This window comes from Brassica napus, chromosome A6 (assembly GCF_020379485.1).
Source record: "Brassica napus cultivar Da-Ae chromosome A6, Da-Ae, whole genome shotgun sequence".
NCBI classification, from domain to species: domain Eukaryota; kingdom Viridiplantae; phylum Streptophyta; class Magnoliopsida; order Brassicales; family Brassicaceae; genus Brassica; species Brassica napus.
Window position 1 is genome coordinate 20072551 of NC_063439.1, and position 70700 is coordinate 20143250.

At 33.1% G+C, this 70700-nt stretch overlaps 8 protein-coding genes, 1 long non-coding RNA gene, 1 other non-coding gene and 1 pseudogene across 13 annotated transcripts; 4 read left to right on the forward strand and 7 right to left on the reverse strand.

Moving 5' to 3' along the window:
• Positions 1–2317: 2317 nt before the first annotated feature.
• Positions 2318–4970, reverse strand: LOC106351946 (1-aminocyclopropane-1-carboxylate synthase 5-like). The gene is made up of 3 exons (XM_013791654.3): positions 4022–4970; positions 3752–3912; positions 2318–3657 (listed from the first exon to the last, which is right to left on the reverse strand). Exons 1-3 carry the CDS (start codon positions 4298–4300, stop codon positions 2685–2687), a joined length of 1413 nt encoding a protein of 470 aa, XP_013647108.2. The 5' UTR covers positions 4301–4970; the 3' UTR covers positions 2318–2684.
• Positions 4971–14467: 9497 nt separating this feature from the next.
• Positions 14468–15873, reverse strand: BNAA06G24780D (probable pectin methylesterase CGR3). Its single transcript, XM_048734992.1, has 6 exons — positions 15727–15873; positions 15589–15628; positions 15467–15505; positions 15010–15384; positions 14865–14920; positions 14468–14776 (listed from the first exon to the last, which is right to left on the reverse strand). Exons 1-6 carry the CDS (start codon positions 15847–15849, stop codon positions 14624–14626), a joined length of 786 nt encoding a protein of 261 aa, XP_048590949.1. The 5' UTR covers positions 15850–15873; the 3' UTR covers positions 14468–14623.
• On the reverse strand, positions 15809–18478 carry LOC106348179 (putative pentatricopeptide repeat-containing protein At5g65820). Its single transcript, XM_048734991.1, has 2 exons — positions 16284–18478; positions 15809–15879 (listed from the first exon to the last, which is right to left on the reverse strand). The coding sequence occupies exon 1, from the start codon at positions 18414–18416 to the stop codon at positions 16527–16529; it is 1890 nt and encodes a 629-aa protein (XP_048590948.1). The 5' UTR covers positions 18417–18478; the 3' UTR covers positions 15809–15879; positions 16284–16526.
• A 929-nt stretch (positions 18479–19407) lies between these two features.
• LOC106348175 (protein arginine N-methyltransferase 2) lies at positions 19408–20961 on the reverse strand. Of its 2 annotated transcripts, none has more exons than XM_013787859.3 (2): positions 20868–20961; positions 19408–20461 (listed from the first exon to the last, which is right to left on the reverse strand). In XM_013787859.3, the coding sequence occupies exon 2, from the start codon at positions 20457–20459 to the stop codon at positions 19479–19481; it is 981 nt and encodes a 326-aa protein (XP_013643313.2). In that variant the 5' UTR covers positions 20460–20461; positions 20868–20961; the 3' UTR covers positions 19408–19478. The 2 variants fall into 2 exon arrangements, with proteins under 2 accessions (XP_013643313.2, XP_013643316.3); XM_013787862.3 differs by having other exon boundaries at positions 20827–20923.
• LOC125576012 lies at positions 20652–20759 on the reverse strand. The gene has a single exon (XR_007314548.1). It is a non-coding gene; the product is annotated as a small nucleolar RNA snoR126 (small nucleolar RNA).
• A 704-nt stretch (positions 20962–21665) lies between the features above and the next one.
• Positions 21666–21765, reverse strand: LOC125576011 (annotated as a pseudogene).
• A 27963-nt stretch (positions 21766–49728) lies between these two features.
• LOC106348174 (phytosulfokines 5) lies at positions 49729–50359 on the forward strand. Its single transcript, XM_013787858.3, has 2 exons — positions 49729–49966; positions 50091–50359. Exons 1-2 carry the CDS (start codon positions 49850–49852, stop codon positions 50208–50210), a joined length of 237 nt encoding a protein of 78 aa, XP_013643312.1. The 5' UTR covers positions 49729–49849; the 3' UTR covers positions 50211–50359.
• A 1454-nt stretch (positions 50360–51813) lies between these two features.
• LOC106351944 lies at positions 51814–52692 on the forward strand. The gene is made up of 2 exons (XR_001271464.3): positions 51814–52055; positions 52351–52692. It is a non-coding gene; the product is annotated as an uncharacterized LOC106351944 (long non-coding RNA).
• Positions 52693–58297: 5605 nt separating this feature from the next.
• On the forward strand, positions 58298–61328 carry LOC106348172 (ACT domain-containing protein ACR1). Of its 2 annotated transcripts, none has more exons than XM_013787852.3 (7): positions 58298–58664; positions 59243–59364; positions 59454–59499; positions 59619–59733; positions 59818–59885; positions 59966–60441; positions 60529–61328. In XM_013787852.3, the coding sequence occupies exons 2-7, from the start codon at positions 59291–59293 to the stop codon at positions 61181–61183; spliced, it is 1434 nt and encodes a 477-aa protein (XP_013643306.1). In that variant the 5' UTR covers positions 58298–58664; positions 59243–59290; the 3' UTR covers positions 61184–61328. The 2 variants fall into 2 exon arrangements, with proteins under 2 accessions (XP_013643306.1, XP_022572831.1); XM_022717110.2 differs by having other exon boundaries at positions 58473–58841.
• A 1020-nt stretch (positions 61329–62348) lies between these two features.
• Positions 62349–65334, forward strand: LOC125575855 (DEAD-box ATP-dependent RNA helicase 27-like). 2 transcript variants are annotated; one of them, XM_048734994.1, is made up of 12 exons: positions 62349–62921; positions 62998–63183; positions 63258–63443; positions 63535–63618; positions 63706–63747; positions 63831–63899; positions 63985–64287; positions 64375–64413; positions 64489–64593; positions 64667–64735; positions 64823–64948; positions 65036–65334. In XM_048734994.1, exons 1-12 carry the CDS (start codon positions 62508–62510, stop codon positions 65195–65197), a joined length of 1785 nt encoding a protein of 594 aa, XP_048590951.1. In that variant the 5' UTR covers positions 62349–62507; the 3' UTR covers positions 65198–65334. The 2 variants fall into 2 exon arrangements, with proteins under 2 accessions (XP_048590951.1, XP_048590950.1); XM_048734993.1 differs by having other exon boundaries at positions 63535–63747.
• A 78-nt stretch (positions 65335–65412) lies between these two features.
• On the reverse strand, positions 65413–67035 carry LOC125575856. The gene is made up of 3 exons (XM_048734995.1): positions 66408–67035; positions 66137–66324; positions 65413–66070 (listed from the first exon to the last, which is right to left on the reverse strand). The coding sequence occupies exons 1-3, from the start codon at positions 66958–66960 to the stop codon at positions 65558–65560; spliced, it is 1254 nt and encodes a 417-aa protein (XP_048590952.1). The 5' UTR covers positions 66961–67035; the 3' UTR covers positions 65413–65557.
• Between the last annotated feature and the right edge of the window lie 3665 nt (positions 67036–70700).

A 70700-nucleotide genomic window follows, 5' to 3' on the forward strand; every position in this document is an offset into this window, starting at 1 on the left:
CCTGAAATAAATTACACAAAATAAAGAAAATGGTTATAGTGCATTTTCTCTTTAAATGATTGGAGACTTAAATTTCTAACATTTCCCAAATAATTGATTTAGACATTTAGTAATTATGATTGGAATTGCATTTATATTTTTTAAATATCTAATCATTGGACCATGGTATTTGTTAGCATCGCTTTAAGAGTCGATCATTGTATAGGTTTAAACAGTTGTAAAATGATCCAATATATGTTTTAAATGGATTGGAGTACAGATCGATTGTTCATCTTATTATTTTGCTATATCAATCTTTTTTTTTCTTTTTACTTAATCGTAAGGACTTAGCAAAATAAAAAGTTAAATTACGGATTTCGTTAATCGTATGTACATCAATTGGCACAATTTTAAATTTTCTTTATATTCTGACAAAATTTAGACTATGTTTCTATATGTTGTAGAAAAATAAAAATACTGCATCTTGCAAATTGTTTGGGCTTCCCTTGGTGATCTATTTGAAGAAAAAAAATGATAATCTTTGAATTTTTCACTATTCACAAGATTTTTTTTATTTTAAAAAAAAAGACTTTTTCATTCCTTCAGACTTGATTATATCAGTTACATTATTTAAGAAAAATTCATCATCATCAAGTTTGAAAAAATAATCATCAAAAACATTTCTTTTATTTACGCAATTCATTTATATTCGTATGGTAAATCTTACAATATCATGTCAATATCATTGGCATTTGATGACGGATACATTTGTAATCTGATCCAGATTCACTAGGAAAATCTTTAAGGCTCCATGAACTACTGATTTAAGTGATGTCCCTATAAGAGGGATCCAAAATAAGTTAATACAAAAGGTTAGGAAGTAAGAAAACCAAATATGAACTATGACTATCACCTTCTGGAATCCAAGCAATTATCTTGAAAATATCTCATAGAGTAATGCCTAAATGAGGTAGATTAATTTTTTTTTTCTGGCCAATGGTAAACAGAATAGTCTTTTTGGTAACACATAAGTTCGACAACTTAGTTTTATAGTATTTTTTGTTTTTAAAAAGGTTTGTAATATTTTAACATAGATTAGATTAGGTTAATTTAATTAATATTCTTGGTCGTTGGTATTCAAACTTGTGACCTGAAAAGAAAAGTTAATACATAATACATCACCTAGTGAATCTAGTTTGGTTTAATAGAAAAGTTAGAACACTTCCATTGGTTAGAGTCCATAAAATTTTCTTTAAAAAAACATTAGTATTATAATCATTTATTTTTGTTTCATTTTCTTAAAACTAGATAAATCATTTATTTTCTTTGGTAGCATGACATATGTCCTTAAATATGTAGACAGATTCTGAAAAGCTCTAAATTAAGAACTTTTGCCTTTTCTATCTTAATTTTATTATCTTTTTTTTTTTAATATCGAGAACTCCTCCTGATACTTGTTGGAGATTCTCTTAGTTTAATGACTATAAATTTGTGTTCAAGAAAACAAGATGTGACGTGGTAAGACTGGCTTATTTCCGTTAAATTTGATTCCATATGTTTTTTGTATTGTTTCGATCCAAAATATATAGATATATGTAAAGTTCTGGAGCAAAGCAAATATCAAAATGTGATATTCATAAACAACAAAGAAAAACAACAAATAATATTTTTGAAAAAGCCAAATATCCTATTCAATCCGTAAGTTTATAGATATATAATATATGTTATGTATATTTATACATTTTATAGTGTAAATTTGGTCAGTTTTGAAGTTGTTTTCATGTTGTTTTCAGTATTGAGTTGCATACCAATATGATTTTTTATTTGAGTCAAATGCTTACATATGTTTTATATTAGACTCGTTTACATTGAATTATTTGATTTGTTTGATAATTTATGTTAAAAATGTTAATTTATTAATTTAATCATATTATAAAAAGTGACATTGATTTTTTTTTTTGCTTTGTAAAGAATAATATATGTTTATTCAAAATTTTGACATAAAATATCTAATATAATTAACAAATAAAATCGAATCGCATGATCCACAAATATTTAGAAAAAATGAATATTCGAGTAAAATGGAACAGGTCACGGATACTCGGATTTTTTCGGACAAAATCTTATGCAACGTAACGTACCAAAGTCAAAGGGTTAGTCCAAGACTTTAACATAATGAGTTAGGCATCCTTGATATTTGCCTTCACTAACGTCCTTTACTAACGTTAACGATCATTACAGACTCATTGTCGTCAAAGAAGAAATATATATCACAACTGATTCAGAAATTAATCAAAATTAAAGAAGCACATTTTTGAGAAAGGGTAGAAGCACATACTTTACGAAATCAAATAAATATTATATATTAAAAGAGTGAATTAATTACACAATACATGCAAACTTTTGATTAAAATTACAACGGGATACATATTTTATATATATTGCCACTGCAAATCCACATTCGGACTGAGTGCATTTTTAAACACGTATAACCAACACTTATAGTAACAATTTACACCCGAACGAAAAATTGCATAAAAACTCACTCAGACATTTATGAATATTACACTTATATAATGATATTATATATATCTTGGAAAATGAAAAATATTTTTCCAAAATATAAAAAAAATGAAGGATATAAAGAAAAGAAAAAACCTTGAAGCTTTTTTGTTTGTCGTCTCAAGCTTAGGGAGATGAATAAATCATCGCTCATCAGGTACACGGTCGGACCATGAAACCCGGAAAACCCAGTTAGAGACTGTCTTCTTCCTCAAACTCTTGAGCCTTTCATGGCTGCTTCTTGATATCATCCGTCCACAGTCTGTGGACTCTACGAATGTTTTGAGCCTCTTCAAGGCTAAATCGAGTGTATCCTCGCTCATATTAGCGAAACAAACCCTAAACCAACCCGGCTCGGTGCAGTGACAGGACGAACCGGGCGAGATGTTTAGTTTCACGTTGTAGACAATCTTTTTCCAGAGGTCGAGCTCTGCTTCGAATGTGTTTGTGTCCAAGAGGTGTCTCATGTCGACCCAACAGAACAAACCGGCGTTGCTTCTCAGGCAAGTAATCCCTGCGGACTCAAGACCAGACACTAGGCGTTTCTGTCTGGACTTGAGCCGTTTCTGATTCTCCTCGAGGTATTGGCTTGTGAACTTCTTGTCTGAGAGCAATGCAGAGAGAAGGTACTGAGTCTGAGAAGAGACAAGACCGAAACTCGACATTTTTGTCGCGGCAGATACGATCATGTCGTCGTTAGAGTAGATCGCTCCCACGCGGAAACCAGGAAGTCCAAGATCCTTGGAAAGGCTATAAACGACGTGGACTCTTTTAGAAACCTCGGTGTTTTCAAGTTTCTTGTCTTTCAAGACATCCATCACGCTGATGAACTGTTCGAACCCGAACATAGTGCCTGAGTAGATCTCGTCGCTAATGAGATGAATGTTCTTGGAAGTGATGAAGTCAACGAGAAGGTTGAGCTCACGTCTGGTCAACGCAGTGCCAAGTGGGTTAGATGGGTTGGTGACAAGAACTCCTTTGACTTTGAGACCAAGCTTATGGGCTTGTTGGTAAGCTTGTTGTAGAGCTGATTCCGTGATTTGGAAGCCATTAGAGCTTGAGCAGTGGATTGGCACAATCTCAGCTCCAGTTCTCCATTTAAGATCTCTATCAAATCTGTAATATATCATCAAAAAGCCAAAACGTAAGCAAAGAGTTTTAATGAGTTTACTTGGAAACCAAGTAAAGTAGGGTTATAATTATAACTTACCCAGGATAGTAAGGAGTAGGCAAGAGGAAAGCATCGCCAGGCTCAGCAAGACAAAACATGAGAGTCTCGTTCGCAGAGGTCGAACCGGCGGCTAAAACAATCTTTTTCGGGTCGAACGTGACTCTATTTCCTCTTATCTCTTCCATAAACTCAGCCATTGCCTAAAGAAACAGAATATATTCATGAGAATAGAGAAAATGATATGTTACTTTTGATGCAAGTATTAGGTTAATATATTTATCTATTTTAAAGAATACAAATGAAGCTTACTTTTTTGAATTCAGGCATGCCGTGATAGTCTTGAAAGAGAGCAAGCTCTTTGAAAATGGATTGACCTTTCCTCTTGAGACTAGCTGCGTCTGGGTTCTTAGCTAACCACGACTCGATTAAATCGAAGCATAGCTGATTCTCAGCAAGACCCATCTGGATCATACCATTAGGGTTCTTGATCTCATCGTAAGGATTCTTCTCGTACTCTTCCCATCCCAAGAAGTAGGATGAGTCTTGTCCATGACCATTGCTTGTCACTTTTGTCGAAAGCTGTTTCATCTTTTCTGATTTTAAGTCAAAGAGATTATGGTCGAAAAAAAGAGAGACAAAGAGATCTTGATTTAGTGTTTAAGACTTTAAGCTGTTGAAAAGTGATGAGATGTGTTTGGAGAAGCAATGGGTATGTTGAGAGGTATATATAGATAAACAATCTTACGACATTTTATCCCAAGAATAATAAAGTGTGACAATAGAATCAGAAACTAGTTAGACTTTTTTGACCGCCCAGACATAAACATAGTTTTAGTAAATGTTGGTTAAGACATGTGAGGCAACTTCTTTTTTATTGTTTTTTTAATATGACTCTAATAAATCAATCTGCTATTATTTGCATTTGTTCTTTAAAAATAAGTCACCCATCATTAATCGTGCATTCACACATGACACATACAACAATAAATCTAACTCTAAGTACTGGATGTTTTCAAAAACTTCCAATACTATACATACAAAATTGAATGACACATTTTGATATTAATGCCCTAATTTATCTGTTCGTTTACTAAGATCATTATGACGTATTAAACTAATGAAAGTTAAATGATTAGCCTTTACGCGTTTCCAGTCACCGCCGGGCCGTCCTTATAATGACCATCCTCTAGGGACTAAACATGACAATTAAAAAAGCAAACTCATATGCCATTAATGGTTTAATTGTGAAATTTGAATTTATTATGATTGTTATTTAATAATCCACTCATGAAGTCAGCAAGAAAAAAAACCTTTATGAGGATGATAAAATTTCGTGAGAGTGTGTATATCCTATTTTTTTCCATTACTAAGGCCATGATTAACACCAACTTTTAATAAGGTTCTTAAAGGGTGGGGTCTGCATATCTATACTATACTAAAAAGGGATATAAGCCATGGAGAGAGTGTCCACATAGGATAGAAAAATCAACCAATCAGAAAATCCGAAATTGTCATGTCATCTCATTTATTTTTCGTAAAAAATAAAAAAACAATGCGAAGGTGAGAATCGAACCCGGGTTAGTATGATATATATATATATATAGGACAGTTACCACTAAGTCATTGAAACTTTCTTGGACACATATACAAGAACCACTAAGTATATAATCACAAATTCTTATGTACATTTACAATAATATGAATTCAACTTTCAAGACTCCGATACTTTGTTTTGTAAAAAAAAATAAGTAAGTGACTAAGCTAATATATTCTTAGAAAGTGTGGGAACGTTGACAAATATGAAAAAACATAGATTTTTGTTTTCGTGACAAAGTTAAGAATTTTGTAAAAGTAAGTTTAACATATAAATTTTCGTGACAAATATGAAAAAACATAGATTTTTGTAAAATTTTGACAAAACAACTCATAACATACTTCTCTAATGTCTTAATAAAATATTATTTAAGGGTGCAATAATTAAATATATTAATTCAATAAATTTTGTAATTTATAGACAAAACAATAACACAACAAATTTTGAAACATTTGTTTAACCTATCAATTTTTTTTTCATGAGAATCCAACTAAACAAGATAAAAATAATAATTAGATTTAACAAATATTTAATTACCATTTTATTCAATTTTGATTAATTTCAAATTATCATAATGTATCTTTTTGAAGTTACAAATATGAAAAAGCATAGATTTTTGTACAATTTCACAAAACAACTCAAAACATATTTTTATAATGTCTTAATAAAATATTATTTAAGGATGCAATAATTAAATATATTAATTCAATAAATTTTATAATTTATAGACAAAAAAATACCACAACAAATTTTGAAACATTTGTTTAACCAATCGATTTTTTTTTCATGAGAATCCAACTAAACAATTAGATTTACAAATATTTAATTACCATTTTATTCAATTTTGATTCATTTTAAATTGTAATAATGTATATTTTTGAAGTTACAAAAAAATAATGTTCTTTCTTTATTACACTAGCATTATATATAGATTCTATATACACAAAATAAATATAATATAACAACATAAACTTGCTTTCCCCGATTCATATGAAAACCTTTTAAGTTATCCACCAAAGCAAATTAATTAAATCAATGAAATTGTTAAAATACAGCAAATTAATGTATAATTTTATTTTAAATTAAATTATTTAAAAAGTGTATTTTCGTTAAAACAAAATAATAAATAAGTAAAACTGATTTGATGGTAATTTTTATGATATATATATATATATATATCAATTCTGTGAAAGAAATAGAAGCTTAATATGGAAAAAAATCTTAAATACAAAAACCTCTAAAAATTAACAAAAAAACTAATAAATTAAACTATGATATCACTTAAAAGCTTCTTTGACCATATTAATAAAATATTTAAGCGATAATTAGACAAATTTGATTTTTTTTCCAGCAACAAGTTTATTATTAATTAGCATCAGTTATTTCAAGATGTTTAAGAAATGGTGGACAAAAAAATAGGATGGACATTAATGATATATGAACTATGAATAGTACTTTGTGAAGCAGACTTAGATAACATATCTGCACATCTATTTTCAGTCCTTTTTTATGCCTAAATTCAATTTCTTCAGAGTAGTTATTCCACAAATAGATCGTATGAGATATTGTTTTGATATGTAGATTTGTTTTTTCAATGTTAAGAAGATTGATAACTGTAAAAATGTCTCCTTCGTATATGATATGTCTATAACCGAGTCTCCAACATGAGACAAGTTTGTTTAAAAAGTAAATAATTTTATTTTTCTTATATTATATAATCAATATATATTATTTACTGATAATAAATATATAGTTATTCATCTATCACAAATATCTATGCAAATATGTGAATCAAGTACAACAATCAAACAACATAATGATTTCCACAAAGAAAATTTAAAAAATATATTTATGTTATGTAGTCATATTTTATATTTTTTAAATAATGTAATACAGTATTATACATTATTTTTTTAGAATTGAGAAATACATATATCACTTAGACAAATTAAGCGATAATTAAACAAATTTGATTTTTATTTTGTGAGCAAAAAGTTTATTATTAATTAGCATTACTTATTTCAAGATGTTTAAGAAATGATGGACAAAAAAATAGGATGAACATAAATGATATATGAACTATAAATAGTTTTTTGTAAAGCTGACTTAGATAACCCATATGCATATCCATTTCCAGTCATTTTTGATGCATAAATTCAATTTCTTCAAAGCAGTTATTCCACAAAGAGATCGTATGAGATATTGTTTTAATATTCAGATTTGTTTATTGATTGTTAAGAACATTGATAAGTGTAAAAATGTTTCATTCGAATATGATATGTCTATAACCGAGTCCCCAACATGAGACAAGTTTATTAAAAAGGTAAATAATTTAATTTTTCTTATATTATATAATAAATATATATTATTTACTGATAATAAAAATATAGTTATTCATCTATCACAAATATCTATGCAAATATGTGAATTAAGTACAACAATCAAACAACATAATGATTTCCACAAAGAAAATATAAAAAATATATTTATGTTATGTAGTCTTATTTTCTATTCTTTAAATAATATAATACAATATTATACATTATTTTTTAGAATTGAGAAATACATATAATATCTTATCCGCGCGTAGCGCGGTTAAAAAATCTAGTTTGCATAAAACCGGTTGCAGAAGTGGCTATATAAGAGTCACTTTTGGTCTGTTTCTTGTTATGTTTGCGGACCCCACTAACACGTGGCGATCCGCAATTAGTTTGTTTTTTTTAAGTTTTCTTATTTTTTCTTTATAAAAAAAACCAGACAAAACAAAAAAAAATTTTGAAAATCCAAAACCAGTTTTAGCGATAATGGTGCTTACTGCCTCATAATTCATAAGTTACTAAATATAGATATGGTAAATTTACCAGAAATCATTGTCTATAAAATTGACATTTTAAGAAATTTTATTTTAAGAAGTTAAGAATTTTTTTTATAAGCACATGTAAGTAAATGTCAACACTTTGACTTATATGATATACTAGGTTAAGATCCGCGCCTTGCGCGGAATAAACATTATATATATATAAATTGTTTTATATATTATATGTTTATAACATATTATGAAATAATAAATATATATTGAATAATTAAAAAGTCATTATCTACTACTTATATAATTAAATTGGTGCAAACATATAAATAAATTATATAAATAGAAAAATATATTTTCTATTTGATATGATATATAATTAAATTTAAATGATAGTAACATATATATGGTATATTTTAATATTAATATTTATCAGATGATGCTTTTTGCTATTTTTTTATCATTTGTATCTGTTATAGCAAAAAGTCTAAATTAGTGATAACAAAATTTTCATTGTGGGATTAATGGTTTAAGTAATTTATAATATTTTAAAAAATTAAGTTGTCAATATTTTTCAAATTTTTTATCAAAAAAATGTTCAAAGTAAATTTCAAAATTAAGATATTTATATATTTTTATATGGCATATAGTTTAATTTAAAATGATACATATATTTATATATCTTTTATTTTTGATACTTATTAAATGAGACTTTCAACTTATATTATTTTTTAATTATTTGTACCATGTCATATCATAAGTTTTAAATCATAGATCACAAAATTTGAATTTGAAACTTTTAACAGTTTTAGTAATTTATACTCGTTTTTAAAAATTCAAAATATAATATATAAATAATTTTTTAAATTTTTATTATATAGTTGCTATGATTGTTTAATTTATTTTAATAGCTTAAAATTAAACAAATATAATTATAATACACACTTATTTTATCAAATCTTTATTATTCAAAATCATTAATTGTCATATATATTTTAGCCACATTAGGAAATTCCGTAATCTTATTTAAGGAAATAATGAAGCACATTTAATAATGTATTTATTGTGGTTTAATAAAAAACTTATTATATATTTAGATGGACCAACATATTTTTCTAAGGATTCTAAGAATCATTCTAGTGATGACATGTGGCTACAAAAAAATGTTGCAATGCTTCTCAAATAATATATAGGGGATTTTAATAAAATAAAATAGGGGTGGTAAACGTAAAATTGGAAAACAAGGAAACTGACATACAAGAAAAGGGAAGAGAGACAAGTGGGATCAAACGTAGTGCCATTACCGACATCAAATCGCTTTAAGAATATGGATCGGCTCATCAAACTGATCCTGTATACGTATGCATATACGTATATATCTAAAATACGTTTATTTATAGAGAAGATGGTAAATCAAACCAGTGAGTTATATACTTTTAAATATTAACTAACAAAGTCAGGTGGACGAGATCAAAGCCAATGTTGGTAGCTGTTGGTTTATAAAACTATCAACTAAGTAACTAACTTATGTATATGCCCCCAGATTTTTAGGCGACGTTGTTCTATTTAACTTTGACTCCAACTATCAACTTTTTTTTGTCAACAACTATCAACTAACTTAACTGGAATATTCTTTGGTAGTTATGGTATATTATATTAATTGTTTCTTAAAAATAATAAAACCTGACGTCAGAAAATCGTTATTATTTCAAAATTTATAAATTTTAAAATGCATTTTGAGTTTTAAAATAATTAATAAGAGGTTGCCATTTTCTCAGTATATCTTTCAAGATTTCATAAAGCTCAAATTGATTTGATTGGTGCAGCCATTATGGGTCCTTGAATAACAGCTCCTAATAATGCTAAAATGCAAAACGACTCATTGAAATTAGCATGTGAAATTATCCTTCTCATGATGATGAAGCCATATATTTCGGTATTTATCATCTTAATCTTGATTGCGTTTTCTGGAACTACCAAAAGATATCATATCAACTCATAGATGCAATCATATAATTAATACGATAGAGGTTAGATTCTATACATTTTAAAGAAGCAAGAAAGAACACATAATTTTTATTTTCTTAACATTAAACAATAGAGTTGTTATATTCCCTATATAATAAATTACATTCGAGGAAATGGAGTAGAGGAAAATAAAAGGACCCAAATAAAGATATAATTAGAAAAGTGTAATTATATATATATATATATATATATATATATATATATATATATATATATATATATATATATATATTGTATTGGAGTAGAGGAGGAAGTAGAGACTTGAGGGGAGGCACATGGAGATGCAGTAGAAATAGGGTTTAAGAATGCATGTGAAAAGTGTAGGTTATAAGACCCTACCCACCCCAAATCCCTATATCAACAACATTTTGTGACAACCATCGTGATCTCTCTTTTTTTCCAATTTTGGTTTTTCTTAATAACCACCATTCATGTTCCAGAAATTGAAAAACATGGGCCCCATTCATCACTCTCTCAAAACCTGATATGTATTGTGTAGTATATTTTTATTTGTATTTTCTTGAATGTTTTAGTGTCTTAGCTTGTTTGGTGGTCGAATCTTCATTCCTTCTCTCGTCTAAGGGCCTGACTGGTTCAAACGCAGCGGTTGCGGTTGCGGTTGCGGGCGTTTGCTGATGCGGGTGGTTGCGGGTTTTAGCTGTTTTAAGAGATTTGTACGACTGGTTCTGCGGTTAGAAATTGGTGCGTTTGCGGGATACTTATGACTGGTTAACTACCAAATACAACAGCGGTTAAATAATAAATTAACAATATTTACATTTTATATAATTATAAAAATATCAAAAATCATAATATTATAATAAATATGTAAATTATATTTTCAAAGTTATAGTTTTAAATTTTTAAAATTATAGAAAATATTTTTATTTTAAAATTTTATAATATTAATTAAAATATAATAGATATATTTTAGTATTTTTATAATTCCATTTTAAAAAATTTATTGAATATTTTTATTTTTGTATTTATATGGTTTTTAAAAAAAAGAAAAAAAAATTATCCTCCCGCAACCGCCCGCAACCGCAAACGCTAGCTGGAACCAGCTTTTGAATTTAAGAGGTTCGGAGCGGTTTGAAGCGATTTGTAGCGGTTTATATGATTGTTTCGAAACGCTGTCAACCGCTACCAACCGCAAAAGCTGCGTTTGCGGGTGGTAGCGGGGAAACCAATCAAGCTCTAAGTGAGGGTTGTATCTCTGAATGCGATTCTAGTAAATATATGTTAAGCTAAATGGGTTTCCAACCCAAAACTAATATTGGTGATAAGTAGATTGGCTCATATATCTTATATATTACTAAATATCTTTTTTAACTATCGATCTGAGACACTTTGTGTCTAATATACTTTTTGGGATGAAAAATTTTGGAATGTTCGGATAAGGATCGATGGACTAACTTTGGGCTAGATCGATGTGGATCGGGTTGGATTGCGTGGATCGGACTCTGATAACATATTAAATTAGATGAACTTCTAACCTAAAACCAATTGATGATAAGTGTTGATGTGAGACATTTTGTGTCTAATAATATCTTTAAAAAAACGATTTTTTCATAAACTTTAAAAGATTAGTGTAGACTTCAACAGTTCAATATATTTCTATATAAAGAAACATGGTTTCTAAAAATACATAATGCTATGCAGTAAATATGGAAAAATGAAACAAATAGAAGCAATTAAAAAAGAGTGTTAACAGTGAATAGTAGTTTAGTGGAAAATTTGTGTTGTGACGAACTTTTATGTGTTAGTCTAGAACAGGGGTTCAAAACGTTTTATCCACATATTTTACTTGAGCTCTCTTTTGTCATTGAAAAAAAAAATTACATGTTTCATAGGCTGTCTATTAAAATGTTACTCCTTATATATGCTCAAGATGGTTTTGTATATTTCGATAGGGTAGGTCATATGATCATGCCAATAATAAATCAGATAAAAACTTTGATAAACACAAACAAAAAAGTCCCACCTGCGTTGGATACCAAGTTAACAAACAGTATGGTCAACATATGTTTATGTCTTTATACCAGGCTGTGCTTGTGTGTTCCCTCTCGTTTTCCATATTTATGAAATCCACGCTGTAATTTTTGTTTGTATGTTACTTTTGGACAAATAGTTCACCTTTTGTGACCAACTTTAGATTCAGTACAAATGGAAAAAATGATTCATTGAGCCTCTAATTTATATTTTCTCCCATCCATGTTTTAGAAAAAAAAAATTGTTTTTAAAAGATTTATATTTTACTTTTTCAATATAAGTAATAATGGCAAATTGTAAATTTCAAAGATTTTAATTGTATTTACTGAATTTTGATTGGTTAAAAATAATAGGAAATAGCTAAACATGAAAAATAATATATTTATTGTTAAAATTTTATGTATTTTCTTAAGGGAATTCGGCCAAAAAAAACCTCAACTTTACACGAATTGCCAAAACAAACATGAACTTTGGGGCTGGCCAAAAAAACACCAAACTTTCATTGACTTTAGAATTAATTAATAATATTTTCGCTGACTTGCCAATTTAGCACGCCGTCAACAAATTTAACAGAAATATTTGACGTCGTTTATTGTTGACGTTAAGTGAAACGACGTCGTTTTACACGATTTGAAATTAAAAATATGTAAACACCTGGATTCGAACCCAGGTTGGTTGGTCAAATGGGAAGATATTTTACCACTGGGCTACTGGCACTTTCAATGTACTTACTAACATGTTTACTTTTATTTGGTACATATTAAATATAAAAAATTCTCTAAAAACTTAATAAGATCTTTAAAATTCCAAAAAAATAAAGAAAATAAAGAAGATTTTTATAAAATTAATTTAGAAATTAAAATTAAAAATAAAATTTTATTTTTCTTTTTAAAAAATAAAAACTCTTCCAAAATTTTCTAAAAACTTAAAAAGATCTTTAAAATTCCAAAAAATTGAAAAAATAAAGAAATTTTTTATAAAATTAATTTTGAAATTAAAATAGAAAATAAAATTTTATTTTTTCTTTTCAAAAAAATAAAAAATCTTCCAAAATTTTCAATTTTTAATACATTTGCTAAAAGTTGAAATTAATTATACACACATAAAAAGTTGATAATTCTAACTTTAATTTTTTGCATTTTATTATAATTTTTAAAAATTTGGATTTTTTTTTAAAAAAATGAAAATTTTGGAATTTTTTTTATTTTTTAAAGAAAAACAAATATTTAATTTTAATTCAAAATTAATTTTATGAAATTTTTGGAAGATTTTTTTATTTTTTTTAAAGAAAAATAAAATTTTATTTTCAATTTTAATTTCAAAATTTATGTTATAAAAAATTTCTTTATTTTTTTCAATTTTTGGAATTTAAAGTTCGTTTAATTTTTTAGAAAATTTTGGAAGAATTTTTATTTTTTAAAAAGAAAAATAAAATTCATTTTCAATTTTAATTTCAAAATTAATTTTATAAAAATCTTCTTTATTTTTTTAATTTTTTGGAATTTTAAAGATCTTATTAAGTTTTTAGAGAATTTTTTATATTTAATATGTACCAAATAAAAGTAAACATGTTAGTATGTACATTAAAAGTGCCAGTAGCCCAGTGGTAAAATACCTTCCCATTTGACCAACCAACCTGGGTTCGAATCCAGGGGTTTACATATTTTTAATTTCAAATCGTGTAAAACGACGTCGTTTCATCTCATTTGAAAACGATGTCGTTTCACTTAACGTCAACAATAAACGACGTCAAATATTTCTGTTAAATTTGTTGACGGCGTGCTAAATTGGCAAGTCAGCGAAAACATTGTTAATTAATTCTAAAGTCAATGAAAGTTTGGTGTTTTTTTGGCCAGCCCCAAAGTTCATGTTTGTTTTGGCAATTCGTGTAAAGTTGAGGTTTTTTTTGGCCGAATTCTCATTTTCTTAATATGTGTGAAAACTTTAGAATATAATTTGGGAAGGAACGTATCATTAAGCTTGTGTTTGGGCTCAAGTCAACCGAGAACCCTAATGTGTATCATTTACTACCCCATACATACTCTACATATTATTATTGGGTCTAGCTCGTATAACCAGATCAAATAGAGAGTGGACAGTAAACAGGCCTCTTCTTTCATAATAAAATTTTGAGGTAACGCTTAATTTCTGTGTCAATTAGCGATCTATTTTTTCTTTAATTCTGTTAGTCTATGATCACAAAACACAACAAGAATTCATTAAAAAATTATCTAGACACTCGACCAATCAAATGGCCAACCAAGCTATAGCCTATAGAGAACTAAGTTCTATCAGACAATGTCGTAGCTTTAAAGCGAAATAAATGCAGGCTAAATTTATTAAATAGTTAAATTATGAATCAAAACGATGAGAATGGAATACATTTTTTTTTGAACTTCTGTTTCTTTCTATAGAGCAAATAAGGCATATAACAAAGAGATGGAGATGTATTTGGTTTGAAGACCAGTAGTAATAATACTAATAATGTTATCTAATGTAATGGCTTGAGGTGGAAGACTTGACAAGCTGGTTTGTATGAAATTTTGGAAGCTGCTTTTTCGAATTTCTTGCTTCCTGCTTCGTTTTCCTCTAAGTTTGTCTGTGAGAAGAAACGGTTCCACCACGACGAGCTACGCATTTTAGCCTGCGAAAACAGTAAAACTGCATCATGTTCCCGAACAGGACATGTATAAAACCTAAACTGCATCATGTGTGGTTTTTCTTGAACTTACCGGTCGTCCGACTTTCGACAACTCTGCAACTTTCCCCTTTTGCTTACCAGGATTACCTATAATTGATCAATATTTTTAATTGATTTAAACCTCTTTAGATACTTCAAAATCTTAAGCCGTTTAGAAAGGCTGGGGTTTTAGTTACCTGCGAAGAGAACGACACCATCCGAAGCAACCCGTGCAAGTTCAGGCACGGTTTTGTTCAGATACTTGGGTGAGAGGTAGTCCAGAGCATCTGAGACGATCACAAGAGAAAATGACTTTGACCGGTAAGGCAGAGGGAACTTGATGTCAGCCACACGTACAAGGCCTTTACGCAAAAGACTTTTGCAGTTGGAGTCTGCATCCTCTACATCATATGGTTCAACACCCCATGCTTCAGTCTCTTCTTCCTTCAACAGAGTAGAGACCACTGAGCATGTTTCAGGACCCACGTGCAAGACTTTCCGCATGCTATCTCCGTAAGCGTTTTTGAGAATAGGAATGGCTCTTTGAACTTCTGATGTGCATGAATAGTCACCTGTAGTAAATTAAAAAACAGTCAAGTGTCACGCAACCTTGCAGGTTAATTTCAAAAGAGAAACTATCTGAGTGACAATTACCTGTGATCTTGCTGACTTCTCTGATACTTTTAAACAAACCTATCATTACAGTAACCTCCAATTAGGGCTTACAAGTCGAAATACCAAACATAACATAATCAGTCGGTGGAAGGGAAACAAACCTGGACCGCTGAAAGCATAACCAATGAGAAGGCATGCTCCCTGGTAATAATTACAGTTTTGAGAGAAAGAAAAAAAGAAGTCAATTTGTATCCTATGAAAGGAATCACTAACGTAAGCAGGGACTCATTTCATCATACCACGAGAACAAGGCAAATAGAAAGCAGAGGAGAGGAACGTGATTTAGAGTGCAAAGCTCCTACAAATGGAAAGCTTCCACTATCCCCTCCACGCCTCGTGGAACCTACTTGCCTTCTTGACATGACTAAGATCCCTCTAAGCTTCTCTTAGACCTTCAAAGCAAAAAAAAACAGACATTAAAATCTATCAGTCCACAACTTTTATGTCTGTAAAAGCACAAAGAACACATTTGAACTAGCTGCAGCGATGGAATAATCATTAACGCATCAATATCTTTACCAAATATGGAAAGAATTTTTTTTTTTTTTTTTAAACAGATCCATGAAAAAATGAGCATCCCGAATCTGGAATGCAAATTACTAGACGAACAAAAACAGATTCGTTGCATCATTTCAGCAACATAATAACAATAATACACCAAGTCGAACATGAATCTGGAGAAACAAATCAATACCATCGATATAGTGGATCCATGGAACAAGGAGCTGACGTTACGAATAACAGAAAAGAAAGTATCTACGAGAAATCAAAAGAGGAGAAGGAAAAGCTTACACACCTTGATTTCGAATTAAACGATGTTTGGATCCAAAGATCTCAGATCCGAGAAAATTTCGTGTGTGAAAGCTTTCTTCTTTTTAAGCGCTCTTTAGCTACTAGCGGAGAGCTTCGCAGTGTTATTGTCATACATCACGTCACTCCCAAAACGCCGTCGTTTTATCCTCTTCATAATCTAAGACTTCTTGCCGTTCTGCCGACACTACTAAGTCCCAAAAAACAACACGCATTCTACGACTTGCCGTTATGGAGTCCTCTGCTTATTCTTCTTCCCTTGTCTATCTTTTCTAGCTTTGGCTTTCTCACTCAAATCCTCCACACCTCTTCTCTTATACATCTTAAAACTCATCTCCCTCTCAGCTGCCATACTCCTCACCTTCTCCGTAATCTCCACCGCGAATTCTCTATTATACAGTTTCTTTAAACCCTTCATAAGCTTAGCAAATGTATCAGGCTGCATCATAAAGTCCATCTCTGTCATTTCAACACAATAAGAGCATGCCTCCTTCACATAACCTTTCGAGAACAAGGCATGGATCCATATTGTCCACGACGATACATTCAGCTCGCTGGTGCCTTTGCTCGTGATGCAACTCCAAACATCTTCAGCCATTTCGAGCTTCTCCTCTCTTAAAACAGAGTTCAGTAATGACTTCAAAGTTACGTGTTGAGGCACGGAGAACAGTCCGCGACTCACCATTTCTTTGAAGTGTTCGCAGGCTTCGAGTAAACAACCTCTGCTCGTTAATCCATTGATCATAATAACAAACGTGTCTACTTCAGGACGCAAACCGTCTGCTTCCATCTCGTTCCATAACCGAACAGCTTCCTTTACTTCTCCCAGCTTACAAGCCAAACTGATAACGACATTGTAAACGTCGAGATCGAGATGATACCCTATCAGCTTCATCTTCTCCATCAACTCCAAACACTCGTCCAAATTCTCTCTCTTCTCATGAGCCGTCATGAGATGCATATACGTAAGCTGGGACGGCACGAGCCCTTTCTTAATCATATCATCTAACAAACTGTAACACTTATCGATCTTCCCAGATTTGCAAAACCCACTAACCAATTCAGTGTAAGTCACAGTATCAGCCTCGCATTCATATCTCTCCATCTCAACAAACACACTCATCGCCTCCTCCATTCTATCTACCTTACACAACGCCTGGATCAAAACTGTGTAACAGTCTGCCTTCGGCTCAAACCCTCTTCTCCTCATATCTTTCAAAACATCATAAGCATCAGCCACTTTACCAGCGTGAGCGTAACCACTCAACAAGTCAGTGTAATCAACAGCGTCAGGCTCAAACCCAGCTTCCTTCATCTGAACCAAAACATGCTTAGCTTCAATCATCTTCCCTTCTCTACACCAACCACACAACAACGACGCAAAGTACCTACGATCGGGCCCAAACCGTAACCGCATGTCCTCGAAAAGCTTTGCAGCGTCCTTAACGCTACCGCTCTTACACAACGCATCGAGCAAACACGCGAACACGTACTCGTCCGGTTCAGGCATTTCGTCGAGCACCTCGACGGCTTTCTTCACAATCTCCGAGCCCTCGAATCTCCTTACGAGAACGACGAAGAGCTCCGACTCGATCAGCTGCGGATTCTCCTTCCTCATCTCCTCGATTAAACTCCAAACGGCTCCGAACTGCCGCATCTTGCTTATGATTTTCGCCATTGATTTGTAGACTTGGTAGCTGTGGCGATACCCGGGCCGCTGCTTCGCGGCCCAGACGAAGAATCTGTAACCTAGATTCCCGGCATCTCCGCAGCGATTCAGAACGCGTTCGATTAGCCCGGGGCGGAGCTCAACACCGGATTCGTTGAGAGCTAGTTCCAATTTCGGAACTCTGGAGTGAAATTTCCGGAGGATTCTGTATGCTTTCTCGACGTCGCTCGCGAATTCGTCGTGGTTGGGGGTTTTAGTACCATCGTCGTGGCGCTTCTCGAGACAGACTAAGCCAGTCCCGTTGCTTCTCCGGAAGTTGGATTCGAGAGCTCTGGAAGAGTGAACACTTCTGTGGATTATGTCAAGCCGAGAGTAGAATTGGGGAGATGGAGATACGAATTGGCGTTTGGTGAGAAAAATCTCGACAATGCATCTCGCAAACGGCAGCATTTGATCATTTGACTCCAACTGTGTTGGATGTTCTTGGCCGCCATAAGTTAACAAGACTGAGAAAACGCCAGGAGAAAATAACTAGATTTGGGCCTGTGCCAGGAACTTAATAGGCTTTTATCAGCGCTTGTAAGAGATCCATTAAGATGAAGAATTGGCGACTGGGCTTTAATGGTCTGTAGAATCTTCATATGGATCTACCACTTCAACTAGTGCTGGGTTTGCGGGTCATCCCGCTCCGACCCGTCCCGTGAATCATTTTTTTATTTAAAAAATCGATTCGCATAATCCGCAAACAAAAAAATTTCTATTCGCACCCACCCTACAAAACCCGCTGGTAACCCGCCAAATTAATCATTGTTAGATGAAGAACAAGAGATTATTTGACTTTGGTCTTGTTTTTTTTTTGTAAAAAAAATCGCATAAATACGTTTGTAGAAATATAATTATTTTTATCCGTAAAATGTAGTTTTAACACTGAGTAGAGATAATACAAATATTCCATAAGCAGATTCTACCATATGTAGTTTTTTGAGTTGAGTCTAAAATTTGGTATTCTTAGAATTTTAGAATTGCTAATAAAAGTAAAAGGTGCATTTAGAAAAAAATGTAGACTTCCCATTCCCTTTATTTAGAATTTTATTTAAAAGTAGATTATTCGTTTTAAGGAAAGTAGATTAATTTGTGTATTGTGAAATTAAATTTCTACCAATCTATTTTTCGTAGAAGATAAAATCTATTTTTCATAAAATATAATTTAAAATTTTAATTTAACAAGTTTTTCAACTTAAAAAATATCAGTTTGGGTATATAGGTTTTTCATTAATTGTTTCTATATTTCATAATTTTTAATTGAGAAAACTATTTATTTCATTAAGTTTCGAAAATGAAAAGAATAAAAGGGAGATGAAAAATAAGACAAAAAACATTTTATACTAAAGGACAAAAAGACTGTTTTCATCATATTTTGGCAAATTTCTAATAAAAAAAATTTAGTAGCTAATCAATACTTTCATAACTAAGAGTATCAAAGAGATTACAAAACTTGGAAGTTGTAAAACTTCACTCACTAAACTGACAAACAGGTAGATAATAAGTATCAAGCTGCCAATACTTTTGCTTGACACCTTCCCAAACTTCATCACCAAGACAATCCTTAACCGGCAACGGAATCAACTGAGTGCTAAACCCCAAACTCTCAATCTCCAACGTCACCAGATTACAATACACAACATGAAAAAACGCATTACTCCCACAAAACCCATTAAAATACGAATAAACCCCATCAGCCTTCAAAAGCTTCGGAAGATTCTGATGAAACTCCCACAAATCTTCGTAATACTCTCCATACGTATCGAAAAAGATCCCATCGTAGCCACACTCGTCAAGCTCGCCAAGAACATCTTGCCACCTCCCGAAAACAATCCTCACGTTCTCCTTCTCCCCCCAACCGGACTCGATCATACGCTTGTACACATCCGGATGAGCTTCGATGATCGTGTGTTTGGTCGGATGGTACTGTTGTATCGCTGTATCGACGAGTCCCATACCGAACCCGACGTTGAGAATGGAGCCACCGTTGGTGCAGATGGCTTTAGCGTGAGCTTCCATTAGCGGCTTCTCCCAAGCCATCATCACTCCTTTGCTCTCGTTGTCCATGATCTTGTCTTCGCTGAAGGTGACTCGGTCTTGGAGATACTCTTGGTTGGAGTACTCGTTCTTGGTTTCTTTGCGAGCGATTGTTCCCAAGATTAGCTCGGATTGGATTCCGGTTTTGAGGAGGAGATCGAACGCTTCTTGGTGTCCTGCTTCCATTGCGAAGTCTCCAGCTGAGAGGTTTGATGGAGATAGAGCGTTCCATGGAGCTCCCGCTTCGAGCAATGCAGAGATTATCTCGGCGTTTCCGGTTTTAGCGGCGTGCATTAACGGCGTTAGACCGTCGCCGTCAAAGTGGGAAACGTCGGTGCCGGAGGTAGTTAAAGTTTGAACCTTTTTGAAGTCGTTGGATTTAGCCGCCAGACATAACTGATCTGCTTCTTCCATGCCTGAAAATAAAATAAAAGTTAAAATCTAATTAGAAACGTGTAAATAAATAAATAAATCTTTAAGCAATTTAGCTTAAACGAATCGTAGATTGTTATAATTACAATAGTCGATTTATTCTCCAATCTGATTAACGAAAAACACAATCTAAACACAAACAAAGTCTATTAAGAGTGGTAATAGATAAACAGAGAGGCTCAGACACGCACAAACAACAAACATCAAGAAAGATTACAAGAGTGGTTTTGGTCCCTCGAGTAAGTTTCAGTATCGAGAAATGTTTTTTTGTCATCATCGCCTCTAATTTTTTAAAATTTCTACCTAAGAAGAACATGGAATGGTAAAAGAAAGAAAGAAGAAACGAAACTGAGAATTTCAAAAGATGTATGGAAGGTAGTGTTAATTTGCCTTTGTTGCAGGGGTGAAACGCGAATGGAGACGAATTTCATAAAGATCGGCGATTCTAGTAGCTACTTATTTATACATCTGACGGTGGATTTAGAAGTAGGGTTTCGTTGGGCCTCTATGGGCTTTTAATGATATATAAGTAAATATTTTAGTGGGCTTATTTCGATCGACTTCGTCATTTTAAGGCCATTTCTAGTATCGTTAAGACAATCTAAGGGTAATATTTTAATTAGGAAAATAAATAAACAACTTCTACTATCTAACTTCCAGCTAAAGTTTCCTTGACTAATTATTGGGCAGAAGTAAATTAGTTTTCTCCTTAAACATTCACAATCCATGGATCATGGGGATAGGATTATACATCTTCAAATATAAAAAGCCCATATATGATATCTCATTTATTTGTCCAAATCCAATGCGAATCTTAATATAGTCTGGGTCAAATCATGTGTAATCACAGTTTGTTTAAGATTTTACGTGACGGACAAAAAGTGATAAAAAACCAAAAGAAATGTCCCGAAGAAAAAATAATAATAATCAGTTGTCCGAGTATATTCTACAGTTTATCGCTCATCGTTATACTTATCCTCTGTGCTATAATTTTACATACAAAAATTGGTTTAGTCTGTATTTAAGGTTTTGTGATCCACTAATTTAGTGTTATTAAGTTAGTGAAATTGTTATAGATTAATTAATATAAACGACTAAAAGTAGCCATATCCATCCCAGAGTAGAGCTAGGTAAGTACAATTTAACTGGTAAAAACCAACAAAGATGAAGAAAAAGATGTTCAGAGAAGAGAGCTCATATTCTATGGGTGTATAATGAGTCTATCATGCCCAGTTAATGAGCAGATCAGAATTTTTTGATTCTTGTATTTTATAATCACTGCTCTCTTCTCGATCGAATTTGGAAAAATTAAAATAACAATAAAACCAAAAGAAAATGTTTCCAGCGAAATTAAAAATAGCTCAGCAATGAAAACCATGAATTAAAATCACGTAAACTGAATGAGAATAAGTGACAAACATAGAAGAAATAAAAGAGATGGCTAGTTATGGAGACAAAAGTGTTTAGTATTTATATACCGACGGTGGTAGCAGAGTCTTCTAAAGTTAGGGTTTCATTGGGTTATTTATGGGCTTCTAAATATATTAATTGTGATGAAAAGCCTCACCCGAACGCTGGAATAACTAATTTCTGGTGTTCATCTTTCGTGCTCCCGAAAACTTTCATCAAACGAATCAATTCGTTATGCGGAGTTTTCTGTAGAAAGGAAACTTTGAAGATCAGTACACAGCAAGGGTTAGTTGGGAGGTGGTGGCAAAACCGAAGACAGAAGGAGGACTTGGAGTTAGAAACCTTGAGATTTGGAACAAACCTTGTATATTAAAATTGATATGGCCGCTTTTCTTTGAAGCTGGTTCGATTTTGTTCACAGAAACAGTGCTCAACACTGATCTCAACTCATTCTGGACAGTAAAACCAAGTACAAAACTCCTGGTTAGTAAACAAATTACTCAAATTGAGAAGTGAGATCTATGACTAGATTAAACTAAGAGTAAGGAATGGAGAAACTTGCCGCTTCTGGACTGATAATTGGTCAACTTTTGGCTGTCTGAAAAGTTTTCTAGCCACAGACTTGAACTCGTCTCTGGGAATCCGAGAGAACGCCACTCTGTCTTCCCTTTTCAAAAACAACCACTGGAATCTGCCACACCCTAACTACAGTAGAATTGATAATAGAAGAGGACTTTTACGAATGGGAACTGGAAGGTAATATTCAAACAACCTTCTCAACCGGTAAAGTTTATGCAATCTTATATGGTCATGGAGCGACTGTTCCTTGGTATCATATTGTCCGGATTGTCTGAGGGATTCCGAAGCATTCCTTAATTCCTCTGTTGGCTTTTTCTTTTGAATCGTTGTCCCACAAGAGACAGATTCTTGAGTTGGGGACTCCAAACTTTACCAACTTGCTTGCCCTGTAACTCCTCTCCAGAGTCGCGTGATCATCTCTACTTTCTCTGTCCCTACTCGTGGAGCTTGTGGTACCCTCTTGCTCGTCGTTGCGGTCTGGATTCTCAACAACAATGGAACGATATCACAACACAACTTCAACCGTATCATAGCCGTAACTGGAGAGGAAGACTGATCCTTCTTACCTGGCAAAGTTGCATCCCATGGACTAGGCAGGAAAGAAACAGTCGCCTCCACCGTAATATTTTACGTTCTGTTGATGTGCTGACTAGGCTGATTGATCGAAAAATAAGAGACATAATTCTCAGCTATCGTGAAAGTAGTCCTCGGCTTTCCTCAAAGATGATGCAACAATGGCTTGCATGACTCTCCAGCAGCTTCATCGGATTTAACGACACAAACCATTGTCCGTTTCATCTTCCCGACTTCTCTAACTTGGGCTAAGGCCTAGTTTTACTCAAAAGGCAATTAGGATCATTGATTTGGGTACTTAAACTTTTTGGGCTGATTAACCGGGCTGGCTGGGACAAATACACTAGCTGGAAGGCTTGTATCATTTTATTTCTTCATCAATTTATATATGAAATTAAGTTTAAAAAAAAGATGTCATTTTTTTATAAAAACGTACGTTATAAACATTTTCGAATGCATCTTATCATGAACAAAAAATTTTGTTTTTGGTCAAAATTATCATGAACAAATAAAAGTAACTTTACATTGTTTTACTTTTTGACACTAAAAACAATTCGAAGACCACATGCAATAACTGGATTTAATTAGTTGACAAACCAAGTTCCTCCTTTAATTTCTTACTCGCCATCAGATAATTTTGTTATTAAATGCATTCGTAAAATTCAAATTCAAATCGAAAGTTTCTAAAGATTCATATAGTATCACGTAAATCCCTTCTTGTATTGAAATTTCTTTTAAACGGTGGGTAGCTACTAGCTTTTACATCCTTTTGTTGTTATAACTTAAAAGCATCCTTTTCTTGAGTCTTCAATTATTCATGTTATTTTTCTACAATGCATTGGAACAAAGAGACACGGTGATTGGATGGCTTGCAAACAAAAATAGCCAAAAACGTGCAAAACGAGATTTTTCGCAGAACCATACAAGTTCACATTTCAACCCTAGTTTGATTTATATTAACCTATACTTAATTATCTTGCTGTTTTCTTAGCAAACAAAACGATTCATTATATTTGGTCTGATTGTTGTAATGTTTATAGGTCGACGACTAGTCGTTAAGTTTTTATCACAAGCACTAATTAGTTACGTAACAGATAGTTCAATTATAGATTCACCAAAGACTCTAAATGGAGGAAAGCAAAAGCATTTGAAAAAAGGAAAAGAAAAAGCGAGATTGATAGATTTCTTGTAGAAACTTAACTTTTGCTTCTCTTTCTCTTATATATATTTTTAACTAATTTTAGACACCTTGGAAGTGTTAAACCCCCTCGAATTTTTTATTACTTTATCAAAAACATCCTCATGTTTGATGCGTTAGTTACAGTGTTTTGTATTGTTATATAAGCACAGCATCATATAAACTACTACGTACTCAATTCAAGTTCTTCATACTTATCAAATAAATAGATGAGTAAAATAAGGTGCGCTTTATTAAGAAATGCCTAGTGGACCTACGATGTTATAATGTTATAAGACCATTCATGTAATATACATCCAGATTTGGTAAAAGAAAAAAAAAGTAATCCACATGTTCGAAATCGTATACGTTAAAGCATAATAAAGCTAACGTGGATCACCATGTCTAGTGAGCATGAAACACTATACCAAAAGTATAATAAAAGCAATCTTTGGTAGGGATATGCAACGTTGTCTCAAACTATTTCATAATATTAGATTCCCATTTAGTATTTTCTTACGGCCATTAAAAAGTAATCGTCAAATGTAATTTATAACCAAATATTATATGCTTCGTGCAATTTTTGGACTTCCTATACTGATAAACTGCTACGAATTGCGCGCGGTTAATGATTAGCGGATAGTGTTTGAATGATCAAATTTAGACCAATTCTATTATTTTATTTATCATGCGCATACTTCTCACTTAATCAAATCTAGAGGTTTGTCGCACTTATGTTATCTTCACATTTCAGTAAAATATAAATGGTATGTTTTCTTCTGAAACTTAGAAATGATATGTTGTAACCAATAGATTCTCCAAATAACCCATTTAAAACATATAAGTAAATAAAAAGAGTAACTCTCGTAATTTGTATATGACATATATATATTCCGACATAAGGTAACTAGCCGATGCCTTACTTCTATACAAAACAAATATTAAAGACTAGTAGTACAGTAGTAATTATTCCCGCTTGGTCGATGACGACGCAGTATTGTTTTCTCCGCAAAACTCAATTGACGTGATCTCATATCATTGACGGATTCTGATGATAGACCGTTACAACGGTACTCTCAACGCATGCACATGTTGAGCTCTGCTGGACTTGTCTCAGCACCAAAGCTTGTCGTAAGTTCAACAGCTTATCTAGGAGAACTTTATGTTCCAATCTTAGACGATCACTTTCCATCTTTGCGTGTTGACAATGGTGCATAAAGTACCGAAGCCGGTTGACTAGGTCCCGGTTTTCAGTATTGAGCTGGTTAAGTTGGCTTCTCACCTCTTCTAGGTGTTTTTGTTTCTTGATCCTGGACCGCCTAGCAGATTCTCGGTTTGATTTTTTTCGTTTCTTTCGCCGCTCATCTTTATCAGGAAGATGAGTATCTTCCAAACCGGGATTGGGATCATTTCTGGTTTGAATTGGACACGAGTTTGTTTTCTCTAAACCGGGATTTACTTCCACGGGGCACACCGGTGAATCAAACATGGAGAATATATCTGAGGCATGGTTCCATGGAGTTAATCCAGATTCCAGAGCTGAGCACGTACCGGGTTCAGATGAGAAAACCGTAAAATTTGAGGACATGATGGTTCTCACAACTTAAAACCAAAAATGTAAAACAAAAGTATATTTTTCTAGTCAAAATGTTAGACGAGAAGGATAGAAGGGGAAAAGGGAAGGATTGCATTGTAGAAGGCCCATATTTATGGACAGACTTCGTGTGCCCTATACGAGGGTATTTTCGTCTTAATAAACATAATATAACGTTTCTTTTAGATTTCCATAGTTCCAGAAAAATGTGGGAGCGGTTCGAGTCAAGAGAGCGACCAGGGGCGGCTTAGCCATAGGGGCAAAGGGGCGTGGGCCCCGGGGCCCAAAAAAAATTTGTATAAATAGCACTAGCAAAAGGGCCCACTTTTAAAAAAAATTAAAGATAAGGGCCCATAAATATTAAATTTATCTATAAATATATGTATTAAAAAATAATTTGCCCATAGGCCCAATATATCTTTGAGCCGGCCCTGAGAGCGACAGTATCTGGATACGTGTAACTATCGGACTAGATGCAGCTCAAGTAAACTAGAGAGACCGTCTTTTTCATTCGGGCTTTTTTACGCATTTACCTTTATTCCGAATATTCGGGTTCCGACATACTTGAACAAGTTGCAGACCCTAAAAAAAAAAAATTCAAAGGATTAAAGTATCGAAGATTTACTTTTTATTAATATGTTGCACAACATCAACCCACCTGTGGATAATACTCATCCCTAGCGATGATACAATATATTTTCGTGTGGGGATAAAACGAGTTTTGGTTTGGTTTGGATAACAGCTTTTAGTAGTGGAAAATGACAACAAAAACAATGATATACTGGATTGCTTTCACAGAATGTGTAAACTGAAGTCTTTTTCTCTTTGGTGTAATTGCAATACGGTACTGAAGCGAATATTGTCTATCTAATTATTAGACGATAATTTGTTTACTATGTTATGGTTATGTATAAGAACATGTTTATTGGGGCAACCTCTAAGTGGGTTTTTAGTGAATATTTAAGTATTAAAATTAAGTTAAGAATTTTTGTTAAGAAACACCTAATTTTAGTGCTCCAATGCTAGTGTCTTAATTAAGGTTTTTAAAAAAAAAATTATGTTGATAGATGTGAATTAGCTTTTGGACACATTCATACACTTGTCTCTGCAGGTTGTGGTTCTTAATGAATGGTATGACTTCATACTGAAACTTCATAAGCTATACAATGGGACGCATCTCTCTGTTAAGAATGTGAGCTCAAAAAAGCATCTCATGTAAAAAAAAAAAATGCTAAACTGTTAATATTCAAATTAATGAAAGAGTTAGATTTACAAAAAATCAAAAAGCACCACTACGGCAAAAAAGAAGAAAAACATAGTGGAGCTAGTTAAAGGATCTGCGAAAGATCATTATCTAAGCCAAAAAGACATGAGAGAAGCGAAGTTCTTTCGTTTCCGTTTGGCAGTGATGGTGGTCCGAATGTCGCGGTCAACAAAACGGAAGATTTCAGCTGTGGAGAGAGATATCTGGTTATGGATGACGTTATTGCGTTGTTTCCACAAGTGAAAGATGATGGTCTGAACAGAGATACGGCGAAGAGTGACGGTTGGGGAAGCTTGCGGTCCTCTAATCCAAGAAAGAAGTTCAGCCCATGAAAGCAGACTGAGACGAGAACGGTCGAGTCGTTCGAACAACAATCTCCATATCTCCTTTGAGAAGTCACATGTAAGAAGAAGATGGTCTCTGGTCTCATTATGAGATGAGCAAAGGGGGCAACAAGTTTGGATGTTAATGCCCCATGATGCGAGACGCGATCTGGTGGGGAACTGGTCTGCATTTGCAACCCATATATTGAAAGCGTGTTTTGGAACAGCGCCTTTGAACCAAATAAGCTCAGCCCATTGTTTCTTTGTCTCCCGAGGCCTGAGGATTTCCCAGGTGTGAGAAGCGGAGAAGGATCCATCCGAGATACCATTTGCTTCCCAGACATAGGCATCTTCGTTTATAGACAAAGCAGGGAGAGGAAGAGTAGTTAGGTGTATGTGGAGATCAAGTTCTTGCGGAGAGCGAGGCCCTCCCAAACACCAGCCCGTAGCGTTAGCAGCTCGATTAACAGTGGCGTTTATGGGAATTCTCGTGTTTCTCGGACCATTTGCGCCAATGTGAAGAATAAGTTGGCCTAGAGGAGTCCAAATATCATACCAAAATTTAATCCTAGAGCCCTTTCCCAAGTTAGCTCGCAGGAAAATAAGGGCAGCCGGTCTCAGCTTCAACAAACGTTTCCACATCCAAGAGTCTTGTTGAGTTTCACCAATAGCCCAAAAACTCTTCTGAGATAAATTGTAATGACGGTGCCAAGCAGCCCAAAGAGAAGGTTTGTCGGAGAAGAGGAGCCAAATGAATCGAAGGCAGAGGACCTGATTCCAAACTGTAAAGTTACGGAGACCTAGACCGCCTTCATCCTTGGGGAGGCAGACGGTAGACCAAGCAACCTTAGCAGATTTACACAGCTCTGTATTACCAGACCAAAGAAACCGAATGCAAAGCAATTCAATTTGCTTGATACAGCCTTTAGGCAGGATGAAACAAGCCATCCAGAAGTTTACAGTGCCGGTAATGACAGTGGAGAGGAGCTGAAGACGGCCTGCGAAGGGGAGAGTTTTAGTAGCCCACATTCTGAACCTAGCCGAGATCTTAGCAATAAGGGGAGTATATTCCGATATTTTCAGTTTCCTCGACATGAGAGGAAGACCGAGGTACCTAATAGGCAGAGAACCGATAGTGAAACCAAACCTCGAGATGGCAGCTGCTTCCTGAGGATCCAGACCAGCAATGAATAACTCAGTCTTTTCTTTATTCATTTCCAGACCAGACCAGCTAGCAAAATCTTCCAGACACTCGGAGATGCCATGTAGAGAGTTACAGCTCCCGTCAAAAAATATCATAACATCATCTGCAAACATGAGATGGGATATCTGAAGGTCAGCAGTATTCGGATGATAGGAGATCCAGCCCGCCTGAAATCTGGAATGAAGCAGCCGTGACAGAGCCTCCATGGCAAGCACAAAGAGATACGGAGAGAGGGGATCACCCTGTCTCACTCCCCTAGTGCTCTGAAAGTATCCTCCAGCAACCCCGTTAACCGAAATAGAGAATGAGGGGGTAGAAATACATTCCCTGATCCACAAAATAAACTTTTCTGGAATAGAGAGCGCGCGCAGAGCTGCAATAATGAAGTCCCATCTAACTGTGTCGAAAGCTTTGCGGATATCGACTTTGAGCATTGCTCTTGGTTTTGAGACTTGAGAGTTATAACCTTTAACCAAATCTGTAGCAAGAAGGACATTTTCTGCCAGCAGCCTTCCGGGAAGGAATGCAGATTGGGCATTTGGTATAACATTAGGAAGGATAGCTTTTAATCTGCTTGCTAACAGTTTTGAGATAACCTTATACACAGTGTTGAGGCAAGAGATCGGTCTAAAGTCAGTGGTCCTCGAAGCATTGGTAATTTTCGGGATGAGAACAAGAGCAGTAGCGTTCCATTGCTTTAATAAGGAGCCTGAGGAGAAGAACTCCAGCACTGCCTCAGTGATTTCTGGCCCCACAACAGACCAACAACCTGTGAAGAACTCAGGGGAGAAACCATCTGGACCACAAGTTTTATTTTTCGGAAGCGAGAAGAACGCCGCCTTGATTTCCTCAGCTGTGAACCGCATAGTGAACTTCTCAGAATCCTCTGTTGAACAGTGAAAATCATAGAGGAGATCCATATCAGATTGAACAAATAAAGGCGGGGCAATAGGCTTTCCTAATAAATCTTTGAAGTAGCCAATACAATGCTGCTCAATCCCGTCTTGTGACTCGTAGCGAACTCCTAAATCATCTGTGAGAAAGTGTATATGGTTAGAAGCCCTTCTGGTTTCCACCATTTTATGAAAAAACCGAGTACCGCTGTCCCCTAATACCGTCCATTGAACTCTCGAACGTTGGAGGAAGAAAAGCCTCTTCAGCTTGAGAGAGAACAACCCATTTCTGCATAGCCTCCAGCTCAGCTTCGGCATTAGTGATAGAAGGAGAGAGAAGCATGAGATTCTGAGCCGAGCAAAGAGCTTCATGAGCTTCTTTAGTGCGTTTTTCAATACCAGAATAATTTCCTTTGCTGAACTCTCTAATATCTTTTTTAAGCAGCTTAAGTTTCCTTGACACTCTAAACATTGCTGAGCCAAACACAGGATAGGTATGCCACTGAAGAGTAACCATTGAGAGGAAATCAGGATTCTGAAGGAGGAAGTTGAAGAACTTGAAAGGCCTCTTCTTCGATACCAACTACGAGTTAAGAACTACCTTCATACTAGCATGATCTGAGAAGTCGGGTGAGTCGAAGAACGCAACCGAGTTTGGAAACAGATCACTCCAGCTATCATTTATGAGGATTCTATCCAGCTTCTTTGCAACCGGAGAGCTTTTCTGTTTATTCCACCAGGTGAACAAGCCGCCTCTGTAATTCAGGTCACTCAGACCAGATTCCAGCAGACAGTCATTAAACGCACGAGTAGGAGCATCAACATTAAGGGAAGGGGGCGCTGAGTGCTCATTTGGAGAGGAGGTTTGATTAAAATCACCAAGGACGATCCACGGCAGATTTAAGACTCTCTGATCCTCCGCAAGAGAAACTAGTTCTGCCCATAATTCAGACCTCTCCACGTGATAGTTTGAAGCGTAGACAATAGAGACCAAGAACGTAGAAAGAGAGTCTGGGAGGGTGACCTGACAAGAAATCATCTGAAGGCTTTTTCCAATGACCACTACTTTGACCGAAGGGTGCCACAAAAACCAGATTTTCCCTAGCTCCAAAAATGCATAATTATCTTCAAAAAACCAGCCGGGCATAATTTCACTAACAAATTTATTGCTTTTGTGCTGTTTAACATGAATTTCAATAAGACCTCCGAAAATAGGCTTGTTTACCTTAAACCACTTCTTGAAACCGTTGCGGTGGCTATATTTATCTCATGTAAGTACCAGAGGAAGTCACGGTAATAATGGGCTACACGTAAAGTCTTCCCACGTAAACCTGCTTTAAGACCTTCTGCACTACTCATTGTGCTAAACACAACCTTCAAAAACTTCCACAACCATCAAGTCAAACTTCACGTTCGTTAAAAAGGTTCATCCTCAACCAATAAGTATAAAAAAAACTTACAGCTATAGGTGCCGTGTTCTGAGGAACTTTGACAGCCCATATTTCTCCAGCTGAGAACAAAGGAAAGCCTTCGGGAGGGATCAAAATACCAGGGAACATCAAATCTGCGCCACCTAGTACATACCGTCAAACCTCACCTCCTTTCAACATAAAGGAAGGTAAAATCTCAGGAGCCTCCCATAGAGCAAAAACTGCAATAAGAAAAAAAAAAAGAAAACTTGTCAAGAATCATTATCTCACATTCATATAGTCATATATGGTGGCACGGTGAATCATAAAATATCTTCAAACATGTGGGTAAAATATTATTCCCTCTTCCATCTATATCGAAAAACATGGGACATCCACCTTCAATACTATAGACAAGAACCCGATTCTGGAACTTTGAAACAGTTATCTCCACCTAGACAAGACATCACATGCTAAAGTGAGTAAGAGGTACCGAAACCAATCAATTCCAAAACTCGAAGGAATCTAATCAGATGTAAGAAGAACACAAACCTTGGGAGGAAGGATGACGTCGAGAAGCTCATCGGTGAGGAGAGAAAACCTATTTTGAACGGTGCGCCAGAGTTTTTTCCATCGGCGCTGGAGAGACGCTAGTGAGACTTCACTAGAAAGATCGAGGAGAGTACGGAGTTCTCCGTCGACTTCAACTTTTCTTCTCCTCTCAATATCACAAAACCTATACCCTAGCTACACGTGTATAATAAGAGCCGCTTCTTACATGCCTTAATTAGGAGCTGTTCTTTAGGTAATTAGCTTTTTTTTTAATTAATAATTACCCTAAGAAACATACTTAAGACACCCCAATAAACATGCTCCAAGCAGCTTATATATACTTGATAACTCGATACTCTTTTTATGTTATGCTAAACCGATAAATATTGTTGGACAATAAATTCTAATAGTGTCAGTTCACAAAAAAAGTCGTGATAGTAAAATACTGCATGGATGGATTCAACCGCGTAGGAAAACAAACCATGCATGGCCTCTTTTATGTTCAAGATATACATAGAATTTTAGAGATAAATTTTAATAGATATAATATTAAAAAAAGGGAGAAGGTGTATTAGAGAGTTCGCCCTAGGAAGACTCTCCCAGGCCCGCTTCCTAAGACGGCCGCTTGAATGGATTCTCAACGTTTCAGCTCCGCCGTCCACTCTTACTCCCTTTGAAGAATCTCCTCTGCTCGTCCATGGCTTCGATGGTAACTGCTGCTTCTCCGTCCCGGTCCAGGCCTCCTCCAGATCCACCGCCGTCCTTTGCCGTGTTTGTTGTCGTCTTCGGAGCTTCTCCGCTGAAGCCTAAGCCATCAGATGACTCACCTCTTGCCATAGTGCAACCCTCTACTGCAGTATGCAGATTTTTTACCTTTACTGCAGTACGCAGTTCCGCTTTTGGTGTATTCAGGTTATATTCTCTTCTTTTATGGCAGTTTGAAGGTTTCGTGTCTGATATTACCATTTTTCCCGAGTATCGGGTGTTTTTAGACAATAGTTGTCTGGCTTCCCTTTTTATGGAGCTTGTTCTCCCAGAATTTCTACTTGTTTTGAGAAGTTCTGTTGCAGGAAATTTAGTGTTGAAGATTAGAGATACATCAATCTATGTTCTAATCAAAGGCTCAGCAAATTGGTGTTTAATCACCTCTGCATTTGTAGCCGATTATGTGATTGTTAAATGTGCATTCGTTGCTGTTTCAGTCTCAAGCTTTAGATCACTCTATGTGTTCTATATTTCACAGGGATACATCTCCACTTTCAGCTCAATTGGCATAGAGTTCAGATGACTTCTCTACCATATTAGTTGCTTATGTGTTATGTATGCCGAAATCTATCTCTGTTTTTCTATGTACTCAGCTTTTGTTATAGCTGTTTCTTTTGCCATATGGCTTTATTGTCAAGTATTGTGAACATTTCCTCCTCTAATGGAGAGTAAGAATCTATAAAATGTTGTTTGTTAAAAAAAAAAAACTCTAATAGATATAGGACGTTAATGTCGGTCTTCGCTCTTGTATATAAGTCATTGTACATTATTTATTCAATACAAGTTATCAGTTTACAATATTATAATCACTTTACATGGTATCAGAGCATTAACAATCCTAAACTCTATTTTTTATTCACTAGAATATCAAGTTGATGGCTGGTGATGAAGATTCTTCCGCAAGTAAAACCTCTCTCACGTTGAGCAAGGCGGTGTGAGTTCAGCGACACCCTACTCGTTATTTGCATCGGACAATACCGGCGCAGTAATTACTTCAGTGGTGTACGTTCACTGGAGACAATTATAATGAATGGTCTATGGAGCTAATCAATGCCTCGAGATCTAAAAGAAAATTAAGGTTTATTGATGGAACAATACCCAAACCTTCCATTGATGATCCGAATTTTGATCTCTGGTTCTCTGTTAACTCCATGATTGTTGGTTGGATAAGATCTTCAGTTGAAGCAAAGTTTCGATCAACAGTTACTTTTATTTCTGATTCTCACAAACTCCGGAGAATTTGAAAAATCGGTTTTCAGTGGGAAACAAAGTCTGCATACACTATCTCAAAGAACATTTGGCGGCATGTAAACAAGGTGGTCAATCCGCGATAGACTACTATGGACGACTAGCGAAGCTGAGGGAGGAGCTTGACATGTATAAGCCTCTTCCGGCTTGCAGTTGCAGTGCATCTGTGGAATATGAGAAAGAAAGAGGTGAAGAAAAAGTTCACCAGTTTGTCATGGGATTAGATGAATCTCGTTTTGGAGGAGTATGCCAGGGAATCATCTCGAGTGATTCATTGGTTGATCTTGGAGAAGCATATGCTAAAGTTATACGTGAGGAGCAAAGGCTTACTTCACAAAGGAAAGAGAACTATAACAAAGTGCAGTTGAGTTTGTTGCTAAGAAAGATTCAGTCGATTCTGGATCATCTTGTCATCCTTCTCAGTGCTCTCATTGCGGTCGTAAGGGACATGAAAAGGCTAACTAGTGGCAATTGGTTGGTTTTCCGGATCGGTGGGAAGAATATTCGCTCAACAAACCAGAAAACAGAGGATCGCAAAGCAATAGAGGACGTGGTGCATCAAGTTCTGATCGAAGTCGTGGCAATGGAGCAAGAGCACACAACGCTCACACAACTTCCTCTAATTCATCAAACTTTCCACCGTTTACTGATAAGCAGTGGAAAGCCCTTACTCAGATAACTAATGAGAAGAGAAAATCATATTCTGATCGGTTGACTGGTAAGCTATATGGAGATTTGATTCTTGATACTGGGGCGTCTCATCATATGACTGGAGAGCTCTCTTCTCTCGAGAAAGTGTCAAGCTTACCACCATGTACAGTTGGATTTGCAGATGGAAACAAGACGTTCGCCACACATATTGGCGTCTTACATTTCTCTAATAACATCACATTAGCTAATGTGTTGTTTGTACCTAACTTAAATTGCTCGCTCATATCAGTGTCCAAGCTTCTTCGTCAAACAAATTGTTTTGCGTTATTAACAGACACACTTTGTGTTTTACAGGATCGTTTCACGAAGACCCTAATAGGAGCAGGTGAAGAGAGGGGTTGGGTTTACTATTTCAAGGATGTAATGTCCACTAGAGTTCAAGTTCATGAGAAGACAGTTAAAGCACTTGATCAGTATTGTTGGCACCAGAGGCATCCAACTTTTTCGGTTTAAAGCTTTTTACCTTTGTCGTTTACTACCAATAAGTCTATAGCTCCTAGTCCATATGACATTTGTTTTCGGGCCAAGCAGACAAGAGAAGTTTTTATCAGAGTTTGAATAAAACTAAAGAGTGTTTTGAGATGATTCACTGTGATGTTTGTGGCCCTTACAAAGTATGATCTTCTTGTGCAACTAGTTGTTTTTTAACAATTGTTGACGATTACTCACGATCAGTCTGGACTTGTTTGCTTCTTGAGAAGTCGGAAGTGCAAACTGTTCTTCAAAATTTCTGCACAATGACGATGAAGGAGTTCAATAAGGAAGTTAAAAAAGTTCGTAGTGACAACGGTACAGAGTTCATGCCGGTTAGATTTTGGGGAGAGGCAATTTTAACAACGTCTCATCTGATAAACAGAACCCCATCCGTAGTTCTTAATAATGTGCTCCCTTATGAATTACTATATCAAGCAAAGCCATCCTATGAGCATCTCCGAGTATTTGGAAGTTTATGCTTCGTTCACTCCAAGTCAAGAGACAAGGACAAGTTTGGCTTAAGAAGTAAAAGATGTGTGTTTGTTGGATATCCATTCACTCAAAAAGGGTGGAAAGTTTTTTATTTGGAAACATAGGAGTTCCTTATTTCACGTGACATTATATTTAAAAGAAACAGAGTTCCCATTCTCAACTCAAACACAAAGTTCATCGGCTGATCAAGCAATTCCTCAAGAGGTGATTGATGAGGATTGGGAAATCACACATTTAACTCCCTTAGTAGACAGGCAGAGTTCGGTGTCTGATGAAGTCAACAACTCGCAAGAAGTGCAGAATGTCATTTCGCAAGTAGTACCATCAACTACACAGCCAACTGAGCAGATTACAGTTCCAGATACTAGTGCACCATAACCTATCTCATCAGTATCTCCAGTTAATATTGTTTCCACTGAAACAACAGGCCGCGGTCAGAGAAATCGAGTTCCTTTAGTTAAACTCAAAGATTATGTCACATACAATGTTGTTAGTCTTAAAGAACTCCCTCTCTCTCTCTCTCTCTCTCATGCTTGCTTTTCATTATCGTCCTCCAAGAACAATCCAGGTACCACTACTTATCCATTGAATGCTTATGTTACTGACTTAAATTTTTCAATCTCTCATCAAGCATTCTTAGCTGCTATCATTGCTGGAGTGGAACCGAAAAGTTATTCAGAAGCCGTCAAAGATAAAGTATGGCGTGATGCCATGAAACTTGAGATAGTTTCTCATGAGGAGTAAGGCACATGGGATTTGCAACTCTACTTCCTGGAAAAAAGGCTATCTCATCTAAATGGGTCAATCGCATTAAGTATAATCCCGACGGCACGATTGAACACCATAAGTCTTGCCTTGTTGCTTATGGAAATAAGCAAGTTGCAGAAGATGATTATGATGAAACTTTTGCTCCAGTTGTCAAAATGGCTACGGTTCGCAGTCTATTAAGTCTTGTTGCAGCAAAAGACTGGGAAGTCTATCAAATGGACGTCCACAAAACTTTTCTTCATGGTGACCTTGAATAAGAATTTAACATGAGGTTACCGCCTGGTTTCACTCATTCTGATCCAAGAAAAGTTTGTCGCCTTCGCAAAGCTATTTACAGCTTAAATCAAGCGCCTCGCTGCTGGTTTGCCAAGTTATCTAATGTCCTCATCGAGTTTGGTTTTGTTCAGGCTTATTCTGACTACTCCTTATTTACATATACCAAAGGAAAAAATGAAGTTCGGGTTCTAATTTATGTTGATGATTTGGTGCTTGCTAGTAATGATCTGGATTTTCTCAACAAGTTCAAAGCTTATTTGGGATATTGCTTTCGCATGAAAGATTTGGACAAGTTCAAATACTTCTTAGGGATACAAGTGGCTCGGGCTGATGAAGGCATTTTCCTTTCACAAAGGAAATATACGTTAGACATCATCAAAGACTGTTGTTTGCTTGGTGCTAAGCATGTCTCTATTCCGGTTGAACAAAATCATCACCTAGCTGCTGACAAAGGACCATTGTTTTCAGATCCAAAACAGTATCGACGCCTAGTCGGACATCTTTTTACTTATCCATCACTAGACCTGAACTCTATTACACTATACATCTGTTATCACAGTTTATGAAGGCACCACATGTTGTCCATTAGGAAGCAGCATTACGAGTCGTCTAGTTCCTTAAAGGATGTCTTGGTCTGGGTATTCTCTTGCATTCAGACAGTTCTCTCGAGCTCTCTGTCTATGTAGATGTTGACTGTATCACTTGTCCTCTCTCGCGTCGCTCGTTAAGTGCATATGTCGTACTTCTCGGAGGGAATCCTATCTCATGGAAAACCAAGAAGCAAAAAACAATCTCTCACTTTTCTGCTGAAGCAGAATATCGAGCAATGGCTGCAGCAACTAAGGAAATGAAGTGGATCATTCCGTTGATGACATAACTCGGCATTAGAGTCACTAAACATGTTCCATTTTATTGTGACAGAAAGGCTGCCATTCATATCGCAGCAAATCCAGTGTTCCACGAGCGCACTAAACATATTGAATGGGACTGTCACAGTGTTCGTGATGCCGTTAAAGCCAAGCTTATTTCTACACATGTTCGAACCAAGGAACATATCGCTGATATTCTCACTAAATCATTGGGTCGTTCTCAGTTTGAGTTCTTATCGTCCAAGTTGTATGTTCGAGATTTTGACGTTCCAACTTGAGAAGGAGTATTAGGGAATCCTATTCTAGTTAAGATTACCTATTGATATGTCCTATTATGTTCAAGATATACATCTATATTATTAAAACAGAAACATTGTGTTGGACCTAACATTTATTTTATAAGTTTTTAAATTAAATACATCTTCCTACTTTATAGTTAAACCTACATTAAATTACTAATATTCTTTTCCTTATACTACTATCATTGTTTCCAAACAATATAGTCATTACTTTATACTACTATCCATTTTCCCAAACACTATTATAATTAATCTTATGTCCAAACAATATAAAATATTGAAACTTATCTTTTTAATAACCAAATATTTAAATAAATTAAATAATTCAAAAAATATTCAAAAAAATTATAAAAAACGAAAATAAATAAAACTTACTTTTACAGGTTTAAATACTACAAAAACATTTCAATCAATCACAAATCAATTAAATTAACATATTATTTTATTTATATTTACTACATAATGGTTCTATCATTTATTTAAGTAAGATAACAATTCAATAATAGCCATTACATAAAAAATAAATATATAAACATTAAACAGTGTACAATAACTATAATAACAAAAATAATTATGAAACAATGTTCAAAATATATGTTATCTTAAGAAAAATGCTTAATACTAATTGTTAACAAAAAAATTAAATTGATTATAATATAAATGATTAACAAGAAAAATTACAAAAAACAACTATAATAAAATTAATTAAGTTATATAAAATGGAGTAATATGATCAAGACATTTATAGTTGTTAATTATATCTATTATTTTCTCTATCAAAATTTTGTAAAAATGTCATAATTTAATAAAATTGTAAAACAATAAACTTTAAAATTTGGATTAAAAGGTGACAAATTATGAAACTATAGCAATTTAAATCAAATTGGATACGTTAACATATCGGGCATCCATCGGTTCAATTGGTTAGTCTCGGATATAGTGATTTTTATAAATATGGATATTTTTAAAACCTAAATTAAATTATCGAATCACCGGATTAACCGATTTGACTGCGGATTCGGGTCAAATTTAAAAGCTTTGATTTAAATGCGAAAAAAATTCAAATAAACAAAATTCTTACAAATTAATAAAATATTTATTAATTATTAGTAAAAATTTCATCATAAAATAATCCACGTTTGCAAAGCGCGGATCATGATCTAGTAGAATCTTAAAGATAAAACTCTAATAGATATAAGACATTAATGTCAGTTTTGGTTCTTGTATATAAGTCGTTGTACATTATTCATTCAATACAAGTTATCAGTTTACAATATTATATCATCACTTTACAATGCAATTTTAATGAACTTTTTTCTTGGAATAAAACTTCCTTTACTCTGGAACTTAATTAGTTTTATTAAACACTAAATAATGGAAACGACAACGAATATGTATAAAGTTCCTAAACTGATCATGTGAAGCTGCTAAGCTGTCGATCGCCTTTTTTTTTCTCTTCGTAGTTTTCAACCATACATTAATGAGTATGAGTTATATACTTTTAAGAACTGACGGCCACGGTTTGTTCCTTTTTCGGTGACGATACGTGTAACGTTTTCTAAAGAAAGTTTTTTTTTGCTTAAAACTAAAGAAAGTTGTATTAAAGTGGGCCTATAGCCACTTTTGCTACTCTCTCAGTTTATTTTTAATGCAAGAAAATGTTCAAAAAAAAAAAAAAAAAAAAAACTAAAGAAAGTTGTGTTTAGACTTTAAGTTTGGCGAGCGCACTGTATGATTTAGTTCTTCAAATGCTGTTAACACTCAGGGGCGTCCCTGAGATGCTGGGGGCCTAAAACAGTTTAGTAAGAGTTTTAAAAAAAGAAATTTTTTTACAAATTTAGGGGCCCCTTCTTATGTAAATTTTTTTAAAAATTTTGGGGGCCCTAAGCCGGTGTTTCAGTCCGCTGTGCCCAGGACCGCCCCTGTTAACACTTCATGCTGCAGATAAACAATATTATCCGACATTCAGTCAAGCCAGCACAAAAAAAAAGGTATTTAAGAATACCTCTAGGCTCTATCATAACACGTGCACACACACACATACATGTATGTAATAATATACTCCCTCTCGTTTCAATGCAAACTATTCGAACTGTGGTGGGCTACCACTGACCCATTAGTTTACCCACCACTGGACAGCACGTACTTGAAAGTTATATATCTACTATATATTCAAAATACCCGTTCAAGTATACGTTTGTTTAACTTACGTAGCCGTCCATGAAAACACATTTTAAATATAGTGAATTTTTTCATAGTATAACCTCTATGTTAATTGATAGTCTCTTAAAATAATAACTAGATTTTGATCCGCGCTTTCAAAGCGCGGGTTTTTACGTTATAATCAAAATTAGATACAGCGCCGGCTCAGTGGGGAGGACAAACGGTGCGACCGCCCCGGACCCAAGCCCGTGTCCCCCCGTATAATAATAATTAAGGGGCCCAAATTTTTTATAAATCTATATTTTTATATATAAAAAAAATTATAAATATAATAAATCAAAATAAAAAGGGTCGAGAATTATTTGATATGTATATAGTTTTATTTTCATTACAAATATATACAAAATATTACATATTAAATTTTATATATATTTTAAACATTATAAGTATATAAATTTTAGAGGGTAAAATTTTTTTTTTGCCCTAGGGCCCCTAAGAATGTTGAGCCGGTCCTGATTAGATATGAATTAGTATTTTACATTTGTTATATATTTATATGTTATAAAGTTGTATTATATCGAATATTTTTTTAAAAAAAATTATTAATTTATGAATTAGCTTATTTGAGATTTTATAAGTACACTTTTTATTATAACTCTCTCTTAGGTATGAAATACACGAATCGAAATTGATACGAAATAGATGTACGAGTCTGAGATCAGGAAAAAATACCTCTTGGATTCTTTTGGATCTATGGGTCTCTCTTTGAGTACGGATACCCAAAGTATTCAATTTTTTTTTTTGTATATTAGGCATATTTAGGTATTTCAGATATGTTTTCAGTATATGAGTATTTTTTATTAGTTCATGGCCCGTGCTTTTGGTTCTAGTTTCAGGTTTTGAATAAATTTTTTTTTAATATATTTTTAATATTTGAATAAAAATTAGGATTTTTGGTTCCTCGAGTAAGAATTCAGGTAAATTTTGGGTTTTAGGTTTTTTTGTGTTTTGGATTTTACGGGGGAGTTTTGAGTCTTTTTAGTCCTACATACCTGAATCGGATCCATGCCTATTATGTACTCAAATTACAGTATTTTATATGTATTTGAATTATATATTAAACTGATCTGAATCCAAAAGGAACCGATCCAAACCTGAACCAATTTTTTTCAAATATTTAGTTGCATCCAAATATCAAGGATCCGAATAAATTGAACCCGAAAAAAATTGATTTATACCTGACTCGAAGACCCGAATGTCCAAACCCATCTTTCATTATATTAAGATATTTTTAGGGTTTTTAATAAATTTTAAACTTATCTTAAATCAAAAATTATTATCACAAAATAGTTTTATAAAAAAAATTAACATAATATATAATTGTGTTTTGACAAAAGGTTTACTAAAGTCTTTTTTATTTAATTTGATTTTGTAAATATTTTGAATTATATAAATAAAGAAATAGTATCACGACTGCTATTTTTATGTATGGTTATTTATATAAGGTCAAAATATATATATCGCATATCATTAACTTGTTTAGATTTTTTCCATACGTATGAATTGAATAATAATACATTCAAATATTGAGATGTGTATAAAGGTATAAACAAAATCTTAGTTTGAGATAGATATAAACCAATTAAGTGGGGCTTATTAATTAAGGTAATATAATGGCTAACAAAATTGAAAGAGTCCAACAACCTTGTTTAAGTAGATTTTTTTAGAATGTTTCCCTTTTAATAGTATAGATAACTAGAGCTTGACACGTGCGGGTATTAATTTTTATATTTTTTATAAATTATTTAAAGATATTTCTAAACACATAAATTATTTGGATATTTTTAGGTTTCTATAATCTATCTAGACTCGGAATGATATGAGTTCGAACTCCGTCCAAAAATTTATCATATTCGAACAAAGTTTAATTTTAAACCTAAAAATCTAATATCCAGAAAACCGATCTGCACCCGAACATGTACCTAAATGCTGATATAATGTATGTACTAGGTTAAGACCCGCGCCTTGCGCGGAATGAACATTATATATATAAATTATTTTATATATTATATTAATATAACATATTATGAAATAATAAATATATATTGAATAATTAAAAAGTCATTATCTACTACTTATATAATTAAATTGGTGCGAACATATAAATAAATTTTATAAATCGAAAAAAATATTTTTTTCTATTTGATATGATATATAATTAAATTTAAATGATAACAACATATATATGGTATATATTAATATTAATATTTATTAGATGATGCTTTTTGCTCATATTTTTTTTATCATTTGTATATGTTATAGTAAAAAGTCTAAATTAGTGATAACAAATTTTTCATTGTGGGATTAATGGTTTAAGTAATTTATAATATTTTTAAAAATTAAGCTGTCGATATTTTTTCAAATTTTTTATCAAAAAAATGTTCAAAGTAAATTTCAAAATTAAGATATTTATGTATTTTTATATGTCATATAGTTTAATTTAAAATGATACATATATTTATATATCTTTTATTTTTGATACTTATTAAATGAGACTTTCAACTTATATTATTTTTTTAATTATTTGTATCATGTCATAACAAAAGTTTTAAATGATAGATCACAAAATTTAATGTGAAACTTTTAACACTTTTAGTAATTTATACTCGTTTTTAAAAATTCAAAATATAATATATAAATAATGTTTTTGATTTTTGTTATATGGTTGCTATGATTGTTTAATTTATTTTAATAGCTTAGAATTAAACAAATATAATTATAATACACACTTATTTTTTATCAAATTTTTATTATTCAAAATCATTAATTGTCATATATATTTTAGCCACATTAGACAATTCCGTAATCTTATTTAAGGAAATAATGAAGCACATTAATAATGTATTTATTGTGGTTTAATAAAAATCTTATTATATATTTAGATGGGCCAACCTATTTCTCTAAGGATTCTAAGAATCATTCTAGTGATGACACGTGGCTACAAAAAAATGTTGCAATGCTTCTCAAATAATATATAGGGGATCTAATTACGATATATATATATAATTAATTATTTCCAAACACATATATATATATATATATATATATATATAAAATAAAATAGGAAACGGCAAATAATATTAAAAGTTAGATTTATTAATTATTGTTTCCATGTTTGTTTTAGTTAGAATTTGATTTTGAAAATGCATTAATTAAAGAGGAAAAGACAATGAATCCTAAAAGGTAGGTTAATTAATAACTTCAGTAGCATTTCATTGTAAATAACTTGCAAAACTAAGGGGTAATTTAAATTTGTACTCCCCTTTTAATAGATTAGATAAACAATTGAAAAGAATGAGAGAGAGTGTAAAGAGGAAAATCGATTGTGATTGAAAAAAAGTTTACACTAAATCTGAGAGTTTTTTGCCACTTGGCATATCATAACTTGTCTAATATTCTTTTTGAATCAAAATTTAATTACTTAAAAATTATATTATAATAATATAATAATTGCAAGGTACTATGTGTGAGAGACTATCCAATGTAGATGCTCTTAGTTACTATGTATTGATTGTAAAAAATAAATAATAATGAAGTGTATAAAGGCATGATTATACTAAGCCAGACATCTCTTTGAACAATTTTATTTGATAATATTTTTGGAGTTAGTTTTCTTAACGGCAAAGCTGGGTTCAAAGCACTTAAGCAGCCCTATGTACCCTAAAAATACAAAATTTTAAAACAAAAGAATGACAGACACTTTCTACTTTATACATGTGCACATAGAACACTAACTTTCCTTTTATCTATAAACCTAAACTATATATTTACCATGTTTTCCTAATAATGATCAGGTATCAAAGTTGAAGTCAGCTTTTCTCAATCTAAAAGAACTTGGCACAAACTTACCCATCGGAAATTCATCAGTAAATCAAATCTAACTACTAAATATTTTTACCCGACTAAAAGCTTTAAAAATTTCAAAATCACTATTCTCCTTACAACTAGGTTTCAGTAAACTTAGGTAGCAATGCAACAAACACCAAGATAACCTAGAAAACTATTGAATTTATCATTTACTAGTGGATTGGATTCTTAACATAAATCAAAGATTAGTTAAAATAAATATGTCTTTTCTTATCACAATACATAATCAAATTATAGTGATAATCTAGTAGTAAAAGCGTTTGGAGCACGGCGTAAACCTGTATATGTTAAGTTTGTTTCCCGTTACAAACAAAATTTTCTCTATTAAATGAAAAGTACCATTTTTATCTACCATAAAAAAATCATACTAATCTTATTAGGTTCATTTCATTAATTACATTTATTTAATTATTTACATTAATCTATTAAATATATAAAGATATTAATAATAAATCAATTCTAAATGTAAATTTAAATTTTATTTTTAGTTATAACAAAATGTTGAGAAAAAATCTAACAAAATATTTATAAAAATTTAAAATATTTTATTTAAATTAATACCATTGATTAATTTTGTAATTAATAATATATACTATTATATATTATTTAAATAATATTTTATTACAAAAAAAATAAAATAAAAGTGTATGCTATTTTTCAAATTTTATAATTATATTTTATATCTTCTTTATTAAAATAAATACCATAAAAATTCATACTAGGTCTATTTCATCAATTACATCTATTTGATTATTTAAGTTAATCTATTTAATATATAACATTTCTAAAAAATCTTATAAATTATATATATATTAATAAATAAATTTGAACTGTAAATTTAAATTTTATTTTTACTTATAACAAAATATGTTGAAAAAAATCTAACCAAATCTAAACAAAATTTTAAAATATTTTAAAATTAATGCAACGATTGATTTCATAATTAATAATATAGTATTATTATAATCTATTTACTTATAAAATCCCACAATATACTAAAATAAATAACATAGAAATATAAATTATGCTAAGAAAATATAAGTTCTATAGTATAACTAAATAAAATTTTAAAATGGATTGTATTCAGTCTGTAAAAATTAGAAAAAAAAATGAAGGAGATTCTCAATTTCTTTATTTCATACTATGAATTTATTTTACCAAACTTGAAAATATATTAATATATAATAACAATTAATAATAAAGTAAAATGTATAAAACAAATCATTATACATTAATAATATGGAATAAGAAACATAACCAATAACATTATAGATTTACACAATATATAACACTAAAATGTAAATTATATCTTTGAAAGTTTTGCGATGATATCTGTTATATATTTATAAAATGAAAATCTACCCGCACGGATGTGCGGGTGAAAAATCTAGTTACTGTTATTTAACTAGTCTGAGCTTAGTTTTCGATTTAAAAAGTTTACATATAGTTCAGTAACGTACAATGTAACTACCTTAAACATCAGTCGGAATGCATTCCAACTCCTGCAATGTGGTATATGTATTTTGTAGCTTTAAATTCGTACTAGATTTTGATCCGCGCTTAGAAAGCGCGGGTTTATTTTTTAAATTTAATAATTTTTAATATAAATTTTTATATAAGATAGTTTATAAGTTTGGCCATATTATCCGGAACCGAATAATCAACCTGTACCAAATTGAAAAAATGAAACCAAACTTGAACCAAAATTTATAAATAACCGAACATATCATATATCTCTAGAATCAAGATAAATAGATACCTGAATTTTTAAAATACAAATTATATACCTACAAATATTAATTACATGTAATTTCTAAATAACCAAATATCTTAAATATAGTGTTTATAAGCTGAATTATCCAATAAAAACAAATTACTCAAACATTTTTTCAAATATTAAAAAAAATATCTTTAATAAGTCATCAACATTCAGTCTAATTTTCCACTAAAAGGAACCAAAACACCAATAAGTGATATCCACAGTCAAACCAGTAAACGCAGTCACCATATATAATCTAGTTTCAATTTAATAAAAATCCATTATTTAAAATCCTTTAAAATCAAAAACCCATATTAACTCGTGAATCTATACCAGATGACATGGTAAAAATCTAAAATAACATGATAATATTTTTCAAAATTTGATTAAATTTCTCATATAAATTTTACTAAGATATAAAATTGAATAAACTACATTTTTTTATGTTATACATTCTAGTTTATAGGTTTTATAATGACTATATTAAGATTAAATTTTTGAGTTTTAGAAATAAAATTATTATTAAGTTGAGTATAGTTGAGTTACCTATAAATGTTAAAAATAAATAATATATTTTATTTAAACATAAAAAACATTCTAAAATGCTATAATTTCCTAAGAAAATATTTATACAAAACCCTTTCTCCTAATAAACCCAGTTGTAAAATATTTTCATCACAAAAATAACCTAGGAAGGTTTTCAAAGAAAAAGCTATAATTTTAAAATATAATTAAGCTTGTTTGTTGTATTGTGAAGTATTTTTCTAATCGTAATCAATATTATTAAAAAGGAAAGAGTCTAAAAAAATCTACTTATAAAAGTTGTTTGGACCACTTCATTTAACTCATTATTTTTTGGTCTTACCAATGTTATACTAACAATGTTACCATATATTTCTCTAACAATAATTTAGTCAATTCTTTTATTTATTTAAATCTCACTCTTAAATTCTAATCATTACTATTACTATATTTATTATTTTGATTTTTAATCGTAAAAACATTGAAACTAATGTTTTATATTATCACTTTGATCATATAATATATGATTTAAAACAAGATAAATTACAAGACATATATGTGTACATTCTAACTTCCTCTTTCGTTTATAATAAAGTAATCATATCATATATAAACTTTCCCACTAAAATCTCATATCATATACTAACCTTTCAACCGTCTATAGTTTGATAATATTTTCATATTTAAAAATTATTTTTCTGAATATTCATGTTACCTTCACAAAAATAAAGAAATTCATTGGTTCTATTAAAGCTAACCCGACTTCACGATATCAGTATTGATTATTGAAGATTTTGAAAATTATTTGTTTAGATATTATACTTTTATATATTTTTCACTTAAAACGAATCAATACGATTAAAAGGGAAAGAGTTTTAAAAAATCTAATATAAAAAAGTTGTTGGAGTTATGTATAACTATTTATTATTTTTCTGATACATTAATCATTCTAAACATACAATATTTTAAATAAATTTAACAGATCTTAATATTATTTCTTATGATACCTTTACTCAGAAAAATATTTCATCAACCATGTTTTTGTACAATAACGTTAAAAATCTATATCAAAAAGTTGTTGAACCTGATATGGACGTAATGGGTCTACATCTGTTCGGGTATTTAAGATCCTAAAAGAATTCAAAATATATAAAAAATCTGAAAAATATCTGAAACACGAAAAGTATTTGAAACTCCAAACAAATATCAAAAAAATTTAAATACCTAAAAATTTAAAACCTTATTCAAAATCTAACACGATGAACTGGAAAATACCCAAAATTTTATCCAAATACCCAATTTTTTTTTTAATTTGAAAATTTTACCTGAAATCAAAACCCTAATCGTAAACCAAAAACTTAAAAACAATATCCATAATACCGGAAACATATTCTAAATATCCAAATATATATACTTAATAAACACATATTTATGATCGGGTCTAGGGTAGGACCCGGACTCAAACAAAGACATGCGGGTCAAAAAAAACACAATAGGCTATCTTCTCTGGACCTGAACTAACCTATAATTTTGGGTCGGTTTAGTTTGTTTTTTTATCCGGATATAATTCTCATGTCGAAAAGAAACTTCCGTAAAAGTGTACATATAAAATCTCAAATAAACTAATTTGTAGATTATATAGCTGTTAAAATTATATTTTTCGATATAATAAAATTTTGTATTATAATATAATCTAACAACTCCGCGCTTTCCAAGCGCGGATCAAAATCTAGTTGGAAGTTAATATGTTTTGACTGTCGAATGGTATCATGTTTTTAACTTTCTGTTAACCGTACTTGCATCATGTTTTTTATGTTAGTTTGGGTCATAAAACATTTAATATGAATTAAAAGTATGGTATTGTTCAGACTTTAATTACCAATAAATTCAAATGTTTTTATATTAACTGCTTTTGTTAAAGAAAAATGATCGTGGGTTGTATGAATATTAAATCAGTTATAAAATAATCTGTTTTTTTTTAATAGGTTTAGTGGCACAAAAGTAATATTTCAAAGAAAAATAAGGGTAAAATATATCAATGATTTTGAATTAATAATATTGATGTATAAATCTTTGGTGTATTATAATAAGTTGAGTATTAAATAAGAGCATTGGTTATTTTATAGTTAGAGAAATATAAGGTAATTGATTAGTGTATAGTTAGAGAAATATAGGGTGATACCAAAAAATAGTTAAGTCTTGTGAATAGGTTCAACAACTTTTAATAAATAGATTTTTTGGTACTGCTTTCCTTTTAATAGTATAGATTGGTCGGATCAGCCGATAAGATATATTTAAAAATGACTTATTCTTAGGTCCACCCCCTAGGGTGAACCTCTAGGTTCACCAACCAATAGGATTGTTTTATTTTATATTCGATATCTTTTAAAAAAGGAAACAAAATATTGTCAAATTATATTATATTTTTAAAATTAAAAAGTAAAAAAAAAGTAATAATTACAAAAAAAAATATTTTACGTCGTCAGCATAACATTAAACCTAAACCCTAAATTCTAATCCCTAAACCCTTAATCCTAAACCCTAAACCCTTGGATAAACCCTAAACTCTAGGATAAATCCAAAACTCTAAATCAAAATCACTATACACTAAAACATTCAAGCGTTTAGGGTTTAGGGTTTTAGTGTTTTTATTTAGAGTTTAGGATTTATCCAATGGTTTAAGGTTTACCCAAGGGTTTAGGGTTTACCCAAGGGTTTAGGATTTACCAAAGGGTTTAGGGTTTATCCAAGGGTTTAGGGTTTAGGATTTAGGGTTTAGGGATTAGGATTTAGGGTTTAGTGTTTTGTTGAGAACATTAAAAATATATTTTTTTAATTCTTTTTCTGTAACTATTATCTTTTTTTTTATTTTAAAAACATAATATAATTTGAGAATATTTTGTTTCCTTTTTTAAAAGATATCAAATTTGAAATAATGAAATCCTATTGGTTGGTGAATCTAGAGGTTCACCCTAGGGAGTGAACCCAAGAATGACTCTTCTACGAAAGACTAAACAAGAATAATCAAATGAAAACAGTTGAAAATAACGCTAATAAGCATATGAATATGATGTGTGTGGATATATACAAATTGTTTTCATGTTTGAAACGAATCTTGCGGATCCCCTTTTCCCTCTATTATTGACCTGACTTTTTGTTTTGTTTTGCAGAATATGTCGTCCGCCAAGTGTTGTTTTCATTGCTATTGATCCTTCTTAATTATTATATCAACCACTTTAAAAAGTGAACATGATTTTATAATACATGCAACTGTATCTGATGAAATATTACATCAAATCTGCAGCAGAAATGTACATATATGTGTGAAAACGTGGATGACCGACAATAAAAACATGGATGAAAACGTCAAACATAGCACAGTACTATCTCCATTCAACTTGTTCGCATTAGAATTTGTATAGTGATTCTATCACCACCTCATATGTATATATATAAACATATAAGCGAACGTCTCACACAACTATATGTACAATAATTACGTAAATACAACAAAAGATGGTAAAGAATTAATATATACAAATATAACCAAACACAGTTGGAAGTAATAACCAGTTATTCATTAATTTCAACAAGAAAAGGGATACAAAAAAAAAAAGAAGACAAAGTAACTACAACACTCATTCGTGACACTGCAGTTAACTTCACATGCGAATCATAAGGTTAATCTCTGAGTATACAGATACATCATACATCCGCCACCAACTTTCCTCAGTAAAATATTTAAGATATAGTTGACTGACTCCACGTTGATCAATTTCACTAGAATCTGCCAGATTAACCAACTCAAAACAATCGTTAATTGTATTTTTTGTTTATTCTTGTCAACATTGTATATGTATAGCTCAACTTAAGCATATAATAAATATGCATGTGCGTGTTTGGTATGGTAATGGTTTCATGACGCAAACTCAAGATTATATGGCTCACGTTTCTGCTGGACTAGTATCTCATCGCAGGTTTTCTCTATAAATACGCTTCAACTATAAAACTTATTAAGTCTCACATATCTTCCTCCTCACTTTAACCCGATATATACTCCATACTTAGTGTGTTCAAAAACAAAAAAAAAAAACTCAATACTAGTCAGATACCATAAAAATATGGCGAAGTTCACAGCTTTCTTCATCATCGTCGCCCTCCTCCTCTTCTCCACGCTAACATACGCATCAGCCCGGCCCATTTCAACCTCCGTTTATCCAGAAGAAATCTCCGTCGAGGTCTCTCAACAATACCCTCACTGTTCTTTTTGTATACAAATCATTTATGTTGTACACAAAGTTCTTAATAATTATGGTCGAGATACAATATACTCACGTGCGTATATATTTTTGTTATGCGCAGAAACTAGAACAAGGAGAGGAAAACTGTGAAGGTGTTGGCGAAGAAGAGTGTGTCTTGATACGAAGAACTTTAGTTGCTCACACTGATTACATCTATACCCAAAACCACAATCATCCTTAAACGACTAATTACTTTATAATCGTTTGAACAGTTTGGTAAACGATATATTGTGTCCTTGTAATTTCTTTATTATTAATTAGTCAAACTTCATCACATTTGTAATCATCGCTGCTACTTAAAATATGAATATATACTATGGGTTTTGATTAGGGCAAATCTCCAAAATAGCACATTTTTAAGTTTATATCACAAAAATAGCACCCAAAAACTAAAATGACCAAAATAGCATTTTATCTTTTGAAAAATTTAAATTTTTTTATTTTTAAAAATTTGAAATCTTATCCCCAAAACCTCTCTTCTCAACTTTAAACCCTAAAACCTAATCTCTAAACCCTAAACCCTAAATTCTAAACCCTAAACCCCACCCCTTGAGTGCTATTTTTGTGACTTTTGGCCTTGAGTGCTAGTTTGGGAACAAAAACTTGATTTAGTGCTATTTTGGTTATTAACGTGAAAGTTAATTACAATTATTATGTGAATATGTTCTCATCTTCAATAATAATAAGTTCTGATATTTATTTAGAGTCTTACTGCAACCACACAAGCTCTCGTCCCGTCATTACTTCCCTTATGTTGTCTTAAATGAAAGCAGCTGACTTTCTTGTGGAAATTAATTCCCTACATTTCATATATCACCAGTTTTTATTTCCATATCTCACAAACGCATTAAAGATAATAAAAGCATACACCTATCAAAATGATGACACATCTCCATCTAAGTATGTGTAGACACACATACTTTCAGATCATTGTGTGGATATTAAAAACATAACCACAAACTTATCAATAACAGCTTAGCTAGGTCAATGAACATTAATTGTGTGGATGTTAAAAACATAAACACAAACTTACCAATAACAGATTAACAGCTTAGGTCAATGAACATACACATTTTTAGCAAATTCTCTTCTTTTTTTTCCTGTGATTTTTTTTGTTATAAATTCTTCAAAAACTGGTCATATGTTAATAAATGCTTACTGGGAGAACTGATTTTTTTCAAAACACATGCTAATGTTATTGAAGATACGACTTTCTTAAGTGATATAAAATGTTTTCTGCCACATTTAAAATCATTTTTGTCAGCATCTAAAACGATAAATTATTTTCGTTGGATTCCCTTATGAGTATGTAAGAAACAAAATTAGGAAAATATTGCCATGGAGATTTTCGAAAGGGTCAAAATCAGACCACGAGGTTTCAAAATCGAAAAAGAAAAAGATATGGAGAAGAAAGAAGGGTCGGTGACATACTTATTTGTGGTCCCTTTTGTCTTTTGTCTTTTTCTCTTTCCCTCGTGTGTAAGAGCATCCACATCAATGAACCCCCTCTTGGGGTTCATCTTTTTAGTTTTTTATTATTAAAATTTGTTTCTTTTTCTTTTTGGTTTTTCTTAAAAAAAAAAAAAAAAAAAAAAGTTAGACCAATCGCGGGCCGCCACGACACGTGGGGCCCGCGCTACAGTGATGAACTTTAGGAGAGAGGGGTTCAACCAAGAGAACTTTAGGAGAGAGAGGGTTCATGAAATTGAATTATTTTATTATTTTTTTTTCTTGGTTTTTGTGTGAACTCCCCCCATGAACCCTCAATGGAGGTGCTCTAAGGCGTTGAGTTGACAACCAAAACTAAAGCAAACGAAAGGCTTTTTAAATGGGCCGAAATGTTGGATTATCCAAGGATTGGGTCAAGCCCATTTAGAAGTTGTTAAACTGTAATGTGAAAGAAACCCTTCGCTTTTTAAGACGGCGACCGGATTAGTTGATCGAGCGGCGGCGATTGATTTCGATCCGAAAGAATGTTTCGGAGGAACAGGTTCTTGTCTCTTCCGATGGTCGTTGGAGCTGTTGTGTAAGTTCTCTTTTTCATCCTCACTCGTCTCCTCAGCGATAAGTTAGATCGTGAAAGAATGTTTCGGCGATTTATTTCGATCTGAAAGAATGTTTCGGTAGATGATTACTAAAAGTTTATTACTTGAGTGATAAGTTAGATCGCGTATCATAGCTCCTTGAAAGCCCTCAGGTTTTGTAAGAATGGATCTGAACATTGTAAAATTGGAATTCGAGATGATATTTGAGGATCGGACATTCTGGATCAGTAATGAGCGATCTGAATAGGGTTTTGTTGTTCTTTGATTATTCTGCAGGATTGGTGTCGTTTCAGGTAAAGCTATTTTTGGGCCACCACTAGATCAGTATTGGCAGAAGAAGCTCGAAGGAGAAGCTGCTGCCAAGGAAGCTATTGAAAAGAGCTCAGATTAAAGCAGCATAATCTTCCTAAATATTTTGGTTTTATGACCAGAGAGTTGTGTAATATCACAGACCGTAAACTAAAGTGCTTCGATAATTTGTTTGCATAATTATATAAAGAAGCATTCTTTAGTGTAGGATGCGATACAAAAAAGGCAGAAAGTGTAATAATGTTGTAAGTGCCTTGCCTATTACGTTTTTGCAAATCGAAGGAGAATGATAAAATCCCTAAAGCATCATTCACTTCTTCCTCGGAATAAAACTCAAAACCCCTGTTGACACATTTTAGTTACAGTTTACAGACGAGGAAACCAACCTGATAAAAGCTATTCTTGTTAACCTGAGAAAAGCTATCATCAACATTGATTATCAAAATTCTTCAGTCTCCACTTTCCGGATTTCAAGGGAATCCAAAACAACTTTTCGACTAAAGCTTTTTCTGTTCCATATGATCAGGCAAGCTAACAATACAACAAAGAACAAGTTGAGATACTTTCAAAGGGAGGAATATAAACATGTAAAGAGAATTGGTATACTGGATAAGAGTTTGGAATGACGTTCAAAGCCGTTGCTGAATTCGTAACAGAACAGATTACTTTCTCTTATCTCTCATGGTGCTCAATATATCTCTACATACGGAGTTACTTGTTGCTACATAACTGAAAAACGAAGTATACAATATGTTGCATCACATCATACGACACTTTGCGTGAACACATAAGAACGTACGTTACATAAATCTAAACTATTAAATCTAAAGATGTATTTTACATAGATATACTAGGATTGGAGGTTTGGGGCTTCTACACCCAAAAAAAAATGCTTATCCTTGAATTGCGCGCAGGACATCATACAACAGCACTTTGCAGTCGTTAGCAAGTGTTATACTTGAATAACCAACAACTTTTTGCCGTTGCACAACCATTAGAAGAACTATAACTTCCGCTTCAGAGTTAAGTCGGATGCATTCTTCGTTATTATCAGTCAAAAACGCTTGCTCTCTGAAAAGAAACTATCCACCATGCATCTATCAAAAAGCAATAATTAACATAAGTTTTTTTTTAAGAGTATATTATGCATTGATAGCTATTCCTGCCTATTAGTCATCAATAATGTATCAGTCAAAAGCTTAAATGCTATTCTCTTCAAAACATTTTATCAATAAGAACCATATTGAATAATGCTATTTCTCAATTCTGAAGATAAGAACGTTCCTTATTCTCCATAATATCCAACCTAGGAAAAACATTAAAATAATTTATTTCTCATATTGCCTAGACAGATTCATCAATAATATAACATTTTGAACCAAACAGTTTTCTTGTACCTCATCACTCTAGTCATAAAAATGATTTAAACGTTGTGTAGGGAACAAACTAATCCCCTATATATTAATTGAGAAGCATTACAATTTCTTTTTGTAGCCACATGTCATCATTAGGATGAATCTTAAAATCATTAGATAAATATGTTGATCCATCTTTTTATATAATAAGTTTTTTATAAAACTAACCATAAATTCATTATTAATGTTCTTTATTATTTCCTTAAATAAAAGTTACGGAATTGCCTAATGTGACTAAAGCTTATATTGCAATTAATAATTTTTAATAATAAAGAGTAGATAAAAATTAGTATATCTTCTATCATATTCGTTTAATTTTAAACTATTAAAATAAATTAAACAACCACATTAACCATATAATAAAAAATTAGATTTTTCTGTATATGTTATATTTTGAACTTTTAAAAACGACTATAAATTACTAAAACTGTTAAAAGTATCACATTCAAATTTTGTGATCCAGGTTTTAATATTTTTTTATGACAAAATACAAATGATTACAAAATCATATAAGTAAAATGATAATTCTCTCAAATAGTTTTTTTTACGTTCTTTTGTCTAAAAAAATAGCACACAAGAAAAAAATGACCAAAATAGCCTCTTTTTATTTTTCAAATTTTAATTTTAATTTTTAATGTTTTAAAATTTGAAACTCTATCTCTAAAACCCCACCACTTAACTCTAAACGCTAAGTCTAGATTAACTAACCCTAGGGTAAAAACACATGTTTACCCTTTAATAAAACTTATTTTGGTCATTTTCTTCATTGATGGCTATTTTGTGATAAAAACTTTAAAAAAAACTATCCTAGAAAATTTCTCTAAATTAAAAAGTCCAATTTAATTAATTTGTAAGATTAAAAGATATATATATATATATATATATATATATATATATATATATATTTCGTTTTAGATTAAACTATATACCATATAAAATACATAAATATTTAAATTTCAAAATTTACTTTGAACAATCTTTTTATTAAAAGCTTTAAATAAACATTGACAACTTAATTTTTAAAAGAATGTAAATTACTAAAACTATTAATCAATGAAAATTAATAATTTAAATTTTTTTGGTATAAAAGATACAAATGATCATAAATTCATATGAGTAGAAAACATCATTTAATAGATATTAATATTAAAAATATACTATAAATATGAATATCATTTTAATTTAATTATATATCCTATCAAATAAAAAATTATTGTTTAGATTAATAAAATTGATTTATATGTTCGTACCAATTTAATTATCCTACTATATAAAAGGAACTAAATTCTAGCTTTTCTAGAGGTGTCACATAGGCAAAATAATCATCACCTATCAAACTGCCATGTCACTTGAAAAAAACTATTGCCCATGCTCATTGATTTGTATCACGTAACATCACTGAATATCCCATTCGGACCAGTCCGAACGCTATAAAACCAAAGAAAAATATATAATAGGCTGCTAAAATATTTGCCGGTGGGCCAGGTAAAGAAAAATCTCGCAGCCCAAAAATATTCTCATCCAAAAAAATTAGAAATAGTCGTCATTTAGAAAATAATTAACTAACATACGACTTTTGATATTACTAGAAATTTCAAGGGTAAATAAATTATTAATTTATAATATATATAGTTCATAACTTTATGTTGTAGTTATAAATAAAGAGAAAATAACCGGAGAGGGTGAAGAAGCTCATGTAAAATTATGTAATTAAAATGGTAAAATGGTGAGTATGATGAGGTGAATCTAAGAAAATTTGTTGTACAAATTATGGTGCTTTTTTCGTCCACTATAATGATTGAAAATAAAATATATATTCACATAAATAAGTCAATATTTGTTGTTTTTTTTTGATAAGTTGTTAAGATTATCATTTTCTGAAAGGTTACACTGTTGTTTTTAAACAACTTATTACAGCAAGGAAACAAAAACAACCAACAACAACTCAAGGTAAAAAAAGCATTAAGGAGGTCTCATACAAGAAAGATAAAAAGAAGTAGAGAAGAGGAGAAAGAAGAACCTGTCGGGTAAAAGAGGAGATGGTCATGCATCATACGGTCGAAAGAGCCAAGGATGACTGATGAAGGTGAAGAGACAGCTGTGAACACACGAGCATTACGCTCTTTCCACAGCAGGTAGATGGCTGACTGAAAGTAGAGCTTAATGACTAGAGTAGCATGTGCATCTGCATTGACGCGAGGTTGATTGATCCAGGCTGAAATAGAGTGTAGATCAGCCAGAGGAGAAATCCAAACTTCAGCAGCAAAAGGCTCCCATATCAAGCGAGAGAAAGAGCACTCAAAGAAGAGATGATGGTGAGTCTCTATTTCCAGATTACAAAAGACACACGTTCCTGAGACATTTAACCCCCAACGCCTCAAGCGATCCTTGGTTGGCAGTCTTCTCCGCAAAGCCAGCCATGATATAAACGCATTACGTGGAATATGTTCCTTGAACCAAATAATCTTGTGCCAATATTTGTTGTTGATAGTGTTTATATTCTTTTCTGACATTAGTATCCATATTTTTTAGTAAACTGATCCAAAGAGATTAGTTTGTGGAGCTAACCAAACGAGAATTATAGTATTTACTTTGGAAAAAAGTAATAGGTTGAATGATAGATGGCGTGCATGCTTTTTTCACATGGAAATTTGCACATATATTAAAATTGTAAGATTTGAATCATAGAAAAATATAGTGTATATGACTGAAGTTGGTCCATTCCGAAACTTAAGATGGCTAAAATTCTTCTTTGTCAAAATGCATATATGTGAATCTTATATGAATAGAGTTCTCCATTACTTATAGCAGTGTAATAAACTATGTGTGTAAAGGAAAAGAAATGTTATATAACTGAAAACAAAAATTATGATTTTTTTTCTTGTGCCTATAGGCTTTTCGCAATTTAAAGAAGAAAGAACATATTGTGTGAAAATCTTTGGCTCGGTCAAATTTTATCCAGTTCTTTATAAAACTGTTGTTATCTGATTCATGTAATTTTTCAGTGTTGATTTAGAAGCCCAAAAAATCCATCTATACTGACTTTTTGATATTTTTTTTCTGTGATTTGAATTTAAAAAGAGATAAAACTTTCGATAAGTTATGTAAACTCAGAACAAGTATTTAGCTTTAGAAAGCATTTACATGTTTCAAACTTATAATATATACATATATAATGTTTAAAATTATGCATATAAAACCTGTGTAAAATGTGCATGAATATGTTTCTCTTCTTTAATGTGTTAATCGTACTATATAAAACATTATTTTTAAAATTTCAAAACGTTTATGTCACATACAAAAAACCATCAATAAAAAATATAATTCTCCATCTACAATAAGAAAAATGAAAAATTATAAACATATAAATTTAAATTAAAAAAATACTAACATTGGAAAAATAAGAAGTTAATGTAAAAGAAAAAAACCGACAAATAATATTATAAATAAAATAAATTTATAAGACACAATCCGCGCGAAGCGCGGAAAAAAATCTCTAGTACATGTAATAGTTACTGACTTTTAATCATTTAATATTTATTTCTTATTTTATAATATGTTAAAACATATAATACATTATATATATAATGTTCATTTCGCGCAAGGCGGGGTCTTAATCTAGTGAATGTTAATCTTGAAAACAATAGTATGTGTTAATAATGTTATATAACTAACTGATATCACAATTATTATTTTTGTTAAAACGTGCTAATAAATGGTATAACTACGTAACAAACTGACTTTTGACAAAAATAGACCGACATTATAATGATTTTATTTTTGCCAATTGTATAAGCCATTACAAAGACTAAGTTACACATGGATTGGGCTATATTTGTGTGATCAGAACACGATTTGTACGTAAACCACATCAGAACATTCATACAAGTATGTATTACTACATAGATACACCCGAAAAACCGAAATCTGATTGGACAAAAGCAAAATCTGATCAGGATCCAGAATGCCCAGACCTAACCTTTACCAGCTCAAATTTCAGTAGTAATGAGACTAATGAGGTGTAGAAAGTGCATCTTCTATAGACGAAATTTAAGAAACTGACTTGAAATGGAAGCCAAACACGTAGCCAGCTTGTTTCTTGCGATTCTGAAGAGTCGAGCCATCGCGACTCTCAACGTCCACCCATAATGCCATGTGGCTTTATAATTTTTATACGTAGCATATCTGGTGTTGGCTGGATAAAACACATCATCTTTCAGAATTTACACGTTTGATATTCTCTTCACTTATCTTTATTATTATTATTATTATATTTTTCTTTGTTTTATTTTAAGTTTTGTATGAATTTTAGGTGAATGTGGTGCTCCGTAATCAGCGTCGAGCAAATCCAAGATCCTAATGAGAGTCGACAGGCGTCTTCTGAATTTAGCCTTTTTCGTTTAAAACCACAAAATATTCGAAATAACAACATTTAAAGGAAGGTTGACCCCCCAAAAAAACATTTAAAGAAAATATTTGTACTTTCAGTGAATTAGTCTTAATTTTCATTATTCATAATTATTTTTACCGTTAAAGTCTGATAACAATAAACACGTTTAAGGGTATGAGATCATGATCAAATAAATTTGTTAGGAAATGAAGTATTCTTTTCCAAAATATCAAAAGATGGCAATATAAAACGTAGGATGTATGTGTATATACACAGGAGATACAAGACATGTGATAAATAGATACGATATAACTTGGGTTTTCGCTTCTCTCTTTCTCGTCCACCAACACAAGTATCGCTCCTCTTTTATAGCTAAAGAAGAATTATTCACTATTTTCTTCCATAGAATCTCTCCATTTTTAGGATTCTTCTTCTTCATCCATTAGTCTCTGTTGAATCAGAACCTCAACACAAAGGTATATCTCCCTGCCTTCATTTTCCTCTCTCTTTTCGTCTTGAAATTCTTGAGAAAAAAACAAGAACCAAAATCTCTGGGTTTTCAAGACAATTCGGATTCAGATTCTCTCATATATGCGTTCATGAGCACAAAGAATTGAATATTTGTTTTTCTTTTCTCACGAAGACAACTTTGGGTTTGTCTTCTACTTTTAAGTATCTTTTTTTCCAATGCGAGTTAGTTTTTGTTTGTATTTCTTCAAATTATACGAACAAGTCATAGATATTATCGTAATCTAGCTAAGCTTAAATTATCTTGAATAATTAGCCTTGTACAGACTTTTAGTTAATTAATTAATCTTTTAGTGAAAAGGAGATAAATGCATATATATGAAATCTGAGCCCGAAGATACTGGCTGCTTTCTTATTTATCTAGATTTTGATACAATCATTAACCTTTTATTGTTCTTTAATAATATAGATAGATCACCTCGTTTACTTGGTAAAATTATACAATTGCTATTACATATTAAAAATATAGAAGTAAATAACATAATTCCTCCGCTAAAAACAGGTTTATGTGTTGTTTTACAAATAGGTCTGAATTTTGAGAGCTAACCAAACAATACTCGCGGTGAATAACAAGATGATGGAGATAGCTTATCAGCCTCGGATTGATTCCGAGATAGAATCACTCGTCGAGAGAATCAATCCTCCCAGGTTCGTTCTTTGTAGATTCTCATCTATTTTAAACCAATCATCATGATAATCCTATTGTTTTAATGCTGGTTTTTCTTGGCGTTAATTAGTGTTTGTGTAGACAACGACTCAGACCCTAATTGTACACTCGTTAAGGTAATCTAAAACTTCTGGATGATTTTTTTTCTTAATTCTTAATCATTAAGCTAACAGTTAATGGTTATTTTAATTACTCCAAAAATCCTAATTAATCATGTGTGTTTATATATAATCAGGTAGATAGCGCGAATAAGTACGGGATATTACTGGACATGGTCCAGGTTTTAGCTGATCTCGATCTCGTTATCTCCAAATCTTACATCTCATCTGATGGCGACTGGTTCATGGATGGTAGGTCTCAGCTTCTTCATCATCACATGTCGTCATGGTGGACCAGCTATTTCACATAACATCTGAAATATTTCTCTTTGTTAGTGTTTCACGTGACGGACCAACTCGGGAACAAGCTCACAGACCGAAGCCTGATTCTCTACATTCAGCAGGTTAAATAATGATAAATAATACTAGTTTTTATAATCAAAAATTTTGATTATTCATATAATTTTTCTTTTGTTTAATTCAGGCAATATGTTATAGTAGAAAGGGAGGTATCACAAAAGAGATGCAGAGTAATCTAAAACGTGAAGTGCAGCAGCGCCACGTGTCAACAGAGCACACGGCGTTTGAGATAACCGGAATTGACAGACCGGGTCTGCTGTCCGAGATCTCAGCCGTACTTTCCGACATTGGATGTCATGTGACTGCAGCTGTTGCGTGGACCCACCACGAGCGAGCGGCGATGGTGATTTATCTAGAAGACGGGTTTAACGGTGGGCCCATTATCGACCCAATAAGAAAGGCCCAAGTGAAGGATCATCTGGATATAGTCATGGAGGCCCATCAAAGAGTCGGCGATGAGTCTCGTGTCGTTGTGAGTGTAGTTGAAGCTAAAGGAGCTCCGGTAGGGTGGGCCCACACTGAGCGACGGCTTCACGAGCTAATGTACGCTGAGGGAGACTACGAGAACTGCTTTGGCTGCGACTGCTGCAGTGGAGACAGGTGCGTAATAAAAAATAGATTGTGAAGTAATAAAAATAGATTGTTACGTTATCATATTTTATTTACATGCCACATTATATGTAACAGGTGTGATGCCTTGTCGAGGGGAAGATGCGAGAGGATACACGTAGCGATCGAAGCATGCAATGGTTATTCAATGGTGAGCGTTAAGTGTAGAGACAGACCAAAATTATTGTTCGACACGGTATGCGCGTTAAAGGAGTTACAATTCGTTGTGTTTCACGCCGTCGCTGGAGCAAGGGGCTCAACGGCGGAGCAAGAGTATTTCATAAGGAAGAAGAACGGGTGCACGTTAGAAACGGAAGGACAAAGGGAGAGACTAAGGCATTGTTTGGTAGCTGCGATATCGAGACGCGCTTCACGCGGGTTCAAGCTTGACGTTCGGACAAAGAACAAGATGGGTTTGTTGTCGGATGTGACGAGAACCGTGAGAGAAAACGGTTTGTCGATAACAAGAGCAGAGATGAGTACTCAAGGTGAGAATGCGGTTGGTTCGTTTTATGTCGCGGGGGTGAGCGGTGGTGAGAAGGATGCGAATGCGGTTGAAGCGGTTGTAAGAGAGTTGCGTGGAGTGGTTGTCTCGGCGGTTAAGACGGTTGGGATGGTGTCGACGAGGTTAGGTTCGTCGAGTGATGTGGAGGAGGAAAACAGAGCTAAGTCGTCGATTGGGAGATTGTTATGGTCGAAGTTAGAGAGATTGTCGACGTCGATAAGACGATAAGATCCTCGTGAAGTCTCCAGTTAGGAGACGTTCTCTCTTTATTTGTCCTCGGTTGTTCACGTGATTTATCATTGTAATTTGTAAATACAGCTGAACTAGGAATGTGTTTTCCTGAATGAAATGTAATTAAAAGGGATTGGGTTTAGTTTTGACATATATCACATAATGAAATGGATTTATTAAACCAAAACTGTAATAATTGACTCAATCCAATTACATTTTCATTGTTTTTTTTTTTAACTTTCTCTTAGTAGAGGATGGTAAAGAAAGGAGGCAAATTGACATTGGTTAAAAACTCGTTAAGGGGTATTAGTCGTTTTGTAAATGTTAATTATTATTATTTTTTTCTATATATTTTATATTTATATAGATATTTTAGCTTTTTGTTTTAATCATAAAATTATTTAAATGAATTGTAAAATTATATATACAAGATAAAATAGGTTAGACAGTTTTATGAATTTTCACTAGGGAGTGTTAGTGAAAAATATATTTATAATGATTATTAGAATTTTAAGATTCATGTTATTAATTTATAGATTATTACATTCTCATTAAGATCTAGTGTTATTAAGATTTATTGTTATTGGTTTGATGATTTTATAATTTTATACCAAAAATCATTTGCTATTAAATTGTTTATATATTTTAATCATAAATTTATTAAAATTAGTGTTTTTGGAAGTTATATCCTCAACAATTTAACACATAAAACAATATTTTGAGGTACAACATATATTCCTTACATTCTTAAAATCATTATATTAATTTATTTTCATAAATTTTTGCCATCAATTTTTTTCATATTCTTTATAAGTTTAACATATCTTTCAACTTTCAAAATCAAAAGACTCTACATAAATCTAATTCCAACTAACACCTCTTTCACATATTTATGAATTTACATCAAACTTGATAAACTTTAACTAATTTAAAATAGTTTAAACCAATTTAAATGACATAAATTAAGTTTTAGGAAATTTGTTTTGAATATGGCAAGCAGACCCATTTTTAAAAACATTGAGCTAAATTTTTTTAATAGATTTGATCAGGAAAAAAAAGAAACTTCTAAATAGAAACATAAAACCCGGCCCAACAGTTCTTTTTGGTTCGTCGGTTTAGAGATTTTTTTTATAGTTTATTACAGTTAAACCAACTCTGTTCCGGTCCGGTTTTTTGAAATACTGATATACAGAGAGACCTTGATAAACCCTAATAATCTTGTATCCGTCGTCGCATTCTATTTCGATTTTGATAGAGGTTAAAAAACCAAAGTCTTTCTCAGAAGAAAAGCCCTTCATTCATCAGAGAAGAGTAAGCAACCATGGCGAATTTGGATATGGAGCAGCATTCACCCGAAAAGGAAGAGATGAAGACGAAGACGAAGACGAAGAAGAAAAGATCCAGAGACAAAGACAAAGCGAAGATACTAAAGCAGCTAGCGAAGACGGAGGTTAAAGAGCCAAAAGCAATAACAGATGAAGAACCCAAGAAGAAAAAGAAGAAGAAACTAAAGCAGGTTGCGATGGAGGATGAAGAGACCAAAGCAATTAACGATGAAGAACCAAAGAAGAAGAAGAAGAAGAAAGCGAAGCAGCTCGAAGAAGAAGAAGAAGAAGACAAAGTGGAGGAAAGTGGTGGAAACGGTATAATGACCAACGAAACGTTTGAGTCATTGGGGCTATCTGATAACACTCATAAATCCATCAAAGAGATGGGATTCGCACGCATGACTCAGGTAATATAGCTCTTAAAAAAAAGATTCAACCTTTTATTATTAACCCATTTACAAAACTAATCCTTGAATGTTGCAGATTCAAGCTAAAGCGATTCCGCCGTTGATGATGGGGAAAGATGTACTCGGAGCTGCCAGAACCGGTTCCGGAAAGACCTTAGCTTTTCTTATACCTGCTGTAGAGCTTCTTTACCATGTCCGGTTTACTCCTCGCAATGGAACCGGTGTTATTGTGATTTGTCCAACAAGAGAGCTTGCCATTCAGGTCTGTGTTTGCACTTTTCTGTCATTACTGGAATCAATCAGGAGTGGATACTCAAAACATCTTTAATGTTTCAGTCATATTTAGTGGCGAAGGAGCTTCTTAAGTTCCATTCTCAGACCGTGGGAAAGGTTATTGGTGGTGAGCCCAGAAAGAAAGAAGTTGAAATTCTTGTCAAAGGTGTTAATCTGTTGGTAGCTACCCCTGGAAGACTTCTCGATCACCTTGAGAATACTGATGGATTTGTGTTCAAGAACTTGAAGGTAACACACAGAAACTCCGATTTACAATTTACTAGTGTTTATTTGTCATGGTTTTGAGTTAATGCAATTCCTATTATGTGTTAAACTGCAGTTTCTTGTGATGGATGAGGCTGATAGGATACTGGAACAGAACTTTGAAGAAGATATGAAGAAGATCATTAAGCTTCTACCAAAGGTATTCTATTCTCACGGCTTGCATACTGAAGCAACTAATGATTCAATAAGGACACTGTGTCTAAATTGTCTTTTTTATATGCTGCAGACAAGGCAGACTTCATTATTTTCCGCCACACAGACTTCCAAGGTGTGTTTTGTTTACCATTCTGTTCATTATTTCCTTAATAGTATAGGCTTACTGAGAATGGTTGCATTCGGTTAAACCAACAGGTTGAGGATCTTGCTCGTGTGTCACTTACATCACCTGTTTATATTGATGTGGACGAAGGACGAAAAGAGGTAACAGATGATCACATTATTCTTTGATCTATTCTTTACATTTTTCTTCCTTTTCATATTCTAAAGTGGAAATTGAAAACTGTAGGTTACAAATGAAGGCTTGGAGCAAGGTTACTGCGTTGTGCCAAGTGCGAAGCGGTTACTCTTCTTACTCACCTTCTTGAAGACGTTTCATGGGAAGAAGAAGATCATGGTGTTTTTCTCCACTTGCAAATCGACAAAGTTTCACACGGAACTCTTTCGGTACATCAAAATAGATTGCCTCGCCATCCATGGAGGGATGGAGCAGAGCAAAAGGACTTCGACGTTTTTCCAGTTCGTAAAGTTGGAAACTGGTGTCTTATTGTGTACTAATGTAGGTGCCCGTGGTCTCGACTTTCCCCATGTGGTATGTTTCCTTTTCAACTATTTTTTAAATGTTGATCTTATTAGTTGGTGTTTGGTCTTTGATTGAATATTGTCTGCTTTGTTTTAGGATTGGATTGTGCAGTATGATCCTCCAGATGATCCTACGGTATGTTAGTTATATAAATTGTACTCATATAGGGCTAAGAAATCACTCTGATGTATCTTTACTTTTAATATATAGGAATACATTCATAGAGTAGGTAGAACAGCTCGTGGAGAGGGTGCAAAAGGGAAGGCTCTGCTTGTTCTAACTCCAACGGAGTTGCAATTTATTCAGTATCTCAAGGTAATTGTTTCATTAAGTTGATGACATTGTTGCACAGACTATATAACTGAGTGAAGAATCTGAACTATTCCAGGCTGCGAAGATTCCTGTTGAAGAACATGAATTCGAGGAAGAGAAGTTGCTCAATGTGCAGGCTTTTCTGGTAAAACATTTGGCTCTCTCTCTGAAAACTTTATTCAAGAGCATAGAGGTCTTGTTTAGCTATTTTTTTTTTTTTTTTAATTTGCAGGAAAAGACGATATCTGAAAACAGTGCATTGAGCGTGTCAGCAAAAGAAGCATACAAGACTTACATATCAGGATATGATTCTCACTCTATGAAAGATGTCTTTAATGCTCACCGTCTCGATCTCAAGGTAACCAACCAAAATCTGCTGCTATATGATCTTAGCATACGTTGCAGTTTTGTGTAAAAACGAAAATCATTGTTTTTTTGTCTGCAGGAGGTTGCGGCTTCGTTCTGTTTCTCATCACCACCGAAAGTATTGTTGAAGATACATCGAGAAGGAGACGGGTACAGGAGCAAGAGAGAACCGGTTAATAATAAGTTTAACAGAGGTCGTGGTGGTAGACCCGGCGGTAAAACTAAGTTCGAAAGGTACTAAGTAGTGACGAGACAAGACAAGAGAGACCAGTTTTGTCCCTGATACACTTTTGAGCATTTGTCACTTTTTTTTTCATTGAAACATGTGTTTAGTTACCATACTTCAAATCCAGGATCTGAAGATCAATTTCTTATTAATCTACAATCGTAATGATAAACCAATTCTACCTTTTATACAAACATTGGAGTTTCTAATAAAAGCCTCGTATGAGTGAGTTTTCATCGAACAGATTTTTGATAGAAGAGATTTTATGTTTTATATAACCAAAAGAACACTAGAGGTCATTTAAATTACATTTCATCGACATTGAGCAAATGGTTTGATTCTTTGTTCTCTTTTACCTGACCTGTGTTGGCTGTCTTATATCTGTACCCAGTCTGGTGAACTAGAGTTAGTAGATCTCTTGGAACTCACCGGTACGTCTCTTTCCTCGTCGTCATCTTCTAGATCACTGAATGATACATCTTCTTCGTCTTCTTCACCAAGAGGATGTTTAGTAGTTGCTCCTCCTTCCATGCCGCTCACAGCATCCGAACTCTCTTCATCGTTCAACCAATCATCTGCGTCTTCTTCTTCTTCTTCTTCTACGTCCTCAGCTTGCACGTTGACAAATCTAGATGAAGAAGAAGAATCAGTTGATGAGTTTCTTTCTTCAATCACAGATTTGTCAACGACTTGTATCTCCTTGCTCTCAACTGTGTGCTTGTCTGTCTCATACTCCTGCGGATTTACGGGTTTAGCAGCTAATGACTCCTGCGAAGGGTTTGTAAGAGGTTCAACCACTGCAGCGTTAGCTTCAGAACTCTCTCCTTCCACAGGTGCTCTGTTTAGTTTCTGTAACTCATGAGATAACATTGCTCTTGCTTCGAGTACCTACACAAGAATCACATCAGCTAAACTTTGACATCCCAAGAATCACAAGATGCTACTACTACTTACCTGAGGAGTGGAGAGAAGCGAGGCGTCGTGTTGAGTGAGTTTAGGATGCAAAAGCACAAAGTAAATCAACCAGAAGCAATTCTCACTCATGTATTCAGGGCAAAGCTCGATCCTCAAAGAAGCAAGGCTCGGCACAAGCCTTTCCATGGACAGAGCATGCTCGTGTTGATCATCAGTCATTTCAAACTCTGAAAAAAACAGCATCAAAATTCACAAGATAAAACAATCTAATAGTGAGTGACAAAGATCCTCCTGAAGCTAAGAGACTTACCATCAAAGGTATAATCATCATCATCCTCATCAGGTAAAGGAAGATCCAACCAAGTCTCGGGATGCATCGCGAGATCCCTCACGAACGCGATTAGCTCCTCGGTAACTCCGATTACGTCACCGTAATCCTTCGGATCGGCTCCTTCTGAACCTAACTGTAAGAAGTTCGAAGCGATCTTTGTGAAATCAGATACAGGTAAATTCTCAGAGAGCTTCGAGATCCCCGTCCTGAATCTCCCCCCAATCTCCGCGAAATCGTTCCTAATCCCAGCGATCAGATCCTCGTCCTCCTCCTCCGCATCATCTGGACTCTGATTTCTCTCCTGGGGATCCGGAGACGGGGAAGGTTGCGAGAGGAACGAAGCTACGCCCCAGAATTGGCTTCTCAAGGTCTTGGTAAGCTCGGAGATGTCTTCCTTAACCCCTCGGGGAGACTGTGACTCCGACACCAACTGATTCGGAACGGAATCTTCACCGGAAAGTCTCTTTTCATCATCTCCATCGTCCTCATCGAGCTTGAGTGAGTTCGCGATGGATCTAGCTAACCAAGCCATATCTGAATCTCTCGATATCTCTCTCTCACAAGTTGCGATCGTGATCTTTTTACAACAATCGAAAGCTAAGGAACCTTCGTAAATATCTTAACTTGGATTACCGAGAAAAAAATAAGTTAATCTATTCTATTAAAACAGCAACATGACCAATTGATGTAAGGTTATGTCCACTTATTTATTTTCTTTATTTAAAGATAAACAAAATATATATATCACTTTTACGTAACCGTTTGTTCCTAATTAACCGTTTTCTCCTATTACATACAATATGATGCATTTTTGTTTGATCGTGGACATATGAGGTGTTTAGTGGCTGACATACTTTCATTGATAATTTATAATAATAATTTATAATATAATCGCCTGTTCATATAACCCTAATATAACTGTTCTATTAATAACTAAACATATGTCTACTGTCATATATACACTTCTTTTTCCATATATTTATCGACTACTACCCTAATGTAACCGTTCGTTATCAATATGCAGTTCACCAATAATATAACTGTTCAATATTAGAGCGGGTGGGATTACATTTATTATTTAAGATAGTCAAGTCGATATTGTTTCTATATAAAATTCATTAGCTATTAGCCTATTACGTCTTCATGTATCAAACAACGAAGTGTATATATGTTTTGATAAAGAGTTACTTGACATCTATTCTATTAAAATAGGAACATAACCTATTGATATAGGAGAAGTCTAACTATATTAATACAATTATTAAAATTTCATATTAATCATTTAAGAGAAACATTTTACAAAAAAACATAAATATGACTAAAACTACAAATATAAAAATTAAATTTCTAAAAAATTGCAAAACAAAAAATATACCCGCCCTTTTAAGGGCGGGTCATAATCTAGTTAAACTAAACTAAAACGGCGCCGTTGTTGTAATTTCAGTTAAGAGGGGCAACGTCGTACATTTCCCTGACGGTTAAATATTAATGGGCCCTAGGTTAAAGCCTAAATAGTTTAGCTAAGATAGAACTATGACAACGGTAACAAAGAAAACGGTAACTTTAATCCATTATTTATTATAACATTCAGAATTAACAAGTCGTGGTTTTTATAAATCTTGAAAGAACTTCTCAGAGACATACGACTAACGAGTAACGAGTAAAGATTTTTTCACTTTTTTGAATTTCAAAAGTTTCTTTAGAATATCTAATCACAGAGTCTCTTCTTCGCTTCACCGCCTAGCGTTTATGATAGTTGTGCAAAAGTGCAGGTATACTTTTATGTAATAGATCAAAAATATTTTAATATATATTAAAAATTGAAATCATGTTTGGTATAAGTTCTTTTTTTTTGGGAATTTTGAATATTTTGAGTTCTATCGAGTATTCATTTAGGTTCGGATAATACACATAACCCAAAATATTATAAAACAAGATCTATTCGATATTTATGTCGGGTTTGGATCGGTTCAGATTCATTTTTATTGCATCGGGTTTGATTTGGATTTTCGGATTTGGTTTATTTACCCAATCCTATTTTTTTTTCAATATAATTTATTAAAACTTGTATAACCTATTTAAGGAGATATTTATGTAACATGTGTCACTTTAATTGTTTTTGTATCAATATCATAATAAAGAATTTTGCCTTCGGTATTTCAGGCTTTGTAAGTTTGTATAACAAATAAACACTTAGGCTCTTCCTGGTCCCTTTATTTTCACTTAGCTTGTAACACAAGTGAAAGAATTCAGACAAACGCATGGTTAAGAAAAAAGACTCTTGATCCCATTAACAAGTCTGAGACCCATTTTCAGATTTCAAAATCTATTTATATTCTTCATTGTACAATAAGCCTTTAAGTTCCAGTCAAAATGATTGTCGAATAAATTTTATTTCTTTGTTAATGGATTGTTCGTGTGACGGTGTTAATGGGATTATGGAAATATTGGGATAATGTTAATATTCCTATACGCAAGGGATTTAGGCAAATCTGTATATTTCTTTTCCTATCTAGCATATGAGATACACTTTGTATAAATAACGATGTCGGGTTGATGAATAAGAAAACACATTACATTATATTTTATGGTATCAGAACTAAAAAATCTCTAAAAACTTAATTTTTTTTTCCTCAGTTCATCATCTTCTAACGTTACTTTCTTCTACTTCTATTTCGTCCATCATAAACAATGTCGGACGATAATTCTACTTCTGCTTCTACTATCAATCCGGCAAAACAAGCTGCATCCATTGTTTCATCGCCCTACTATCTCCATCTATCTGATAATTTTGGAGCTCATATTACGTCGGTTCTACTTACTCATAATAACTATTCTGAATGGTTTACGGAACTCCGTAACTCTCTACAAACAAAGCAGAAAAGATGATTCATTGACGGAACCATCCCGAAACCAGAAGCAGAACCTGATCTACTAAGGTGGCTTGCGCCTAATTCCATGATCGTCGGATGGATACGAGTACATCGATTGATCTTAAAGTTAGATCAACAATGACTCATGTTCCTGAAGCACATAAGCTTTGGGAGACTTTACGTTTCCGCTTCTCCGATAAAAACGAAACTCGTCTCCATCAAATACAAGACGAGATTACTAACTGCAAACAAGATGGGCAGTCGGTTCTTGACTACTATGGAAAACTCACAAAACTATGGGAAGAGTTACAGAACATGAAAACTTCTCGGCCTTGTACGTATGCTGCTGCTGCAGACATCGAGAAAGAAAGAGAAGATGCTAGGGTCCATAAGTTCCTCTTTGGCCTCGACGACTCCCGTTTTGCTTCTATACGTTCGCGCATCACGGATGAAGAGCCCCTGCCAGATCTCAATATAGTATATTCTCGGGTTATTTGTGAAGAACAGAATATGGCTTCCACACGTTCCAAGGAGCAACGAACCGAAGCATTAGGATTCTCGGTCAAAACTGATCATCCAAAAGACACTACTACAACTGCATTCGAAGTTCTTCCTCCCCATTCTAGAGATCTATCACGATCGTACACTCACTGTGGACGGAAAGGGCATGACTACTCAGAATGTTTCCTAGTTCATGGTTATCCTGAGTGGTTCAACGAACACAAACGTCAAAACTGCTCATCAGGATAGCGAGGTGGTCGTGGTGGACGATCCAACAATAGAGGTAGTCGTGGTGGACGAGGACGAGCTAATGCAACGCAAAGCTCATCATCGCTCAACAACGATCAAATTGCCTCTATGATCTCTCTCCTACAAAATCAACAAAGCAATCTATCCTCGGAGCGATTGTCTGGTAAAACAACTTTGACTGATGTTATTATTGATACATGCGCTTCACACCATATGACTGGTGATATTACCGTCTTACATGATGTCTACGACATCCCTTCTTCATCAGTAACGTTCCCTAATGGCCGTGATTCCCATGCAATAAAACAGGAGACGTTGCGCCTTACCAAAGATTATTCTCTCCATAATGTCCTCTTTGTTCCTGATTTTAACTGCACTCTCATATCAGTTTCGAAATTACGCAAGCAAACTGGATGTACTGCAATATTCACTGATAATCTATGTATTTTACAGGAACGTTTTTCGAGGACTCTGATTGGAGCAGGTGAAGAACGTGAGGAGGTTTACTACTTTACGGGTGTTAAAGTTGCACGAGTTCATGGAGCTTCAAGGATAAAATCATCTTCTTCAACTCTATGGCATTGGACATCCTTCCCACAAGGCTTTATCTACTCTACCGATTTTTAAAAGTTCTAAGCTAGATTTTACT

What these genes read in the sequence shown, in the direction of transcription:
- LOC106351946 (XM_013791654.3), bottom strand. Translation starts at nt 4,300, where the DNA reads ATGAAACAGCTTTCGACAAAAGTGACAAGCAATGGTCATGGACAAGAC. An exon ending in GCATGCCTGAATTCAAAAAA is followed by an intron (nt 3,913 to 4,021) that starts GTAAGCTTCATT and finishes CTGTTTCTTTAG; the next exon opens with GCAATGGCTGAGTTTATGGA. An exon ending in CCTACTCCTTACTATCCTGG is followed by an intron (nt 3,658 to 3,751) that starts GTAAGTTATAAT and finishes GATATATTACAG; the next exon opens with ATTTGATAGAGATCTTAAAT.
- BNAA06G24780D (XM_048734992.1), bottom strand. Translation starts at nt 15,849, where the DNA reads ATGTCAAGAAGGCAAGTAGGTTCCACGAGGCGTGGAGGGGATAGTGGA. An exon ending in TTATGCTTTCAGCGGTCCAG is followed by an intron (nt 15,506 to 15,588) that starts GTTTGTTTCCCT and finishes CTGTAATGATAG; the next exon opens with GTTTGTTTAAAAGTATCAGA. An exon ending in TGTCGAAAGTCGGACGACCG is followed by an intron (nt 14,777 to 14,864) that starts GTAAGTTCAAGA and finishes CTGTTTTCGCAG; the next exon opens with GCTAAAATGCGTAGCTCGTC.
- LOC106348179 (XM_048734991.1), bottom strand. Translation starts at nt 18,416, where the DNA reads ATGCTGCCGTTTGCGAGATGCATTGTCGAGATTTTTCTCACCAAACGC.
- LOC106348175 (XM_013787862.3), bottom strand. Translation starts at nt 20,908, where the DNA reads ATGAAATTCGTCTCCATTCGCGTTTCACCCCTGCAACAAAGGCAAATT. An exon ending in TACATCTTTTGAAATTCTCA is followed by an intron (nt 20,462 to 20,826) that starts GTTTCGTTTCTT and finishes TTTTATTTTCAG; the next exon opens with GCATGGAAGAAGCAGATCAG.
- LOC106348174 (XM_013787858.3), top strand. Translation starts at nt 49,850, where the DNA reads ATGGCGAAGTTCACAGCTTTCTTCATCATCGTCGCCCTCCTCCTCTTC. An exon ending in CAGAAGAAATCTCCGTCGAG is followed by an intron (nt 49,967 to 50,090) that starts GTCTCTCAACAA and finishes TGTTATGCGCAG; the next exon opens with AAACTAGAACAAGGAGAGGA.
- LOC106348172 (XM_013787852.3), top strand. Translation starts at nt 59,291, where the DNA reads ATGATGGAGATAGCTTATCAGCCTCGGATTGATTCCGAGATAGAATCA. An exon ending in TGGCGACTGGTTCATGGATG is followed by an intron (nt 59,734 to 59,817) that starts GTAGGTCTCAGC and finishes TCTCTTTGTTAG; the next exon opens with TGTTTCACGTGACGGACCAA. An exon ending in GACTGCTGCAGTGGAGACAG is followed by an intron (nt 60,442 to 60,528) that starts GTGCGTAATAAA and finishes TATATGTAACAG; the next exon opens with GTGTGATGCCTTGTCGAGGG.
- LOC125575855 (XM_048734993.1), top strand. Translation starts at nt 62,508, where the DNA reads ATGGCGAATTTGGATATGGAGCAGCATTCACCCGAAAAGGAAGAGATG. An exon ending in GTCTCGACTTTCCCCATGTG is followed by an intron (nt 64,288 to 64,374) that starts GTATGTTTCCTT and finishes GCTTTGTTTTAG; the next exon opens with GATTGGATTGTGCAGTATGA. An exon ending in AATTTATTCAGTATCTCAAG is followed by an intron (nt 64,594 to 64,666) that starts GTAATTGTTTCA and finishes GAACTATTCCAG; the next exon opens with GCTGCGAAGATTCCTGTTGA.
- LOC125575856 (XM_048734995.1), bottom strand. Translation starts at nt 66,960, where the DNA reads ATGGCTTGGTTAGCTAGATCCATCGCGAACTCACTCAAGCTCGATGAG. An exon ending in TGATGATTATACCTTTGATG is followed by an intron (nt 66,325 to 66,407) that starts GTAAGTCTCTTA and finishes TGTTTTTTTCAG; the next exon opens with AGTTTGAAATGACTGATGAT. An exon ending in CGCTTCTCTCCACTCCTCAG is followed by an intron (nt 66,071 to 66,136) that starts GTAAGTAGTAGT and finishes ATTCTTGTGTAG; the next exon opens with GTACTCGAAGCAAGAGCAAT.